The sequence below is a fragment of the Python bivittatus genome, unplaced genomic scaffold (genome assembly GCF_059951505.1).
Source record: "Python bivittatus isolate LINGU-HERP-01145 unplaced genomic scaffold, Pbiv_v1 ctg000480_np1212, whole genome shotgun sequence".
Lineage (NCBI taxonomy): Eukaryota > Metazoa > Chordata > Lepidosauria > Squamata > Pythonidae > Python > Python bivittatus.
In genome coordinates this window covers 36,194,709-36,255,656 of record NW_028277075.1, presented here as the reverse complement: position 1 = coordinate 36,255,656, position 60,948 = coordinate 36,194,709, and the positions used below count along the sequence as shown (strand labels likewise).

The window sequence follows — 60,948 nt, the reverse complement described above, 5'->3', positions numbered from 1 at the left end:
GAGTTCCACGCACAATTAATCTCTAGGAGAACCGTAAAAGCGGGTCAAAATAAAGTCCAAATCTTTATAATTTTAAATCCAAAAATGTGAAACTCCCTAATGCCACTGAGGAAGGCTTGGGAGTAAAACTCTGCAGCCTGTCGCCCAGCTCAAAAGCACCTCAACTCAGAATGCCAGTTGCTAAGGGAGGGCAGCCGGCGGAGACTCCCCCACTCAGATCCTGCTGTGGGCAATCCAGCCATCTGCTGGCCCCTGAAATAAAAGAGGTGGCGACCCAGAAGCATCTTCGAACAAGCATCCCAAGGCCGCTCCGCTGAATCCCGTCCCCAAGAACTTTCAAGGGAACGAGACGCAGCGCTCCCCTCCCGCTCCTACCACTCCGATCCGCAGACCGGGGCGGAGAAGACACGTAGCGGTGGGCGGGGTGAAGAATGTCATGTTGCCCAATGGATAACGCGCGAGGAACTCGCCCGTTCTGATTAATCTGTGCCGTAGAGAAAAAGGCGTGTCTTTCGGAAAGTGCGCGCGCAGGTGGGCCGGAGGGCTTTCCCCGTTGTTGGAGGTCGCCTAGGTGTAGTTGTTCGCGGCGTACTGGGGTGAGTAGATCTGTTGTCCGCCAGCGCTGCGGGAAAAAAAAAGTGGGGAGGACGGACTGGAGGAAAGAGACAGGTTTAATGGAGAAACCCTAAGAATTGGAGTTAAGCTTTGCGAAAGCCTGGAGAATTTTAGTGCTCGTGCTTTGGGTCTGGCGGTGGGATGGAAATGGAGAGGAGAGGAGAGGAGAGGAGAGGAGAAAGACATTCCTTAGATCTAGGCCTTTTCTGTTATTCCCTCTCGCCGCTCCCGTTTTTCCAAATAAGTGACCTCAGGATATGTTGAATCTCAGTTCCCATAACTCTTGGCTGGTGTGGTAGAAGGGGGTTGGTCCAGCGCATATGGAGCACGGTCCAGTTCAATCTGGAATGTTACTCTGCATGTTAGCTCCAATGTAGATCTGAGGCTGCTTCCCTAACAGGATGTCCTTGGGCCTACCTTGCTCAGGGTGGCTGTTGGCCTTCTCAGACAGACGTTCTAAGGGTTCTGTTCCACATCTTGAAGTCCCCTGGTTAGGGAAAACCGAAATGAAGCTTTCTGGTGTTAACCAGACTTGTTCCTATGTAACTGTGCAAGATCATTGAACTGGGTGCTGCTACATTTCAGAAGTTAGTTTCTTACCTGTCTTTCTATTGTTGTCAATAAGGCAATATTAGAGACTTTGTTTCCCAACAATGTGTAGTGAGCCTTTCTTCTGTGTTTTCTGCTCATACATTATACTTTATTACATTCTTCTCCAAAAGCAGCAGGTGCTAAGATCTAAGTTGTTTAGCAGTGTGCTGATATTGTTTATATTTTGATTTAGGAGTAGCCCTTAAACAATGTATCTGTCAGAACCTACATCAATCAAATGTTTAGTCAAAAGAGAGTTGTTTTATTAGAGATAGTAATTACTAGGTGTGCTTAGTTTGCTTGCTTTGATTCTGCCAATTGTAACAAAGGGGGGGGGGAATAAACGAAGACAAAACCGGTGTCATCTTGAAGGCCAGGAAGAAGCGTGTTATCAGGGTGAGGAATTTACAAGGCCACGACTTGGTAAGAAAGAAAGCAGGCGCCAAAGTAGAAGGGGGGCAGAAGGGGTAAAAGTAGAGGAAAAATTACACAGGCTTTAGTTTTAGCAATGCTTTGCTTAGAGCTGCATGTACCATCCAATAAAGGAGCTTTATCATTGTAGACTTGACAGTATCTGGGATATAAATCTACAAGCAAATATAAGGTAGGTGCTACACCCCAATATTTGTCATTTTCTACCAAACGGGCTTGTTCCAGCTTCTTATTTATCTATCACAATTTTGAAATTTCATAAAGCTTTCACCTTAGCCAGACTGGATGCACTGCCCTCAGCAGTGCTATTTGGATGTTTTAAGGGTACTCCAGTGCACCTTCGATTATGTCCGTGTGGAGATGGCTCAATATAAACACTTAGCCATATGTTATTATACTGTTCCCTATATAAGGACTCTAGACAGATATTTATATACCTGATAGTGAAGAGATTTCCTGGCAGGGAATGTGATTTCTATTTAATGTTACTCCTTTTGGACAGGGATCCGAAAATATCCTCCCAAGTTGCCCAGTTTTGTGCTACCATCTGCGCAGTATGCTCCACCATTATTTAGATTTAAAACTTCATAACATAGTATTTTACTTTGATATTTTTTAGTACTTTTATTTTAATTTTAGATTAAATATTAATTCTTTTGTTCGATATATATACATAAATGTAAGATGGTTACTGTTATATATTTTGATTGTATCTGGCCTTAGGGCTGTAATAAACATGTGTGTGATTTAGGAGTGTTAAACCCTTTACAGTACAACAAAGGCTGGTAAAGAAGAATAATGGAAGATAAAAGGCAGAGAGCCAGAGTCCAGGGTGGCTGGGCTAGCCAGGGAAATAGCAGAATGACCCCATGTACAGGTAAATGCTGTCTTTTATTCTAAAGTATATAAACAAACTACATGAAAAGTTGCTGCCTTGCAGGAACACTACTGCCAATTCACAGATATCTCCTCCTACCTATAACTACTGCAGAAGGGGTTCCTCTATGCCAGTGTTTTTCAACCTTGGCAGCTTGAAGATGTGTGGACTTCTGAATTCTGAATTCTGTGGAATTCTGAATGTGTGAACTTCCAGAATTCCCTGGCCACCCTTGGCAGCTTGAAGATGTATGGACTTCAACTCCCAGAATTCCCCAGCCAGCCATTCTGGGGAGTTGAAATACACACATCTTCAAGCTGCCAAGGTTGGAAAACAGTGCTCTTTGCTGTTCCTTGGGTCTCTGAAGTAGCTCACTACAAGTGACTTCTTCTGATCTAACTTCCTCTATCAGCTGCTACTCTTATATAGTTAATTTTCTCTCCAAGTCAGCTCTCTATTGACTGTTGACCCAGCCTTGGGGATCAGCTGTTTAGAACAGCCATTTCTTTGGCCCCTCAGACCACTAAAGGATTGCATGATCTTAGTTTTTTGAACATGTGTACTAATGGCACAAGGGATTTTGCTTTTTGATCCTTAGGATTTGTGTGAGAACAAGGCTCTTGGCTTCAGTACAATCCTTACAATGATTGGCGTTTAAACTAAACTTAGTATTATGTTCCACTGACATTGCATCTGACAACATTTAGTGGAAAATACTCATAGAGCAGAAATACCTCAAATTTAGAGGCAGGTTTTGGCTGAGGCTAGTAGTTCGTTTGAAACATGCTAGCTTCCCATTTCTGTAAATAAAATAATATTTAAAACAATTAAATCACTTCAGCTGAAGGGGGGCTGGGAGAATAAGGCCTTTAATTGCCTCCCTAAGATCTTTAGAATGATGGCTCTAGAAACAGCTTCTTAGCCTAAGCGGTCATTGATCTGGGTTCTTAGAAACTTTTGAACAGAAGAATTTTGATTGTTCTAAATGGGAGATTTAATCTAGGATTTTTCAAATGTTTGTTTATTAAGTATGACACATTAATGTTGTATTTTCCCCAGTGACCCAAATAATTGAACAGCTCAGTAAAGGCCACTTCAGCCTAATTGTATGCATGGTCACTCAGAAATAAATCCTATTTAACATTGAAGCTTACTGCTAGTTAAAATATAGGATTGCAATGTAAGCTTTTTAAATGCTATTTAGGGAAGGAAAAAAAAACACCAGAGCTTCATATGATAGATTTTATTGGAAGAACTATAAAAATTTAATTTCAACTCAAAAGTATAGATTTCTTCATGAATAGCATAAAGGAAGTGAAACCACATACTTATTTGAGCCCGTCTGAAAGTCTCCGTGCATATATTTTCTAGGAAGAATAGCATGAAAAAATAATAAACTTGATTTTAGATTGTATTAATTTTAATGTCAGTTTCTCAAAGTACTTAATACGTGAGGGCTCTGCATAAAAGAATAAGTGCTCCCAAATCTCTGAGCCCTTTGATGAAAATCACAGTTCCTGAAGTAGAGACACCCAGGGATAAAATGTTACCAGTGTGTGTGAATGCACTCTTGGTGGTGAAAATATAATTACTAAGTAACATTGAAAATAGGAAATTTCTTGTTATCTAGTTTGGTTGAAACTGTTCCTTTTTATATTAGCTTTTAGAGATCCCAGTGCTAGAAATCAAGCATTTGCCAATTCAGCACCATCCAGGTTCCAAAGAGAGGCAGATCCATCCAAAAGACAATTTGTTTTTAAAGCACCTGAAGAGGTAAAAATATTGTATTATATTGTCCTTGCTTTGTTGATATATATATAAGACTGTCTGAACACATAACAAGCACATTTTAATGTTCCTTATGTGCATTGTTTTAAAAAATAACTCCCAACTCAGATGCATTATCAGCATCATAGGACAGCATAACTAAACAATTATTATTGGAATGTTCAGCAATATTTGTCACTTTGGTTACAAAATATATGATTTTTATTTTTTACCCCACCCCCCCCTGTAAATTAGTACTCTTTATGTTTAATTGCCAAAACCTGATAATCTACCTATTTATCCTATTTAGATAATTTGCATCATGATCTATAGTGTTTCCCATCTCAAGGTAGTTATATAAAAATAATTAAAAATACAATTTTAAACATGATTTAGTAATACAAAGTAGCACTGGGAAACTTAAACATGCTCAGAATATTAACAGTTCTTTGTCCCTTTTTAATTGTAACAGCACGAATATACATACTTTATAAAAATGTGAGTTTTTTTTAATCCTTAGGTTGTATGCAAAGTCCCAGAACCCAGATTAATAGAGTAAGTATTTCCAATCATTTTAATATTTCTTGATCCATTAGGCTTTGTGGCTCTTAACATGTTTTTACTCCCACATCCCATAGATTTGGTAAATTTTATTTCCCTAACCCTGATTAATAGTTTGAACCTTTTATGTCTACCCAACCATGATGGATTTTTACCCCTCTGCTGCAGGAAACAGGGTCTATATGAGATCAGCACATTGCCCTCAGGAGTATCAAAGTAAGTATCTAATACTTTGTGTGTGTGTGTGTTCTTGCAGGATACTGCAGTAAGGGTATGTTCCAGTATCTGAATCAATCTGAATATTAAGGAACTATAGCAAAGATGTTTTTGTAAAGGACAAACAGACGTGGAAGACCATGGTATTCTTTAGAAAATTATTAACAATTACATTTTTCTTAACTTTCACCCAAGCTATGAACATTCTTTTATCTTTACTCACAGGCACTTGTTCTAATAACATCCATATTAGCTTTCTTTTCTGACATAAGGTATCTGTCTACTATAGAGCCTACTATAGAGTCTACTATATAGTTAACTGTTTTTTAAAGCTGTCTTTACTAAATCTTCCTCTAGCTGAAAAGTATCATTGGGTCAAGACCATTCCTATCAATTACCTTCTGTGATGGAATGGAATTATGAAGGCCACGTTCAGGGAGACAAACATTTTCTTAGCTCACCAGAACCTCATGGGAGGATAAGAGGATGAGACTGGCACCTCCCTGAGGAACAGCCACACTGTTGTGGCTGGAGGACTTTGGGAACTGGGGTTTTAGTCTGGGAAGATTCTTGCTAAAGGTTGTAGCTAATAAACATAGCTGGACTGAATTGGCATTGTCTCTTGGAGTTCCTTGGGCTGGGCCTGACATCAATCTTCCCATGAGGTCCTATGAACTTGGCCTTCATAATTCCATTCCATCACACCTTCCAACAATTTAATGTATTTATTTGTTAGATTTATATCCTGACTTTCTTTCAAGAGCAGAAGGCAACCTACATGGGGATTTCCCCTTATTGCACACCCACAACAGGAATCCTGTGAGGTAATGTAAGCTGAGAGAGAGAGAGTGGCTCAAAAACATCCTGTGACTTTCTATGGCAAAGGGTAGATTTGAAAGTGGGTCTCCCCAATCTTAGTCCAACATCTTATCTACCATACCAGCTCTTTGTAATGTGGGAAATAGCTGTAGCTCTCTTAGACTGACAATTAGCTTGAGTATTTCTTCTGCCTTGCTTACTAAATCTTGTATCTTACTTACTTAATCTTTTTCTGATGGATCCAAAGAATGCTATTAGAGGAAGAAATATCTCTGCTTGTGGGGGTTGGGGACTTACCTGTAGACTTTTTGTTTGGAGAACATAGAGCCTTATCCCTTCCCCAAACCACACCTTCTCCTTGATGTACAAGAAATTCTGTGCTAATGAAAGGACATTATTGAACTTAATTTTTCTTTTCTAATGAAGAAAAACTTACATTAAATGAGCGGAGAGCCCCTTTCACTTACAGAAGACTTGTGTTCAGAAAAAGTAATCTCTGTATTCAGTTTATTGCTTTTAGTCATGCTATCTATATGAGAACCAAAATGATTCAAAATGTATTACATGAGATTCCAGATCTGCATTTAAGAAATATATAAAGTTAACAATAAATGAATTGGTACTACCACTAGATCCAAACTACATAAAACTGTGAGCACGTTTGACTCATATAGCCTCACTGACCTCTAATCTGCTTCAGAGAATCTACCATTTGCATATGGCTCTCCTGAATGACCTGGAACACTGTAGCATTATGCCTTCAATCCTGCTTTGGCCACTATCATTGGCTCACTGTGATACTATGGGCAATGATATTGAAGGTTACTGAGAAGTCCGGGAGAATTAACAATACTTTCCCAATCATTTTTCCAGCATAAGTCATCCACTGAATTGACCAAACAACAGACCAGAAACAAAGTAGAACATATCCAAAATATATCTGTTTTTAAATCAAAGCCGTTATTAGTTCACAACATTTTCAGAATGATCAGAATAGTATTAGAACACTTTGGTAAGGTCAGAACAGCCCATTTAAAACTCAAAACATTTTGAATTGTTAAAACTTTGCATATCTCTACTCCTGACTACTTATGAGGTAGCCTGAGGAGCAACAGACTTTTCAGTGCATTGTCTCACTCAGTTTTCAGCTCTTGGTCTCATCTCAACCTGCCCCTTACTGCTTCTTCTATATCATTTCAAGATACTAGTCTCTGAGAAGAGAATGATTCCACGTTCATACCTATCTGAGGGAGAAATCTTCTGTAGTTAGCCTCTATGGCAAGCATTTAGGAATATAATCCTCCTGGGCTTGTTTCTTTCATGGATGGGGTCCACTGCTTCTTGAGTGTGCAGACGTCTTCCACAGTCATGGCCTGCTGTTGTCTGATCATATGGCAAAATTCTCTTCCAAGCTATTGTTTTGTGCACCTTGGCACTTCTAGTCCTCCTCTGCATTCTTCTTTGATGATACATGTCATAGGATAAGGGTTGTATTTAAAGGTGTGTCAGTGTATCGGATGTTGGCCTTATGTTACCGAGATAGATGGAATGAAAAGGATTAGAATTTCAGACTGACTGCATTGTAAATCCAATGTTGTAGTTATTTACATTCTTAAATAATGGGTAGGAAGCCTCAAACCTTCATGTTATTTGCAGCCCCCAAACCTCCATCCACATGGACAAGGGTGAAGAATAGTAGTAGGTGAGGGGTGATGGTTAAGAGCAGAATATGTGCTTTTAACCTCAGGGTAAAATAATTTTTAAAATTTCAGTTCAGTCAGCTTTGATGACATGAGACCATCCCCTTCGTCCTCCAGGTAAGGTACAAGAAAAGAACTAGGCAACCTGTGACCTGTTGGGTTCACATTTCAGAGATATTCCTTACCTAAACAGAGAAACAGAAGGGCAAAAAAGCAGTGGGAGCAGGAGTGACTTCTGACTTCCTGCTGGCTTCCCCATTGACTTGTGGGAATCTGTCAGGGAGCACTGGAAATGACGATCCCGTGACTGCAGCAGCCCTGAAGTGGCCACAACTTTGCCAAATTTCAATCCCGCAGGAGTAATGGGTCCTGGATTTTGGATGCATTCTTTAAGTTAGCCTATTTGAGGTACCTTGGTTCAAAAATTGTTGCCCTGTGAAGGTTACAAATAGACAGCAGAGTTTTAGTAGCATAAAAAGGCTAAAAAAGGTTGACCAACACTACTATAAAAATAAGCAAATGGGGGTAGAAGAACTTGATAACTTCTAAAGCAACTCACTATATTGTTGTACTGGGTGCAGAGAAGGGCGGCTACTCTTTCTTAGCAACCCACTTGTTTTCTTTGCTCGGTAGAAAGAAATGACACAGAACCTGCCTGAAATGTCTTATTTTGAAATGGATCAGAAAATATCAATGCATAGTGTGACTTTTCTTTATTCTAGGATTCATTTGATTCCTGGCTTCATTTCCTTGAGTGAAGCAGACTGGATGTTTGACCAGCTTTTCCATGAAATTCCATGGAGGCAAAGAACACACGTTAGACACGGTAGCTATGCTGTCAGTCTCCTGTTTCCACCAGGCCCAGCAGTAACTCCTGGCATACTCACTCTAGTAGAATCAATTGCAGCCAACACAGTACCTGGCCCTCTGCCACCATCTCTAGTCTCCACTTAACATATAGATTTTGGGCTAAATTGTATAAGGAGTATAAGGAGATAGCTAAAACAAACCATTACTTGTTCTTTCGTGCTCTAAAGGAGGTTCAGAAAGGGTCTGTGCATCTGCTGGTGATTTTTCTTTGCTGAGTGATTATTTTGTTGGTGATTATTTTTGCTGAGAGGCTGGAGATCCATTGTCATTTCAGCTCTGAACTGGTCTGCTTGTTCCTGATTTTATACTGAATTTCAGAAGGCAGTATGAAGTTGGGACCAAATCTTCTGTGGTAGAGCAGGTTCTGACAATGGCATATATTTGGTTCATTGTTTCTCAACTTGGACAACTTGAAGATGTGTGGATTTCAATTCCTAGAATTCTGGGAGTTGAAGTCCACACATTTTCAACTTGCCAAGGTTGAGAAACACTGCTTTGGTTGTTTACCCAACAAACTATTTATTTATTTATCTGTTGGATTTGGATATGAGTATTACAACATTCAGCTTTGTGGAATCTGATAGGTTTCCTTAGCAAAGCATTTAACTATTGTAATGCAAGAACAGCTATGTGGTCTGAACTTGGTTCACTTGGGGGCATTTGTGTTACTTCTCACATTTACTTCTATAGATTTGTATTTCAAGCAAGATGACATAGTTGATGCATAAATAGCCTAGAATAATTTTCTCTTGGCTGTATTACTTATGAATTGCCAATTAAAAGTCTCATTTGCTGAGCTTTTTTATCTAGAGAAGGAAAAAAAAATTGTTAAGAGTCATCAGTAAGCCATTTATTCCCCAAATGCTAAGAAACTTTATAACCATATAATATTGGTTTCCATAGAAGCCATAATTATTGCATCCAATTTTCTTTCTGTAGATCAATCTTATGATGAACCGAGACTCACAGCATGGTATGGAAAACTACCCTACACCTATTCCAGGCTTGAAATGCAGGCAAACCCTGATGTATGTATGAATCTTAAGCCTTTCTAAAGTGAAAAAAATAAAAAGGCCTAGTAACAATGGTGATCTGAATTTCAGGCATTTCCACACACAGCTACAAGCTTTCTCTTCTTGTCCTCTGCAGGAATATTCCACTGCTATGCCCTCTCATGTTGCCAGCCAGCACTTCCACCAATGAAAGTGTACAAAAAATAGTTAGCCATTGCCCTGCCCCCCTCCCCCACTTTCCTCACTGTGATTTCTTTTCAGGCAAGGGGAAAAAATTAAAACCCCACTGGATACAGGGGGTGGGAGTGAGGGAGAGCAGCAAAGCTACCTCTTAGTGCAACCGTGGAGAATTGTGAATGGGGTAAATCTCCTGAGGCAGGATAAAACAGAGTTTCCTTCAGTGGAAAATCCCTACACCGCAGCTCAACTGTCTTCACAGTGTTACCTTTGAAACAGAAAGTAAGCTGATAGATCATCAGTTCAGCTCCCCCAGACCTTTAAAAACTTCATGATCTCAGAAGGGGCTAGGGATGTATCATCTTTTCAAGATAGATTAGACTAGGAATCCAGGGTCATGTAGGTAGTACTACTATTATTGTAAAGCTATAGTAACAGAATCTTGCAAGTCTGAATGTGCCTCCCTCTCCTTTTATCTTTGTGACAACTAGGGAGGGTCTTGTCTGAGTTGTTTACTCAAGTTACATTTCTGCCCTGGACTTAGTCCTCTTTTATCTGACCGTTGTCTTGGCAGCAGCTCTTCTTCCTGTCCCTCAAACCGTTCTTTCTTCCTCTATGGGGGTATGTTAAAGTTTTAAAAAGTAAGGAGTGGATGTTTTGGCAGCAATAATATAATTATACTTTCTTACTGTGCCTGGCTGAGGAGGTTATGGAATGCAGTTATTGAGCTTTCAAGTCAAGGGCATTACAGAATAGGGACTTTCAACCTGTTTTGTTCCATCTGCTGTGCTGGTTTCATAGCTAAAGCTTCTTCTTGCTCAGTTAGATTGGAGAATTGAGCATGGAGAAGGAATATTTCATTAACATCTAGTTTGGGCAGTGGACTGCACTCACAGAGAATTTCATGTGATTTGCTTGAGTCTCATTTTCAATTTTCAGCCTTTCCTCTTCTTGTTCCTCTGCTTAATTAGGTATCACTTCTCAACCCTTGACTCAGAGGCATAGCCTATGAGTTTTTTGTAAGACCTAATATGTACTTTAAAACGTGTTGATCTTATACCTTTTTCTAAAATAAGCTGTCTTACTCTTACTCCAAGGATATAGAAAAATGCCCGTTGCCTTGTACAAATCTCTGTTCAGTGATGGAAAATTCTGCTGTGAAAGAAAAAAAACAAAATCTTGCATTTATCAAACACTGGAGGGCAGTATTGGAAAAGAGCAGAGTAAAAGTCACTGTTACTCTTCATGCCTCATAATCAAATGATACAATATTTTTTCATTACTTCAATTAGAATTGAAGGAAGAAATTAACACTGGTTTACCTATCAATAGCAGTGATAATTGCAACTTTAATTCAGATTTATGCCATGGTTTGCTAAGGGAAAAAAACCCAACAGCCCTGGGTGTTAAACCATTGAGGCAATTCTAGAAATTTTATTAACAATGTTGAATTTATCATAACTATAATTCCCATGGACAGTGAATTAGGCAGCATGCCAGTTAAGCAGGTTTGTAACTGATTTAATTTTTGTGATTCAGATATGCACCTGCAACCAGGTGAATATTTAACAAATTATAGGGAGTCCTCACTTAGTGACTGCCTTGTAAGCCATGACATCTTGCACCATCAAAACACCTGGATTCATCAGATATGTCCCCCTTTTTCACCTCAGTCCCCAAATGTACATTGGGAAAGGGACGTTATTGAGAGCTTCCTAAACGTTAGAAGTGAGGGTAGGGTTCTTATATCTGGTGGGAGGCCATTCCACAGGAGGGAACTCCCACAGAGAATGCTTCCCTCAGAGTCCCCTCTCATCCACCTTGCAAGTGGTGGAAATTTCTCTCTACAGGGACATCTTGGGAAGGCAAATTCTAAATGGACCCAACGATGGTCTGGCCCCAGTCCATGTAGGATTTTAAATGTGATCATCAGCGCCTTGAATGGCACCGAGAAACACTCCTGCCAGTTGCATGCATATGTCCATATAGTTTTCTTGGCAGTAGTACAAACATGGTTTGCTGTTCTTCTGGGATTTTTTTTTTACTTCCTAGTCTGTCTCATAGAAATATTGATAAACTGCCCACTTTCTTAAGGGTTTGCAACCACTTAACTGCTTCATGTTCCTACATACATAAGATGAGAAAGTCTTATTTCATTGTGCTTAAAATAGTGAACACAAGTTTAGGTTCCAGGTACAATAATTTTCCTTATTTTTCAAGCTAGTGTTAACAGAGTTGGAAGCAGACTTTGTGGTAATAAGCTATTTGATCTACTGGGCATTGATGTTTGTGACAACTTGTGATGTTTACCTTTTTTTTTTTTGCTCTGTTTTCAGTGGCACCCACTACTGGCCATGTTGAAGGATCTCATAGAAGATTTCACTAAGAACACCTTCAACTCCCTACTCTGTAACCTCTACCGAAATGAAAAGGACAGTGTTGATTGGCATAGTGATGATGAACCTACACTGGGAAAAAACCCCATAATTGCGTCGCTTAGCTTTGGTGCCACCCGGATGTTTGAGATGAGGAAGAAGCCTCTGCCTGTGAGTTTATAAAGCTGGAATGTAATCCAGTAGAAACAACATATTTTAAATACTTTAAATGCATAATATAATACAGCTCTTTCTGTCCACATACCTAAAACCACAGGTGGGCAGCACATAAACCCAGTCCGCAAGCCGTTATTAACCAGTTCATAGTCCTAATAGCATTGATGAACTGTGTTGGGATAGGGTGGGATGCATTGGCAATAGCTCAGTGATAGGGTGCATAGTCTGAACATGGGTTTTTTTGCTGCCATTTCTGGATGAGGCTGGAAAATATCCTGCCTTAATTGTAGTGATTTCCCATTATGAGGAGGATGGGGATATTGTATAGTAGATGACGGAGGAGTAGCTGATTGGAGAGGTACATAAAGCAGCAAGTAGCTTGTATTAATGTTTAGCTGTTACGCTGAAATTCATTGAGGCTTAATATCAGTCATTTATTTTTGTAGTGGTTAAGGCACCAGGCTAGAAACCAGGAGAATGAGTGCTAGTTCTGCCTTAGGTATGGTAGCCAGCTGGGTGACTTTGGGCCATTTTAACCCTAGGAAGGAAGCAGTGGCAAACTGCTTCTGAAAAATCTTGCCAAGAAAACTGCTGGTTGGTGAGGTTTATAATCAAAGTTTGGTTTGAAATAGTAAGATATGCTGCCTGTAGCTTGAGACTGGAATACCAAAGTTGAAAATAATAAGGAGGAAAACATGATTGGGCTCTAAGGGCTAAAAAACAGAAATGAAACAAGAGAATGACTTATCTGCTAATCCAGTGATTTTTTAATTGCTAATGCATTCTTCAAGCAATAGAAACTGACACCTACATACATGGACATCACTAGATGGAGCACACAGAAATCAAGTTGACTATACTACTGGTGCAAGGAGGTAAAAGAGCTCAATTATAATAGCAAAGCACTTTCTACAATACAGGTAGTCCTTGCTTAACATCCACTCATTCAGCAACTGAAGTTACAATGGTGCTGAATGAGGGGAACTTAACGGTGGGTCCTTGTAGTTGCAGTTGTTGCAGCGTCCCCACATTCATGTGATCGCAATTCAGGCGCTTGGCAACTGGCTTGCAGTTACAACATTGCAGTGTCCTGCAGTCACATGATCACCATTTGCGACCTTCACTACTGGCTTCTGACAAGCAAAGTCAATGGGAAAGCCAGCAGGTGGTTGAAATAGCGATCACATGATTGAGGGATGCTGCAACCATGCAGGATTTGCCTAACAATGGTAACTGGGACTGCTGGAACTGCTGTTGTAAGTCAGCACAGTCATGTGACACTGTGCCTTACAACCACATTGCTTAGTGATGGAGTTCCTGGGCCCAATTACTGTTAGTAAGCAAGGACTACCTGTATGCCTTGAGCATATGTCTACCTTTCAAGGAGAACATTGGATATAGGAACAGGAGGAACTGTGGAATGAAATCAAAGAAGCTGTTAAGGATGAAGTTAAAGAGACTGGCAAAAGCCAAAAAGAAAGAAACCAAATTGGGTGTCAGAACAGATAGTGGAAATTGCCAAAAAGAGAAGTCAGATTTAAGAAAGACAAAAATCTCGGGAAGAAACTGAATAAAGAATTTCAGAGACTTTATAGAAGAGACAAGAAACACTATTACAATAATATCTGTAAAGACACCAAAGATAGAAACAGACACGGGAAAAAAAGGAAAATTTTTGAAAAGAAGGAGGTTCCAACCTCAAATTGGCATGCTGAGGGATGCCTATGGACAAATACTAACTGATTCAAAGACGACCAAACAGAGAAGGAAGGAGTATATTGAAATTCTGTACAGTAGAGACATCAATGTCCAAGATACCTTAGAAGATATTCCCTACTTAACAAGAACTTCTAGTATTAGAAGATGGAGTTAGATCAGCACTCCATCATTACTAGGTTGGAAGGCTACAGGAAATGATGGAATAACCACAGAAATTATGGCAATCAACAGAAGAAGAATCAGTGAAAGTTCTAACCAAGCTATGCCAACAAATCTGGAGAATGACATGGTGGCTAAGAGATTGGAAGAATTCAATCTACATTCCAGTTTCAAAGAAAGGAGACTTAACAGCGTATAAACTATTATACAATATCCTTAATTTCACATGCTAGCAATATAATGCTTAGGATCATTCAAAATTACAGCCCTGCATCGAAAGGGAAGTGCCAGATGTCCAAGCTGGCTTTAGAAAAGGCCAAGGAATAAGAGACATCATTGCTAATGCATGCTGGATAACTGAGAAATCCAAATACCAAAAAGAAGACACTATATTCTTCATTGATTATAGAAAAGCCTTTGATTGTGTTGACCATGTCAAGTTTAGGAGTATGCTTAGGGAAATGGGAATCCCAAAATATCTCATTGTCTTCATATGAAATCTCTACACTGGACAGGAAGCCATGGTCTGGATAGAACATTGTGAAACAGATTGGCTTCAGGTTGGCAAAGGAGTGAGACAACACTGCATACTCTCTCCTGATTTATTTAGCTCATATGCCAGGGGTTCCTAAACTTTTTACCATCACACCTCCCTTGATCTACCTCCCCTAAAAATCCAAAGGCCAAAATCCTCTGCCTTTTTGGATTGACTGTCAGCAATAAAGAGTCTTGATGCTTGAACTTTGGTGTTGGAGAAGACTCCTGAGAATACTATGGACAGCCAAGAAAACAAACAATATATTGCAGAATAAATCAATCCAGAGTTCTCAGTTGAGGCACAAATGACCAGTTTCAGATTGAACACATTATGCATACAGTCAGCTCCCTTGAGAAATCCATAACACAATGAAAAATAGAGAAAAAGAGGATGACCAGCGGCAAGGTGGATGGACTTGATTACAACAATATCTTTTGAGAGATCTGAAAGGCCAGGTTGGGGACAGATCAGTCTGGAGAAGGTCTATCAATATAGTCCCTGAGATTTGATTTGATGGCACATAACCAATCAATCAATGCCAGACCAAGCTTTTGGATCAGAATGCTAGTTGAGCTTTGTGGACTTGCCTCTCTGATAGCACCCCTTTGCTGGAAAAAAACTATGAGAGTTGCTTTCAAAAAATATGGTGATATTCGTATCTGCAGTGCTGTGATGAGAACATAGCCTAGTGTGAGTGCATGTCTGGTTCCATTAGTAAATAATGTAATTTAGAATGCTGAAAAAGTCTCCAATATAACTTTTAAGTTCATTTAGGCCTAACTAGTTTCAAACTTTTCTAAACTTGGTTTCTGTTTTCAAATGCAGTCTGAAAGTCTAATGGAAAATTTGTTCAGCTGCTCATGAATAGTTGACGGAGGCAGTTGTTCAGTTGCCAAGATCCCTGGGACTTCAAAATATTGGTTGTGTATCATTACTGTAGAACTTGTCTTTCCCCTGCCTTCATGAGGCTGAATTTAAGTAGTAATGTTTTCTAATAGTCAAGCTTGACTGCAGGTGACCTTACAAACACATCCATGTAGGGTTTTTTTTAAAAAACAATGGATGAGGTTCACATTGCTTTCCTCCAGGATTCCCCCCACCCCCAAATCTACCATCCTTGCATTCTCCTAAGGACTAACTAGAGTCAACACTGCTTTGAAATTTTAGTTTGTTTCAGAGCAGCCAACAAATAATCTACACATGAGTTCTTCAATATCCTAAGTGTTTATTAAGCAGAAGTACAGACTTAGGGCATGCTTCATCACCATTGAAAGCTCTCTGCAGACAAAAATAGGACATTTTTTTCTTATATGTAATTGAAGTTACATGGTTCAGATCATCCTTCATTGTCCTGATGCTGTCTAGATGTGATGGTCTACAGGTAGTCCTTGTTTAGCAACCACAATTGGGACTGGCAACATGGTTGCTAAGCAAAGCGGTCGCTAAATGAAAAATCACATGACTGCGACTGTGCTTACAATTTTACACAGAACAACACATTCTGACTGACTGTAATGGCGAACATATGACTGAGAGAGACACTGCAAAGGTCGTAAATGCAGGCATTGTTCACACAGTTGCTCTTTCAGCACCATCCCAGCTGTGAACAGTCACTGTATGAGGCAGTTGCTAAGTGAGGACTACCCATATAACTCCTAGAATTCCCACCCAGTGTGACCCTGAGAGTGTAACTCAGTCAACGTCTTATGAAGGGTAGATGACCCAGGATGAAAATTCTCATATCAAGCTTGGGAAGACTGGTCCACATATTCAAATTGGCTTTCATAATTTTACATGTATGCATCTTGAAGTTAACAGAGTTCTGATAGAAGCTTTAGTTTTAAATGAATCCCAATTCTAATTCTATGACACTTCATTCAAAAAATAATTTTGCTTATGATTAGCAGATATGTTTTTACAACTTGCTTTGAACACATCAGAGGAACCTGTAAGATCATCTAGTAGCTTAGGATGGGATGCCACATCCCAGCAAGTTCTAGGTCTTCCTTTCAGCAAAGGGTAATGTGTGTTTTATAAACATACTGTATACATTGTGTGTCTATAAAACATCTGACTTCTGCAAAATATTTCCTATGCATATTTGTTGTTGTTTAGTCGTTAAGTTGTGTCCGACTCTTCGTGACCCCATGAACCATATTGCGCCAGGCCTTCCTGTCCTTCACTGCCTCCCTGAGTTTGCTCAGTTTCATGCTCATTGCTTCAGTGATGCTATCTAACCATCTCATCCTCTGCCATCCTCTTCTCCTTTTGCCTTCAATCTTTCCCAGCATCAGGGTCTTCTCCAAAGAGATCTCTCTTCGCATTAGGTGACCAAAGTATCTGAGCTTGAGCTTCATTATCGATCCTTCCAATGAGCAATCAGGGTTGATTTCCTTTAAGACTGACTGGTTTGACCTCCTAGCAGTCCAGGGGACTCTCAAGAGTCTTCTCCAGCACCACAGTTCAAAGGCATCAATTCTTCGGCGCTCAGCCTTCTTTATGGTCCAGCTCTCACAGCCATACATTACTACTGGAAAAACCATAGCTTTGACTATGCGGATCTTTGTCGGCAAGGTGACGTCTCTGCTTTTTAATATACTATCTAGGCTTGCCATAGCTTTCCTCCCAAGGAGCAAGCGTCTTTTAATTTCATGGCTGCAGTCTCCATCTGCGGTGATCTTGGAGCCCAAATAAATGAAGTCTGTTACTGCTTCCATTTCTACCCCTTCTATTTGCCAGGAATTGATGGGTCCAGATGCCATGATCTTAGTTTTTTTAATGTTGAGTTTCAAGCCAGCTTATGCACTCTCCTCTTTCACCCTCATCAAGAGGCTCTTTAGTTCTTCTTCACTTTCTGCCATGAGGGTGGTATCGTCCGCATATCTGAGGTTGTTGATGATTCTCCCTGCAATCTTAATTCCGGCTTGTGATTCTTCCAGCCTGGCATTTCTCATGATGTACTCTGCATATAGGTTAAATAAGCAGGGTGACAGTATACAGCCTTGTCGTACACCTTTCCCTATTTTGAACCAATCGGTTGTTCCATGACCGGTTCTAACTGTTGCTTCTTGGCCCGCATACAGATTTCTCAGGAGACAGGTAAGGTGGTCTGGTACTCCCATCTCTTTAAGAATTTGCCACAGTTTGTTGTGATCCACACAATCAAAGGCTTTTGCATAGTCAATGAAGCAGAAGTAGATATTTTTCTGGAACTCTGGTGCTTTCTCCATGATCCAGCGAATGTTGGCGATTTGATCTCTAGTTCCTCTGCCTCTTCGAAACCCAGCTTGTACATCTGGTAGTTCTCAGTTCATGTATTGCTGAAGCCTAGCTTGTAGGATTTTGAGCATAACCTTGCTAGCATGTGAAATGAGTGCAATTGTGCGATAGTTTGAGCATTCTTTGGCATTGCCCTTCTTTGGAATTGGAACATAAACTGACCTTTTCCAATCCCGTGGCCACTGTTGCGTTTTCCAAACTTGCTGGCATATTGAGTGCAGCACTTTAACACCATCATCTTTTAGTATTTTAAATAACTCAGCTGGAATACTGTCATCTCCACTAGCTTTGTTGTTAGCAAAGCTTCCTAAGGCCCACTTGACTTCACTCTCTAGGATGTCTGGCTCAAGGTCAGTGATCACACCAGCGTGGACATCAGGAACATTAAGATCTTTCTTGTATAGTTCTTCTGTGTATTCTTGCCACCTCTTCTTAATCTCTTCTGCTTCTGTTAGGTCCCTGCCTTTTTTGTCCTTTATCATGCCCATCTTTACACTAAACGTTCCTTTCATATCTCCAATTTTCTTGTAGAGATCTCTAGTCTTCCCCATTCTATTGTTTTCCTCAATTTCTTTGCATTGTTCATTTAAGAAGGCCTTCTTATCTCTCCTTGCTATTCTCTGGAAATCTGCATTCAGTTGCTTATATCTTTCCCTTTCACCCTTGCTTTTCGCATTCCTTCTTTCCACAGCTATTTGTAAAGCCTCATCAGACAGCCATTTTGCTTTCTTACATTTCTTTTTCTTTGGGATGGTTTTAGTTGCTGCCTCCTGTACAATGTTACAGACCTCCGTCCATAGTTCTTCAGGCACTCTGTCTACCAAATCTAATCCTCTAAATCTATTCATTACCTTCACTCTGTACTCACAAGGAATATGATCTAAGTCATAACTGAGTGGTCTAGTGGTTTTCCCTATATTCTTCAATTTAAGCCTAAATTTTGCAGTAAGAAGCTCATGATCTGAGCCACAGTCAGCTCCTGGTCTTGTTTTTGCTGTCTGTATAGAGCTTCTCCATCTTTGGCTGCAAAGTGTATAATCAATCTGGTTTCGGTATTGACCATCTGGTGATGTCCATGTGTAGAGTCGCCTCTTGTGTTGTTGGAAAAGAGTGTTTGCTATGACTAGCTTGTTCTCTTGACAGAACTCTATTAGCCTTTGCCCTGCTTCATTTTGTACCCCAAGGCCAAACTTGCCTGTTATTCCGATTACTCCTTGACTTCCTACTTTAGCATTCCAATCCCCTATGATGAAAAGGACATCTTTTGGTGCTAGTTCTAGAAGGTGTTGTAGGTCTTCATAGAAGCGGTCAACTTCAGCTTCTTCAGCATCAGTGGTTGGGGCATAGACTTGGATGACTGTGATATTGAATGGCTTGCCTTGGATACGCACTGAGATCATTCTGTCGTTTTTGAGGTTGTACCCCATTACTGCCTTTCCGACTCTCTTATTGACTATGAGTGCAACTCCATTTCTTCTAAGGGTTTCTTGCCCACAGTAGTAGATATAATGGTCACCCGAATTAAATTCACCCATTCCCGTCCATTTCATTTCGCTGATTCCCAAGATGTCGATGTTCAATCTTGTCATCTCATGTTTGACCACATCCAGCTTGCCTTGGTTCATAGATCTTACATTCCAGGTACCTATACAATATTGTTCTTTACAGCATCGGACCTTCTTTTCGCTTCCAGATACATCCACAGCTGAACGTCCTTTCGGCTTTGGCCCAGCCGCTTCACTCTTTCTGGAGCTACTTGCAATTGCCCTCCGCTCTTCCCCAGTAGCATATTGGACACCTTCCGACCTGAGGGGCTCATCTTCCGGCGTCATATCTTTTAGCCTTTTAACATTGTCCATGGGGTTTTCTTGGCAAGGATACTGGAGTGGGTTGCCATTTCCTTCTCCAGTGGACCACATTTTGTCAGAACTCTGTCATGACCTGTCCGTCTTGGGTGGCCCTGCACGGTATAGCTCATGGCTTCACTGAGTTCCGCAAGCCCCTTCACCACGACAAGGCAGTGATCCATGAAGGGGTCCTATGCATATAGACTTCAAAATACAGCAGACCAGTTTGACGTATAGGAAGAGAACTTAAAATTTTTCCAGAATTTTTAATTTTAAATATACATTATTCTGAATAAAGAAGCATGTATGCTATGAAATATGTTAAACGTTTTGAGCTAAATGATCCATTTATTTAAATGCTCATTAACTATTTTGGTGTTCAGTGCTGCATCTGTTTATAGTAAGTATAAATAACATTTGTTCTATTTCCTTAAACTGTGACCAGTTCTAAATAAGGAAGCAAAAGAAACAATCTATTTCCTGCCGGACTTGAGGGGTTGTTATCACTGAGAACACAAATGACATATTGGGCATACTAAATAATATTCAGCTTGGGTTATTTGGAATGCAGACTGAACATAGTTCAGTATAGTTCTGGTGTAGCAAACTTTTAGAGGTCTTTCCTTTAAAAAAAAAAATCCAGAAAGCCTTTTAACTGCCACTTAGTATGCAGTTGACTACATGTAGTCCTTGCTTATCGACCACAATTGGGACTGGAATTTAGGTTGCTAAGCAATTCGATCATTAAGCAAATCATCATGTGACCGCTTCACTTAGCAATCGCAATCTTGGCAGTCCCCATTGTTAAACAAGAATCATAGGCAAGGCAACTTCCTGCTGGCTTCCCACAATCAAGTCAGTGGGGAAGCTGGCAGGAAGTTGCAAGCCCCAGGCTCTCCTGGATGGGGGAGGGAGTGAAGGGGTAAGTGGGAGCGTCAGGTCAAGTGCATGAGGGCCTCAGAGCCACTTAGATTTTCAGCCCCGGAGTCAAGAGGCTTCTGAAGCTGCTCCACTCTGGAGCTGAAAATTCTCCATGGCTGAAAATCCTGCTTGGATTTCAGCATGGGGTGTTTTCAGCCAGCCTCCAGAGACCTCCATTTCCTCTTGAAATATCTTCCAGTTTCTGGTACATTTAATCACCTGTCAACATATATTCTCCGAGAAATTTACAAAAAAAATAAAATAGAGTGATAAGCTGCAATATTTATTTATTCAAATGTATTTGAATCATAATTATTAAGCATGGAACTACAAGATATACCTTAAAAGTTCCTTGTAGAAGAAAAATAATTTACTGGCCCATTGATGTTTTACCTTCAGGTTTTTTTTTTCATTCTACCCTGATAACAAAAGTGTCAGATGAGCTTATCTGGAGAGGCCAGGATATCACCATGAGAAAGTTGTCTCCCTGGTAGTCAATCTTGGCATGAATATATAGAGTAGGATCTCTGAAGAGTATCCTAAGATCTGAATAGGTATAAAGGAAGGTGGTATTTTCAACAACCTAGTTCCAGGCTTTAATTTTTTTTAAATTTAAAATCAGCACTTTAAATTGAAATAAAGAAACATGGACTAGGACCCATTGAGTTGCTAATGCAGTCTGCCTACTGTCTCTAGAAGAACTAGTGAAAGTGCCAGATGACAGGAGGAGAGCAAGTGACAGGAGGAGAGCAAGTGTCATCAGAAAGGGAAAAAAGAAGGACCAGACCAGTCAGTTTGGTATCAGTACCTGTGATGATTCTAGAGCAAATTACAAAGAAGGGGATACTTGTAAGCACCTTAAAAGTAGTGTGGTAATAATAAAAAGTCAACATGGATTTGTCAAGAACAAGTCTTGCCAACTAATATTATTGCATGTTTTGACCAGGTAATTTCCTTAATCCATTATGGAAATGCTGTAAGCATTTTATGTCTTGATTTCAGGAAAGCATTTGGAAAATGGCCTATGATAATCCTAATTATCACACTACTTAAATGTTGGCTGGGTGTTATGATAAGTACAAAAGATACATAGGTGATTTGAAAATAATACTCAAAGAGCGTTCAGTAATGGTTCTTCATCAGATTGGAGGGAAGTATTGAATGGGATGGCACTGGGTTCAGGTCTAGGCACTGTAATCTTCAATATTTTTATTAGTGACGGATGAAGAAGTAGAAAAAATGCTTATCAGATTTGCAGATGACACAAATTTGGGTGAGGTAGCTAATACTCTAGAAATTAAAATTAAAAACAGTTTTCTTAATAGTAAAAGTGTTTTGCTGAAGCACATTTAGACTGTTGACAAAGATACATGAGATATCTTTAATAGAAGGGCCCTTTTCACTCAATATTCAGTACATCTGTTTTTCTAGAACCTTGAACGAATTCTGATTTCTTGCAAAAAAGGTATGTGTATACATAGATATACATTGGGTTTGAATTGTGTGACATAAATGTGACTAATTTTTCAGTACAGATAATCCTCGCTTAACAACCACAGTAGGGATCAGAAAATTTGTTGGTAAGTGGGGCAGTAGTTAAGCAAGGTATCATGTGACCACACCTGATTTTATGACATTTTTGCGGTGGTCGTTAAGCGAATCACTGGTTGTTAAGTGAATCACTTGGTCATTAAGAGAATCATAGTTCCCCACTGATTTTGCTTGCTGGAAGCTTGCTGGGAAGGTTGCAAATGGCAATCATGTGACCGCAGGACGCTGCAACCATTGTAAGTGCAAGCTGGTTGCCAAGTGCCCGGATCACGATCATGTGACCGCAGGTGTGTTGCGATGGTCTTAACGAGGACAAGTTGTACGTAGCTTTTTAATGCCATTGTAACTTCAAACAGTCACTAAACGAATGGTAGTTAAACGAGGACTACCTGTGTGCAATTTGGCTTTTCGTTTCAGAAAGGATATAGCATACTTTAGATCTTAGATAAATGGTAAATGTTCAGATCTGCAAAATTTCCCTATGCTGTCTTTTTTGCTGCAGAGCCCTGAATTCGCTTGAAGAATTAGTTCACTGCAGTTAACTTCCTAGCTTATACTGCAATGTAAATTTAAAGCTATGAAGCCTAACTGTAATAGTTCTGCTACTAAGATTGTAACCAAGGAAACAGGTAGCTGGGAGCAGGAGGAGGAGTTGGGGTGTATATATTAGATAATAATGGATATCCATGATTAGCCTCTGGATAATTTTGTTTTTCCAGCAAGATACTAAACAAAGTCTGATCCCTTCCACTGAAGTATGCTAAGTGCCTTAATTATTTACAAAAGAAAGAAAATCAGAAAACAAGAGCTGCAGACAAGCCTTTTGTTTTATTGATAAGGAGGTAATAACGGTTTATGTGTATGAGTTGTTACTCATAGTTCTCCTATGTCTATTGGGTGAATATTAAGTGTGCATAGCCTAAATCAAGGCAGAATAGATTCCCTGTAAATTGACAAACCTATGAATCTCCATTCTGCCACTCCAGGTGAGGCTGATGGAAATTGTAATCCAATATCTGGTGGGCTGCAGGTTCCCCCACCCTCTGCTGCAAATGAAACATAGAAGTCTACATTTCTAGCAGGAGATTATGTAACAATGGGAGCGTTCTGCTTGGCCATAACGTCTGAAAGAAACTTTCTCTGTAAGAAACCAACATAGGAAACTGATTTTAAAAGCAAAACACTGAAATAAATAGAATGCCAGTTTATTTGTAAGGCTGCAGGAGACATGAATTCATGAATTAGAGGGTCCTTGATAAGAAAAAAGAGCTATAATAATAATTGTGATAACTAGTAGAGAAGAGGGGTACTTTGGGTGTTGCTACAGAAGTAATAGCTCTGGCTACTTGAAAGAAAGGAATGTATAAGTGCAAAGATTCATAGCCAGATAATAGTTAACGGTGATAGTTCTTGACAGTGATGTGTTCTGTTTTTCTGCCAAGGATTTCAGAATGCTATGTAGAATGTCAAAGTAGTCGTGCTAAAACTATTAATAAAAGTCAGAACATTGCATGAATTATAGTGCAGATTTGAAGAGCTTGGTGACATGCTAGCAGCATCCCAGATCTTTAATGGGAATACACTCCTGTTGGATCAGTTTTGGTTCCTGTGTCTGCAAAAGTGCTATCTCAAATTACTTCTACTTCACCTCCCTCCCACTCTGACTGATGCCTGACAAAATGTTCAACCATAACTATCTGGGTGTTTACTTGTTCAGGCCAATTATCCAGCCAAGTCAATCCTACACACAGTTTTGACAGCCACCTCCAGGGCCACATCGTGCATCATTGTTGGCTTCTGTATTAATCAGAATTCCAAATAAGAGAGCCTATTGACCTGAAATTAAAAAAAAAAAACTTGGATGGAATGGCTGTATGACTACAGCAACAAAATAGGCACATTTCCATGCTTCTTCATGCAACATTATTTTCTCTCCCACTCCATCATCAGTGTTTCTCCAGTATCATATTCCCACCATTGATAGCTTCTGCCACTCTATTATTACTCTGCAACTAGCAACAATGGAACTGCAGACCGGATTTACTGTGGTACCTTGAATATCAATAGCTATTGTAGTAAAACTGCTAGCATTTTCTCTCTGAAGTCTGAAACATTGTGTGGATGGGTCCTGTAGTACATGGAAACTTCCTCAGAGTTTTTTTTTAACCAGTTGCCCAATATTCTATCAATGTTTCAGACTTGAAAAAGTTCTCACCTTACTTGTGGGAGATGCTTATTACTATTCAGTATTGCAGTGGATGTGCAAGGATAATTTTTAAAAAATTAATACACTGGAATGGAATTTCTGAACACAAATTCACCAAACTCCCCTTGCTTTGAGACAAGGAGATGGGATAGATGCTTTTCTTAATTGATACAGTAGCTGAATTTTTAACTCTGAAAGCAACAAGATTCGAAATTCAACATGGATCTGGGAAGAGATTGAATGCCCATTGTTTGAGGTCATAATACCATTTAGCCAATGGCAGTTACATGTATCTACATTCCACATAGTAATTGCAGATGATTCTAGCTGTTGAAAGATACATTCTTTCAGGAAAAGAGCATTACCTGGACATTTTCTTGAAATTTAGTTGAAATACTGCTTGCAGAAACACATCATTCCTTCTACTGGTTTCTGGTTCTACCAATCACAATACATTGTGCAGCTATTCCATCTTTTCCTCCTAAACAGAATTACTTTTGTAATCTAAAGGATTGCACATGTAATGGAAAAGTATGGGGCAGAAGATGGCAATATCTTGACCTCTAGTAATATAATATAAACCTCATCTGGAGGTATTCCAAGAGTTGCTAGAGATCTAAACAATGAGATCTCTGACTCAAGATTATTCTCTTATTTAGTAAGCTTGGTGGCTCAGCTTGGGCCAATTGCTATGTCATGACCTAATCCTTACAGGATTATTATTAGAATAATTGGAAACAGAAGAACTGTTTATAACGCTTGAGCTCCTTAGAGGAAAGATGGGATATAAATATCAGAGAAGGGCAGCTAAGATGACCAAGGGATGGGAAATTCAACAGGAACTGTACAGATACAAGGTATATTTATCATTGAGAGGAGATGCACTTTGGGTTTCCTCTTCACTTTGCTTGAAAGCCAGCCCATTCTGCCTGTACAAACCAACAGAGCTTGCTGTTATTCTGCCTGTTCAAGCCAGCAATGTGGTATTGAGCATGGCTTGGTTAAGGAGCTCATGGCAATCATGAATCTATCCCAGATTTTTGAGGGGTTGACTCACACTGGTGATCACATGTTAGACCTGGATTTTGTCTTGGGACAGTTGCAATATGATCTGAAGGTGGAGGATATTATTAGCAGTCTTTCATTATGGTCAGATCGCTCTCTGGTTGGTCTTCAGCTTGCTGGTGCTTCCCCCACCTCTGCTGGGAGCTTGGAGCTTGGAGCTTGGAGCTATCAAATCAACCTGACAGGTTTCACAGAGAGCTTAAGGATGTGGTGGGCAATTCAACTAAGACCCATCCTGGGAATGGGTGGGTGTCAAGGGCCTTGGATCAAACCACAGTGTCTCCCTCTTCATTGATCCTGAAAAGCTTCCTGGATTTCTGAAGAGCTCCTGGAAATGAAATGACAGAAGAGACACACATTGGAGAAAAGAAGAAGAATGAATCCAAACAAACACATGTAAGAGCTTGAATTAGGGATTGCATTGCAGCACTAAGAGTGGTAAAATATGTTTGTTTGCAGGTTGCTGGCCAATAGCCCCATTCAGTCAAGTTCTCTGCTGGGGTAGGATGGGTCACAGGACTATTTGCATTATCTAGACATCTGCTGAATAAAGTCACTTGAATGCTAGGAGTTACGCTCTGACTGGACAAGTCTGTGTGAGTTGACAGAGGCACAGTCTTGTCCTGTTACCTGGGAAGTATTTGTCCTTGTAACTCATGAGAAAGAAGACAGGATTCTTGTGACTGTTAACCCCACTACCTGCCTTTTAGATCCATGCTCTTCATATCTCTCTTTTTGAGAGAGAATATGTGGTTGGGTCCATGTGGTTTTGAATACATCTTTGAATGAGGAGGTGTTCTGCCTGCCTTGAAGGAGGTGGCATATGCCTCCTCCTCAAGAAGCCATCAATGGATCCAACAATTCTAAACGCTTTTTAGTCTAGTCTCCAACCTTCCTTTCTTGCAGAAGATTGTTGAGAAGGTACTTGAATTGGAGCTTCAGAGGGCCCTAGATTCAAAAAGAGACCATATTCAACAAGTGTGATCAGTGCTATGTCTGTGCTATGTCATGGCCTGAAGCCCAGCTGAAATGGGTCTAGATAATGGGCTGGTGGTGGACTTATGGTTCTGGGGGACTTCAACCTACCATCTCTGGGGTGGTCCTCGGAGGCGGCTCGGGAGCTCACGGCTACCATGGCAGCCATGGGCCTGTTTCAAATTGTGCGGGACCCAACTCGAGACAGCGGCCACATGCCGGATTTGGTTTTCTTGTCGGAACAATGGCAAAGTGATCTGAGGGGAGATCTACAGCTTTCCCCATTGTCATGGTCAGATCACGTCCTGGTGACCCTGAGTTTCTCCTATACCACCCCACTCTGCAGGAAGGCCGGACCCATGCGATTGGTCCACCCCCGGCGCCTGATGGACTTGTTAGGGTTTCAGAAGGAGCTGGGGGATATTCCCATGGATCTGCTGCACAGTCCAGCGGAGGCCTTGGCTGCTGCTTGAAATAGGAAGGCGGCCAGGGCCTTGGACAGGATCGCACCTATGCGACCTCTCTTGCCACATCAGCCCTGACATTCCCTGTCATGAGGTTCATGGAGGAGTTGAGGGTGCTGAAGAGGGTTAAGAGATGTCTAGAGCACCGCTGGAGGAAAACAAAGACCAAATCCGACCAAACACAGGTTAGAGCTGCTATCAAGGCCTACCTTGTGGCAATAAGAGCGGCAAAGCATCATTACTTCTCCTTATCGCGTCCGCAGAATGCCACCCGGCGGCCCTATTTAGGATCACTAGGTCCCTCCTTGGTAAGGGGGATGTGGGGGTTCATTTGCAGGGCCGTGCAGAGGAATTTTCAGAGCATCTGCAGGACAAAGTCGCTCAGATTTGTTCCAAGTTAGACTCCAAGTGTGGGGCAGGGTCTGGGGAGATACCGGGGGACTCTTTTTACCCAGTTATCTGGGAACGGTTTGATCCTGTTGCTCCTGAGGAAGTGGAGAGTGTCAGGTTCGGTCAGCACGGGGCTTCGGGGAAGCTCGCAGCCAGCGAACTCCACCGGCGGTAGCTAGCAAGGAAAAGAGGAACTGAAAGCGCCGCTAATTAATGGGCCACCTGCGCCCAGCCAAACAGGAAAACCGCAGCGGAAGCTTTAACTATACACTGATAATGGCGCGAGCCAACAATGAACGGGGCCGCAGGCAGCGAAACAAGATCGCCGCGCAGCACAGAACCCTCGGGCTTGCACGTAACGGGGAGGGACCAACCCAAGCCGGAGGGGACTGCCAATCAAGGACAATGGACCCTGACCGAACCTGCCATCATGGACAATCAAGAGGGATTATTGGGGGGCCGATAATCCGCAGCGGTAACGCGATCGCGGGGCGGAAAAAAGCGCGGGAAAGGGGGAATATAATGAGTGATGCAATTGTACCAAGCCAGTCCTGGCTTTGCTTGTGACTGCTACGCTACGCATGAGTAAACCTCTTTTGTGAACCACACGTGTCACGAGAGTTTCTCTGTCAAACGGGGCAAACCTTACATAAAGCCAGGACTCACATTGAGTGCTACCCAGTACACACCGAGGAGCGCTCACCTTTTTTCCCTGCAGCCAAGACTGGAGAGGAATTGATTAACGGCACCAGGAGATGGCAAGCGATGGGGAAACCGCTTGTCAGCTGGGCAACCAGGAGCCCAGATCCGAAGGCGTGATGGTGGGACCAGTCCGGGGCGAATGGCGCACGGACACGGCCAAGAGGGCGCCAGAGGACGGGTGGTCGTTTGGCGGGGGCAGGAGCCCCAATGGGTCGCCAGCATGGGGGGTCGCGACGAGTCGTGACTCGGAACCCGAGGCCCAGGAGCGTGAGGAACGATTCACCCGACTGGAGGCCAAGATCGAGCAGCGGATGGACGCTGTCCAAGTGATGTTGCAGACCATCTTCCGGCGGGGCAAGGCCCCAGGGGCAGAGTCACAGGCGAAGAAGGAATCGGGCGATGCCGGCAGCAGTGAGGGTACAACCTCAAGAAGCTGCACGGAGCCTAGACCAGAGGGCTTGACGGGACGTGCGATTCCCGGGAGCAGCGGCGCAGGGTCCAGGAGCCAGGAGCCGGAGGAGAGGCTGGACAGGCTGGAGGGCGACCTCCAGCAGCAGACGACAGCTGTACCGGACATGCGGGAGGCATGGCGTGGCGGACCCAGGACCCCGGCTGGGGCAGCCACAGAGGGCGGCGTGGAGACCAGGCTAGCAGAAGTGGTCAGCCTGACGGGGAGCGCGAAGGGGGGTCGGCGGCCAGCAGAAGCGTCCCGATTCAGGAGCTCAAGGAGCGAGCTCTCGGGGGGCCCCGAGCCACTAACCTATCTCCGTACGCAGGACAGGCTCCACTCAGAGATCCAGGGGGGAGCACCCAGTAGGGACGACCTGGAGGCTCTAGTGAAGTGGAGCTGGCTGGTGGAGACGGCGGGGGATGCCGGAGACCGGGGGAAGCGAGAGGCGCGAGCCCTGATACCAGCCACAGCGGACCAAAGTGAGGCGGCACCAGAGGCGAGGCGCAGGAGCCGATGGAGGATCGAGGTTGGAAACGCCCGGCAGACTGCAGGGACCTGCTACCGGTGTGGAGGCAAGGGGCATCGGATGGTGCAGTGCCCGTCGAGCCAGGGGGTCTTGGCGAGATGCACAAAGGACGTGGGCTGGCGATTCCCGGCTACAAGGAACTCCGACCGATCCTGGAAGGAGACAACAGCTAGTGGAGCGGTGTGCAGCAGAGCCGGCTGGCTCAAGAGGAAGCCCGGCTCTGCGAGGAGGGGAGAGCGAGCCAGCGGGAGGCGACGGCCGGCGACGCTGAGGCGCACCCCAGAGCAGCCAACGGAGTGGCAGCATGAGGAAGGGCGGGACAGAAGAAACTACTCGCCCGTGAGGATCAGGGTCCACCTCAAGGGGGTGAGATCAGAAGCAGAGGTGAAAGTCGATGCCTTGCTGGATTCAGGATGCACCCACTGCCTGATCCACCCGGTACTGGCATCCACGCTGGGGCTCAGAGTGAGGAGACTCAGGAAGCCCCTCGCACTCAGCCAGTTGGATGGATCGACGGCAGGGGGGGACCCGGCGCAGTATCGCACTGAGCCGGTCGGTTTGACAGTGGGGACAAGCCGGGAGGAGCTAGGCTTGGTAGTTGCCCCGGGGGCCGACCATGCACTAGTGCTGGGGCTGGCATGGCTTACGCGCCAGAACCCGCACATCAATTGGGTGGCCAAGACGGTGCGGTTCGGCGGCACCACCGAGCAGACGGGGTCGACCTGCGGAGGTGGCACGAGAACAGGGGGCCCCACAGAACTCGGTGAGGTGGCGGCTGGGCGACGGCGAGCTGAGGGCCGGCGAGCTGCAGCAGCGACGGCAATGGGGCCCGGGCAACCAACTGCACACGCGGTGAGGGCGGCGCCGAGGGAGACCGGCAGAGGAGCCGGGGCGGCAAGCACACGAGAGAGCGTGGCAGCAGAGATGGTGCAATTCGACGGCACCACCGGGCAGACCAGGTCGAGCCGCGGAGGCGGCGCGGGAGCTGAGGACCCCACGGAGCTGGGCGAGGTGGTGACTGCGCGACGGAGAGCCGAGGGCCGGCAGGCCGCAGCAGCGACAGCAGCGGGGCCCGGGCGACCAACCGCACGTGAGGCAAATACGAGGACGGCGCCGAGGGCGACCGACAAACGAGAGGGGTCAGAGACCGCCGAGGTGGCGGTGGCATCGACGACAAAGGGCCCCACAGCAACGCAGGGGTCGGTTACAGCAGAGACGGTGGCAGCGGGACCCGAGGGTCCCGGGGCAAAGCAGACAGCGATCACACTGGCATCAAGAGCGGGGGCAGGAGCGGCGTCGGGAGCCGACTGGTCCGCGCCAAGCGTGAGTGAAGCAACCGGCGGTAGACCGGGACCTGGCCACGGCCAGGGGAACCTGGCAGGTTGTAGGACACTGAGGAAGCCGCTGCTCGAATCGACGGACCCAACAAGGACGACCCAGCTGGAAGCGAAAGGCGGAGCCCAACCCCCAAGGGAGAAGCAGGGGAAGGGAGCCGAGCCGGAGCTGAGGCGGTGCTGTGCGGAGGCGAGCGAGGGAGACCCCTGGTTGGTAAACAACAAGGACTCCCTGAAGAAACAAGGGACCTGCTGGGAGCACAAGGGGAGGCTCTACGTTCCAGAAGCTTGCTGGGTGGATGTGCTCCGGAGAGGGCACACCGAGGACACTACGGGACACTGTGGGTTTGTTAGGACTTTCCACCTCCTGCGTGAACAGTTCTGGTGGCCGTCTCTCCGGAGGGATACGAGGGAGTACGTGGCCAGCTGCTCGACGTGCGCAGCGGCGAAGGAAGGGAAGGAGGGGAAGGAGAACATTCGGGGACCCGTCCTATAAGTGACTCGGCCATGGTAAGGCCAAAACCCCAAGCCAAGGAAAGGCACACCATTATGGCAGATGGGGGGGCAGCACCCTAGTAGCCCAATTAAGAGGGGGACTTGTCTTCAGGGGGGCGGTATGTCAGGTTCGGTCAGCACGGGGCTTCGGGGAAGCTCGCAGCCAGCGAACTCCACCGGCGGTAGCTAGCGAGGAAAAGAGGAACTGAAAGCGCCGCTAATTAATGGGCCACCTGCGCCCAGCCAAACAGGAAAACCGCAGCGGAAGCTTTAACTATACACTGATAATGGCGCGAGCCAACAATGAACGGGGCCGCAGGCAGCGAAACAAGATCGCCGCGCAGCACAGAACCCTCGGGCTTGCACGTAACGGGGAGGGACCAACCCAAGCCGGAGGGGACTGCCAATCAAGGACAATGGACCCTGACCGAACCTGCCATCATGGACAATCAAGAGGGATTATTGGGGGGCCGATAATCCGCAGCAGTAACGCGATCGCGGGGCGGAAAAAAGCGCGGGAAAGGGGGAATATAATGAGTGATGCAATTGTACCAAGCCAGTCCTGGCTTTGCTTGTGACTGCTACGCTACGCATGAGTAAACCTCTTTTGTGAACCACACGTGTCACGAGAGTTTCTCTGTCGAATGGGGCAAACCTTACAGAGAGGATCCTGGGGACTGTGAAGGCCACCACTTGCCATCTTGACCCATGCCCCTCCTGGCTGGTGAAAGCACCTTGGGAGGTGACATGTGGTTGGATCCAGGCGATGGTTACTACATCCTTGCAGGAGGGAGTGTTTCCAGCTGCTTTTAAGGAGGCATAGGTGCACCCCCTCCTCAAGAAACCCTCCCTGGATCCTACTGTGCTGGACAATTTTCGTCCAGTCTCCCAACTCCCCTTTTTGGGGAAGGTGGTTGAGAAAGTGGTGGCATCACAGCTCCAAAGGGTTCTGGAGGAAACGGATTATCTGGATCCCTTCCAGTCAGGTTTCAGGCCTGGATATGGAACGGAAATGGCATTGGTCGCACTTATGGATGACCTCTGACAGGAGCAGGATGGTGGAAGTACGATTATCCTTGCTCTCCTTGATCTCTCAGCAGCTTTCGATACCGTCGACCATGGTATCCTGTTGGGATGGCTCAGGGAATTGGGGGTGGGTGGCACAGTCTTGTGCTGGTTCGCCTCCTTTCTCCAAGGCCGATCCCAATCAGTGGTGATAGGGAGCGAGAGGTCCCATCCTCGGCCCCTCCTTTGTGGGGTGCCGCAGGGTTTGGTTCTCTCTCTGCTCCTTTTCAACATCTACATGAAACTGCTGGGCGAGATCATCCGGCATCATGGGATGAGGTATCATCAGTATGCTGATGATACGCAGCTATACATCTTCATCCCTGGTGAAGTAAGTGATGCCGTGGCCACCCTTTCGCGGTGCCTGGAGGCTGTAAGGGTCTGGATGGGGAACAACAGGCTTCGGCTGAACCCTGGTAAGACGGAGTGGCTGTGGGTTAATGGCTCCTCTGTATCCGGGATTTTGTCATCTTTGGTGCTGGATGGGGTAGCAGTGCCCCAGACAGATCCAGTGCGTAATCTGGGGGTCCTCCTAGACTCATGGCTCCTGCTTGAAGAGCAGGTGGCAGCCATGGCAAGGAGGGCCTTTGCACGACTTTGGGTTACGCCCTTTCCTGGATTGGGATGCCCTTCGAACAGTCACTCATGCCCTTGTTATCTCCCAGATAGACTACTGCAATGCGCTCTACATGGGGCTACCCTTGAAGAGTATCCGGAAGCTACAGCTGGTCCAGAATGCAGCTGCGTGGGCTATTGTTGGAGCCCCAAGGAGGGCCCATGTAACGCCTCTGTTCCGTGAGCTGCATTGGGTGCCAGTTTGCTTCTGGGTCCAATTCAAGTGTTGGTTATCACCTTTAAAGCCCTACATGGCATGGGACCAGGTTATCTAAGGGACCACCTCTCCCCATGACCTCAATCCATCCCATCCGATCACACAGAGAGGGCATGCTTCGGACCCCCTCGGTGAAAGAACTTCGACTGGCCGGGTCCTGAAGGCAGGCCTTCTCTGCGGTAGCCCCTGCTCTTTGGAACATTCTGCCCCCGGAGGTGCGATTGGCCCCCACACTCTTGGCCTTCCGTACGACTTTGAAGACCTTGTTCTGCCACCTGGCCTGGGATAGGGTGGGAATACCTCAAGCATGGGGATGGCTAGCCCCATAGATGCCTTCTGTGTTCAGGCTCAGTTTTTTCATCCTCTTGGACTCTCCTCCTTTTTAGTAATGTTTTAATTAAGGTTTTATGTATTTATATATTGTATGTTTTAATGTTTGTTGTGAATCGCCCAGAGTTCCCCCATTGGGGGGGGATGGGCGGTTAAAAAATTTAATAAATAAATAAAATAAATTAATTAAAGGCTTAAAAATGGGAGGGACAGTATTGTGGTGGTTCTCTTTCTTCCATGGCCAGCTTGATCTTGCCTCTCCTGTTTAACATCTGTATTAAGCCAGTGGATGATACTCAACTGAATCTTGACCCCAGGCTGACCAAGTGATGCTGTCAAGGTCTTGTATCAGTACCTGTTAGAGTCTGGAGGTGGGGATGGAAGGGTAGGCATAAACTCTACCCTGACAAATCTGAATGGCTGTATGTTCCTGATTCTTCCAGTACCATAGATTTTCCATCCTGAATGGGGTTGCTTCCCCAAACAGACCTGTGCAATTTGGGGGTCCTCTTGGACTTGCAGCTTCTGCTCAAAAACCATGTGGCAGCTGTGGCCAGTAGGGCTTTTACCCAAATTCATTTGGTATATCAGTTGCTTTCCTTCCTGGATTGAGAGTCCCTTCTCACAATGACGCATATCTTAGTCTTGCATGTAGACTGTTGCTTTACATGATGCTGCCCTTGCATGCATCACCACATTCTGCAGTTTCTGAGTGATTGTATATTTATAAAATTGCAAAATGTATCATTGTTTTATCTGATTAAACTTTAATAAAAGTGATTTTTTTTTTTTGCCCACCCCTAACCCTAATGAAATTTTTAGTTTTATTAATTGGAGGGATTACACAAATTCATTCTTTTAGGAAGTAATGGCACAATGAGAACCCTTGACTTAAGGACATTTTATTCCCCTACTTTCATTGTATTTAAGTAGAAGCGAAGACATCTGCTGGGCAGAGGGTTGAATTAGATAGCCTGAGTAGCCTCTTCCAATTCTGTAATTTTATGACTATAAATTAACAATACTTAATACATCTTTTTTAGGAAGATAACAATGATTATACTTACATGCAAAGAGTTCAGATACCACTGGATCATGGTACTTTGCTAATGATGGAAGGAGCTACTCAAGAAGACTGGCAGGTGAGGAGCCTAAATAAAAATTGTACAAATGCCATTTCCTTCCCTACAGAGCTCCATATATAGATCTGGGTACCTAAGTCTAATGCATCACTAAAACACATTTAAGTGGGGAGAACTGAAAAGTTGTTTCCTATAAGGTTGGGCTGCTTGTCTTTCATAGGTCACAAAAATCTTACAAGTTTTTTTTTTTTCCTTAACAACCAGCAGAAGTGAGATGATCACCTGTGAAATAGTGCTGCATGGTGGTGCAATAAGCAAATAATATTCTATTGTTAACAAAAACAATGATGTAACTTTAAAAACAACAACAAGAGGAAGATGAGATTTGGCCTCTTCTTCATTTTTGGAAGAAAACCAAGTACAACAGTTATAAGGAAACTCATCTTAAATTTGATAATAGTGTGCATGCCAAAAAACAAGTTATTTGTATTTCTCTAATCAACATGTGTTATGTAACTGATGGGCTGTTTTGGTTCTTTTTCAGCATCGTGTTCCCAAGGAGTATCACTCCAGGGAACCACGTATAAATTTGACATTCAGGACAATATATCCAGAACCAGAGGCAATGCATACATGATTGAAAGAAATGCAGAACTGTATTTTTGCTGCTGAGCCCAGAGGTTAATGCTGGCTTGGATGTGATGACATTTTACTGCCACCATCTCAGGGGAGAAGAAAGAGACTGCTGCAAAGAGAACTTACAACTTTTGCATATTTCCATTGAGTAATGTATTGCTTTCTCGGGCTGCTTGCTAATATGTAATGCCTGATGATAAAATTATTTGTTATTGTTTAAAACTTGTTAAAATGTTAAATGCATTCAGAGTGCAAATGTCATCTTTAATGGAGAACTGAAAGGATTTTTCTTGAGAAGGACTAATAATAGACTTTAAACACATCTCCATTTTCAGAACCTGTAACTGTAGTTGTCACGTTCATGACCATTTCCTGCAACACTGGGGCAATTTTCCTAGGAGGGAAAAACGTCTAGCATAATTAGCTGTAATCCTGTAGCTTGGATAATTTCAATAGGATCTTCTACCTTTTTCAGTAAAGGGATTATTAGGACGAAGCTGTTTTAAATAACTCATGACATCAAGTCTAGCATTCTGTTGTGTTAGATGAACTTCAATAATGTTTGAAAATAGCTATCTAGGAACCTTGGCCTCATTTTTCAAGGGTCAGGAGTATATTCCTTCTGAAGTGTAGTTATTCATGAGATTAGATGGGGAAGGAATGACCACATTCCTAGTTACAATTGATCAGAATCTTCAGTTGGGGACCACTGCACTGGAATATACGTAGCACAGTAATGACTCAGTGCTATGTCTGTGATCTATGGATATAGCTACATCAGCGTATTTTTCAAAAGGAGCAAATAATTATCAAGAGTATCAAGTGAAATTTTGATAAATCACCTTGACTCTATGGAGTAAGTAGTGTGCAAACAAGTGTAATAAATAAATCTGCCCATTTTACTGTCAAAGCAGGCAGCAAAAGCTACAAAATATTTCTCTAGTTTATTACCTTATGGAACAGTTGTTAAAACCAGTTACTTCCTACGTGGGAAACACAAGTGACTAAATAGTAGATACTCTTACTGATAAATAATATGAGTAATTGTATATGATTTGGAACTACTGTACAGACAAAAAAGTCCGGACAAAGATACATTAAATATCAAATTTTGAAGTACAGTTATTAGCTGACTGTTACAGTACTGTGTTGGCTGTAACAAGTATAGTATAGTTCAAGTATAGTTGGTGGGGTGGGGTTGTCCAATGTTTAGAGAAAGAAAAAGTCACAGCATATTTAAAAATAATACACTTGTAATTTTTCCAGGGTTAAAAATGTTCAAAGCTCTTCCTCATGACCACCTTTACAAGTAGTCCTTGTTTAGCAACTCCCTCATTTAGCGACTGTTTGCAATTACGACTGTGATGAAAAAATAACTTTCCAACCAATCCTCACATTTACGACCTTCACAGGTCTGTAAACTAAAGGAAAGCTGAAGTAAGATTATAAGCACAGTCACAGTTTCACTTAATGACTGAGTTGCTGATCCCAGTTGTAGTAGCTAAATGAGGACTGCCTATATTCCTCTAGTTGTGGAGTTGGCAGAAATATATGACGACATAATTTGTGTTCCTGATAGCTCTAATCTGTCTCAGTAAGGGGGCTTTGTCCTATCTATACACATATACTGTGAGCCAATTTAAGGGCAGTAATTGGTGGATTACTCTGTTTTGTTTCCCTTCCCATCCAGTGTCAGTTGCTGGTGAGAAACTATCCACCAATCACACTCTTTACAGTGTGGTGGGGTAGGTTGGTTGGGTGTCTGAGATGGAGGCTTTAGACACCTCTCAAGTTATTGGAATGGCAGGTTGCTAGTGGGGAAGTGCACCACACTAGTAAACTCTCACTGGGGATATTTCTGAATGCAAGTTTATCTACCTTCTGGAAGATTTGTAAACCTGTGTCCCAAAATAGTCCAGCCAACAGGTCAGTTGGTTAGAAGAGAGAAATGGGGTGAAGCTCTTGACTGCCCTCCTGCCTACCAACTTGTTAGTTGGGCTATTGTTGGACAGAGATTTACCAGTCTTTTGGAACATGTGACAATTTTACCATTGTTCCTGTCACTTGGGCTGGAAGAGGAAATGTGTAGAAATCTCTGTACATTCCTGCTTTTACCTCTGTACATTCCTGTAAAGTGTGAGTGCTCAACTTATTGAAGTAAACTGGGTAGAATTTGCTTCACAAATTGTAAAGGTAATAAAGTAATACCTTGATGCTTACATAAAGAATCTTGCAACTTTCTCAGATGAGTTTTGAAATACTGGATACTACCATTTATGGGCCTATACTAATTTGAAAATTTATTGAGCTAGTGTGTAATCTTGAAATGGTTTGTATATAAACATAAGGTAGGAGATCAAGCAGCATGTATCGCTGTAGTTTTGCACGTGTATTTAAAAATGGAAAGGAAAAAGTGGAGCACATGGAAAAAGTTTTTTTCACAATACCAGATATCTTGGAAGTTTGAATTTCTTCTAAAAGCTTTCAGTAAAACTTCCTAAAGTAACTGATGATCTGGTGTTTTGTGAATGACTGAACTGAACAACTGCAAAAGACTGAAGGGGGATGCCCACCAGGATCTGTGCTCCAATGATGTTTATTTAGATTTTCTAACTGAAAAAATGAGGGAGAAGCTAGCTTGCCAATACCTACAACATCTGCCTTCAATATCACCTTTATGTGTAAGAGTGTCTCTGAGCTTCCATAGATCTTTCAGTTCTTCTTAGAAAAAGTAAACATGGTAAGGAGTTGAGTGTTTGGTCTGGAAGTGGCCCCTGTGTTCCCAGAAAAGTCAAAATAAAGTTGAAATAATGGGAAACATCTGGGAGAAGAATGTAGCTAGGTGGCAGATAGCAGCCTCACTAACTTTATCTTTTGATAAATGTGTATTTTTGTGATGGGCTGTGCCACCATGCCAACTACTTAATGAAAAGGCAAACTTCAGTGGCAACTAATTTCATGCCAATGCCCACAAGATGATCTCCAAATTCCAAATTGCTACACATCCCCTGAAATTGTTAAGCACTGGGTTAATGTTTCATACTTGGATTGGGTAGACATAGGTGGCAATGCTTTGGGCTGGCTGCTGCTCTGCTGCAAACAGTTCTCTTCCTCCCTCCCCTTTACGTAGAGCTTGTTCATTACCTGCTCTGATTCTGAATGTGTGATTCAGCCTTTTCTGCACAATAAAAAAACTGAGTAGCTGGACAATAAGCATGACTCCCCCTCTCCTTTTTTTTATGTTAGTATCTTTAACTGGATCAAAAAAAGATTGCTGTTCAGTAATGCCTTTGGCCTGTAATGGCTGGGCATGAAGCTGTGCAATCAATAGGTGGTTCTATTTTGTCATAATTGAAAATCTAATCTGGATACACAGGGCAAATGGCAGCAATTTGTTTCAAATGCTGTTTTCAGCTGTGTCCATGGCAAGCTTTCACTGAAAGTGAAAATTATGCAACTGACGGTAGCATCTTTCCACAGAAATATTTTTAGGGAATGTGCCTTTCAAGGATTCTACCTGTTGTAATAGAAGAGGCAGCAGGCAAACAACATCATCTTTCAAATCTGTCAAGCTCTATCAGCAAACCTTTCAAAGTTTATCGATCTTACTAAACTATTATTAGTTTAACCATGGTTATTGAATAAACCATGATTAGTTCACATGGCAGGTTAAGCCATAAACTATGTATAAATTACAACAGCTGATTTTGCTCATCTTACTACTTTTTTGAATACACAACAAAGTGATAGGTTGACAGCTAAAATATAAAGCACAATAGCTTTAGATATGCTAAGTCAAAACAAAACACGTCATATTATGGCTTAATGCTATGCATGAACTTGATGATATGTGGAGCAATAAACAACTTTATTGGAAGACAATAGTTCCCATGTTCCAGAGATTCTGCCAAACCATTTCGGATCAGTTACAATCAGTTACAATTCAGCAGAGCTGAGAAACAAGACAGGACAAGGTGGATGTGTTGCCTCTGATCCCCCCTTCCTTAACATGGATCTCCCTTCCCTGAGCAGCTTCTGACATTGTAGGAGGAGAGCCATGTTAGTCTACAATGGCAAAATAGCAAAAATTTGCTCCCATGTCTACAACAGCACCATCACAGGCCCCAACAAATGAACACAGAAAATTAGAGGCACCTTCACATGCTTTTCCTCCAATTGATGTATGCCATCATCTGCCAGCTATGCCCCTCTGGATTCTACACAGGACAAACTTTATGCCAAAGTATTAATGGACAAAAGTTTGACAGCAGGACTCAAAACAAGGACAACATAATATGACAGCATTTAAAACCTCCCAGGATGCTCCATAGCAGACTTCAAAGTGACTATTTTGGAAAAATGGGTCTTTAACAACACCATCAAGCAAGAAATTGTTGAACTAACATACATCAAAAGGTTTCAGGCAATCTCAGAAAGTCTGAACAAACGGGTGTTTAACACTTTACAATTATTGATTACAATTGTTGATTTATTGTAATCTGTCTTACACATAACCTGCACCTGCATAGCCAGTCCTACATCAGTCTAATCACTGTATGCATCTGATGACGTGAGCTGCAATTCACAAAACCTTTTAATAATGTTTGTTAGTCAGAAAAGGTGCTACCAGGCTCTTGATTCTGAGCAGCTTCTAGTATGCAATATCTTACCAACTTGCTCCCCCATCTTCTCAGCACCTTCTCTCCTCTCTTTTCCCTCAGGTACAACCAATGTCCCAGCATGGCATGTCCCATCAACCCACCTGACTCTCCAGTCTTCCCTGCTTCTTCTCTCTCTCCTTACTGCCAATATACTGGCCCTCTGCATCTGTTTCTTACTGCAATGGTCTTAGCAGTAAAAGATTCCCAGTGGAGACATTTAATTGGCCTACTGCCATTCTTCTGAACACCTTTGCTTCCCTCCCTCCCTTGCCTTTCCCTCATCTGCCCATTTTTCCCTTCAACCACTTCTGTTCTGGATTTGCTTACATGCATGACTCCAAACATGCATGACCCCAAGCATTTCAGGTCATATAAGAACCATCCAAAACCATCTGTTCTGAGCATGACATGGTTCATGCATGGAACACTTTGCATATCTATAGTGTTCCATCTCCTGGGATCCAGTATTACTATTTGCCTTAGGCCTTAAAAACAAAAGTAGAGTGCTGGGTCAGTAGAGTTTTTATCTATCTAAAGACATGTTTCATATCTCTTCCTCATTATTTAGTGGAGTTTCTGTGTAGCAGAAATGAAAGCAAAGGTCACCAAAAGTAGGAAGCTTTTTAAAAACAAACAAAAAAGTAGCCAATCCACTGTTATTTCTTCACCACCTCTTTCTTTTGCTTAAGCACTTCTTTGTAATTTGTCTTCCCTTGAAATCATTCATGCATTTTTATCAAACTGACAAGTTGGCCTCATTCTATCCATTATGTTAGGACTGTTCGAGTGATCAGTGGCCAAGTCACCTGATACCTAGTCTGAGTTTTCAGTGCTGCAGATACTTGATGACAAGAAAGAGCTTAAGTAGCCATGGAACCAACAGAAATGAATCTTGGGTGGCCTAGGATAACATTTTTCATCAAGTGGCAATATAAGGCAAGTCTTGATGATGTCTGTAAAGCCCAAAATATCTCAGCATCAAGTACTGGCACCATTTTCTTAGCTAAACACAATTCACCTAGTTTTCCTTTTCTGGGCAGATGTTTCCACTTGGAAGCAGAAGACGGCTTATTAATGATTTTGTATGTTTGTGTATGGTGTATGTTCAACTTTTAAATACCTTGTTTCTACAGCAACCCTTTTTTATTTGCTTGAATTAGGAATCACTGCCATGCCCTTCCAAAACCAAATCTTTTCTGTAATTGTCGTTGTGTTCCAGGTTTCTTTATCAGAGCTGGGGAAGATTTGTTAAGTATGTTGCTGCTTCAGCAAAGACTTTGCTACTCAGGCTTGACCTCTTTCCTCTGAGAAATACAAAATAAATGGCTGTTTTTTTCCAGATCTTTTTACAGTATAGGAATCCCCAATTTGAACTAGAGCAATAACACTTAGAAAGGAGGTGTTCAACTTTTGAATGCTTTGGAGAAAAAAGTCTTCTTCAAGTAAGCGTATCATATATAGGCTGGAAAAATTCAAATAAGCACAAGCTGGAAGCAAAGAGATTGTTGCCATTTTAGCAGTCATCTGGATTTTGGCAGTCCAGATGTGGTATGTCTACGTCAAGCTGCAGTTTGCAGTGTTTTGTACTACAGCTACATTTGCATGGTCAGTGATAAGGAAGGCTCACAACTTTCTTCTTACATCACCATTTCAGCATGTATTAATGAGAGTCCAAACCTTGGCTTAGGTTCAGTTTGGATTGGCATCTTTTGCAGAATGTACTGGGTGTTGTATTGGGACGGGCAAGGACAAACACTGTGCCCATCTAGATTGCCAGTGCAGTATAATCAGAGTGAGCTGTGCCTGCCCACTTATGGAGTGGGAGGAGGAGGCAGCCCATGTGAATACAGAGGCACTGGACAGATGTATGCATGCCTGACTTCAGGAAGGACTGTGCTTACCCCCAAATCAACAAGACCCAGCCTCCTCTGTCTGGATCCCAGTTTCTTTCTTCAAACAAGTTGACAGACCAGCAGGGCAGTTGAGAAATGGTTTAGTGGAGGGGCAAGCTGTCCCTCTGCCAAGATAGCTTATTTTTTGCAAGTGCAGGCTAAGTATACTGACCCTTGATGACATCTTGATTAATATGTTTTTCTTCTCACTTACTCGCACTGCTTAAAAAGAGTCCCAATCTTCTTGTACCTGCAGCCAGTGCTAGGCTGTGCTCAGAGGCCTGCCTATAGCTCTTTGGTCTGGTTACAAGAGTCACTGGGAGAACAAGGGTTTTTTTCGATGCGGCGTTTATGTTTGCTTTTGTCTCTCCTGCTTCTGGCATTAGCCTTGCCTTGAAGCTTTCTAGAGGGAAGTGCTGAGCTTAGTTGAAAAACTTGATGCTGTTTAAAAGTAATATGTCAAGGGGTCAGATTCAACCTTTGGAAGAAGGAGATCTATGACTGGTCCTCAAAGTTCCAGCCATTGCAGTGCCCCTGCGGTCATGTGAACAAAATTTGGGTGCCTGGTAACCAGCTTGCACTTAGGACCAGTTGCAGCGTCCTGTGGTCATGTGATTGCCATTTGCACGCTTCCCTGCTGGCTTCCCCCAAGCAAAGTCAATGGGAAGCTGGCAAAGAAGGTCACAATTTGCTGAGGTAAGTCTCCTCCCCCTGCCTTTTTTCACTTGCACACACTGTGCCCTCTTTCCCCCCTTTGCTTGCACACACCCTGTGCCCTCTTTTCCTGGCCTCCCTGTGGTCGCACACACTTGGACCCACCCTACCCCATGCCCTCTTTCCATGGCCTTCCTATGATTGCACACACATATGCATGTACGCCACACCCTCTTTCCTTGGCCTCCCTGTGATTGCACATATGATCACATATATGCAAGTCCTCTTTCCCCAGCTTCCTCATTACTTGGCCTTTCTGAGCTCATATCACACCGAGCACCCCTCCCCTGACTCATGAGTGGCCCGCGCTGGGCCTCCCAGGACCTCCCCCACCCTCCTGTGGCACCCCTGCACTTATCTGGGACTCCCTCTGCTTTCCGGTGAACAACATGTGGATCTTGGGTTATGACGACAACTAGGACTGCCTGGATTGCCGTTGCTAAGTGATGCGGTCAAGTGATGTCTTGCTTTATGATCGCATTGCTTAGTGATGGTAATCCCAGTCTCAATTGCAGTCGTAACTCGAGGACTACCTGTAAGGAAAGCAAGGGGATTAGGTTTCATCAATCCCAACTTCTTTAACATTTTCTACTGGATGAGCTTTGTAGAAAGTCATGCCAATAGATGCCTGCCATGTGAAAATATCATGGCCTGCAAAGTGATTAAAGGACAATTTCTACTTCGTATATTATCATCCATTCAGACTGTCTCAATAGGCCAATCTATGCAAGAGTTTCAATGGAAACTAGAGAACTAGCAAATGTTGGATTGAAACTACAGTAACAAATTAGATTCAAACATAACACTAAGCAAGGATTTGTTTAACCCCAGTTTATTGAATAAGCCTCCATTGATCACATTTGTCAAGCCATCAACTGAGCAAATTATTTTGGTTGGATCTGAGAGTACAACATTTGGATGGCCACAGGTTCCCACTGTTGGTTCGATGCACCGCTCATTTCTGTGCAAAAGCTGTGATTTGTCATAAATACCACTGAGTCAGTAATGAAAGTGGATTTTTTTCTGGAACTCTGAAACATGGATTGTAAGATTAGAGATGATTAAAGCTAAAATACAGCTTGTTTTTACCCTCATACTTCATACCTTCATTTTCACACTGTTGATTGAGGGATTCTGATAACTCGCAGTCAGAATTCCACACAATTCACTTGGATCGCCTTTTCACCTTTTATTGTTTGCAAAAGAAATATGTGGCTGTCCAATAGTCTTGAAATAGATTCCAAAGTATAAAACTGCTTGGACTAATACAACTTTTCTGGGGGATTGGTTTGACAAAGGTTGACTCTGGAAATTGTAGATAGAACTGTTTGTGAAGCTTCATGTGAATGGAGCAACTATTAAAAATAATCCTGATAAAAATACAAAGTGCTGCTTTTGCCCAAGGCTGTACAGAGGATGGAAACAAGTGGATTAAGGCTTGTCAACAACTCTTTCATGTAGCCATTCAGTTTTAATTTCATGTTTTAAAATATATGCATACAAATGCCATTCTTAGAAACATTCCAGTTGTATACATTTGGCAGAAAGCCATTTTTATTCTACTCACTGAATTAATGAGAATGTAGCTTGGCATTGATGGTTTAGTAGACAAGCTGTTATTCAGTCTGACATCTGTCACCAAAATTAACTGAACTACATCAGTCACTTGCTGTAGCAGAGTCCGTATTGGAATTTCTCATTTTCATTGTTCAGAATCAGCCATCTCTGCTTTGTCTCTGCATTTAGCTGTACTAAAATGAAATGTTTATATCCTCTGAGAGTTCCTTTTGCATACTTGTGCACTTCCTTCCTTTTCACTTTAGTGTTGTTTTTTTAAAGAGCTTAGGTACTTAGAAATTTTGATTAAGCAGTGAGTTGTACCTGTTGGTACTTTTTGCCAGTAAAATTAAGTCTTCTTTCTTTCTCTACCTGCCTCTCCCTCCATGGAAGCTGGGAAATTCTGTAGTATAGACTTGGAGATACAAAGAGGGAGGCAGTAAGAGAAAGCTTCATTGCACACCAGGCTGTAACAATGGAAGTAGCCCATTAACACCATCCAGAAGCAGAAGAATTTATTAGTAATAAAACCATATGGTTGTAAAGAAGCCATTGGCTTAAATACATTTCAATGTATCTTTAGCTTATTACCAAGCCGCAAATAAATCTCAGTCTATAATTCTGGATGATGCTTAAATTCAGTTGAGATCAGAATTATGCTAAAATTAAAGAGGGAATAAGATAGTGCCCGCATTCAGTCTTAATAGACTTGAAAAGCAAAAATATTTTCCTCATGTGCATTCTATAATCATATGCATAAGCTTAAAGCAAAACTATTTAGATAAACTGATAACGTCTACAAAAATGAGGTAATCATGAGGACTAGAACTTTGAATTATGTGCTTCTCGCCTTACCACTTCCAGATTCATTTACTTTTTCCTACTTACATTTGATAAAGGTTCTATGGTACGTTTGATGCTGAAGATCTGCCATTAGCACCATGAAGGATTTCTTGCATGAAACAACCTTTCACAGAGATGTGAGGAAAAGGGAAAGCTCAGAGGTATTCTTTCTGGAGGTGCAGGGGGAGAGCAAGCATTTTATTAGAAGTCCTTTATAACCTCAAAATATCAAAGGATTTCCATATAACAAAACATTTATGAATGGTTTTGCTGCAACATGGTGTCTAATTGCACGTAAACCTTTCTGAGCTAACTTTTCTGTCATCCTATGTGTCAAAGCTGGATTTCAAGACTGATTATTTTTAATGGAGAAATTAAAATTATGAGATAACTATGCTTCATGGCAGAAAAAGATGTATGAATCACAAGTAGGAATCCTGAATCAAAAGTAAAACATGCATTAAAAGAATATAGCACAAAACAGACTCAGGAAGCATAACTTGCTTTTAGAGCTACTAAAATGAAGTTAGGCTAATTATATGCCTTGGACACAGAATATTTCTTAAAACAAATGAAACAAATATATTGAGAATAAGGGAAAAAAACCTATGAAACCTTTGGCTTCTCGACTGAAACATTTTGCAACAAAGTAAAATAAAACCTCTAAAAAGAGATTCCTTGGGAGCAATGCCCACCAATTAAAGTATAATGAAATTTGTCTTCATTTTTTAAAAATTTTATAAATACTTATATTGTACATATAGCAGGCCAGCAGATAGAGGCTTTTAAAAAAATGATAAATATTCTAGTGATTTCAGATGTTCACTCAGAGAAGCTGGCTGCACCATTAACTTCCCAGGAAATCTATGATCCTATTGATATGAAAAGCCCCTGGAGGAGATGGAAGAACAATAGAATGATATAAAAATTTTAAGGAGAAAGAAGTTCCTATCCTCCTAGAGATATCTCAGATACCTTACAAAAATGAAGTCCTACCAGTTTCATATTATGATGCTTATATTACTGTAATTTTGAAGGCTGGAAAGGATTCCACTTAGCGCACAAGTTATCTTCCGACATTTTTGTTAAATGTTGATGCTAAGATTTTAACAGCTACAGTACATTGGCAAGAAGGTATTACAACAATTTACCCTGCACAAGTCTGGCTTCATGAAAGGGCACCAGCTTTTAGACAATATAAGACTTCTGGTTGATATTTATTTATTTATTCATTCATATATCAAATTTGTCACTGCCCATCTCATTAAAAAGCAACTCTGGCAGTTTACAGAGAAGATAAAATTAATTAAAAATACAATATAAAAGTAGTCCTAGATAAATATATTCCAATATATAATAGCTTTGTATGCTGGTCCATATGAATCTGCACTGTTAGCTCCACTGGATGCAGAAAAAGCTTTTGATATGGTTTGAATCACATTTTTAGTTCCTCTGTTGAAGAAGTTTAGATTCTTATAGAATTTATTTCTTGGATTACAATTTATTCTACTTGTGTACTTAGTAATGAGATTATTTCACCAGTTATTAAAATGCAGCATGGAACTTGTCAAGGTTGGATAGAAAATGTAAATTTTATTTTTCTTATGAGAAACTGACACTCTGGAGTAATTCTTATTTGAAAATGGCTAGTAACATATTTTTCTGGAAAATATTGACTCATGATGGAATTATTACCCTCAATCAACTATTAAGTACTAATACTTTTAAACCTTTCAAAATTCTACAAAAGGAATATAATTTACCTAGAAAGGTTGAATGGCAATATATATAGTTAAAACACTTATAGTTACATTGTTCAGCTTTGAAATGGAAATACCTTGGAAATACAGAGGTTTTTTAAGTTGTTGGATATGGCCTTTATGAAAATTAAACTAACAATTGATTAATAGCAATATTTTTAAAATATTTCAGAAATAAATTTGGATAATATCGACACAATTGAAATAGTGAATTGGAGTATTCTATATTACTGAACCGATAGCTTCAGGTTTTTTAAAAATAGTACATATATTTCTTATGATTTAAAAACTTAGCTAAGTGAGCAAAAAAATTATGGTCTATTGGCTATATCTAAGAATGTTTAAAAAGGGTTGACTCTCATTGTTTTTATGCTGGAGATACAATAAATTTGAATGGTTTGTAATTCCATATTGGTTAGGTATTATTGCTAAGATGAATCAAGTTCTTCAAAGTCTGATAAAGATTAAAAATGTCAAAATTTTGTTAAATTATATCCCCCAAATCTGGAATCATTCAATCTAAAAAGGACTTTGGACATGACACGCTTGGATGAAGAAATGCTTGTTTTAAAAGTCAATGGTTCTGAACTCCCACTCCGACAGATCCTCTTCAAAGGTTTTAAAAGCTTGTAATTTCCCCATCCTAGAAAAAGCCAGATCTAGAGACCAGTGGAAGAAGTGCTACATGTCAGATTCTCTTTTCCAGGGTCAGAGTCTGTTTCTAACATCCAAGGGGAGGAAACAGATGTATCCTCCAACTTTTCAGATGCTGTCCCAGGACCTCAGGATGGTTCTTAAATGCTGCAATTGTAAGGAAGAAATTGTGCTGAAATTGTACCAAGCTGGTGAAATAATGGCTCAGAACAAGACAGAGAAAAAGGTGAAAATTTTCAGGCAGTCCCCGGATTAAGAACACCCGGTTTACAGATGACCCATAGTTAAAACAGAACCTATTGTAGCAAAAATTGAGTTAAATACACAACGGTTCGAGTTCATTACACAATACTACTTATACAATAATACTGTTCTGGTTTACATACAAATTTGACTTAAGGACAGATTTTGGGAATGGAACTCGTTCTTAAACTGGGGACTACCTGTACTCTATTGGGGTAATTTTGAACACAGAAAGTTCCCAACTGGGAACAAAACAAAACATCTGGCACGGTCCTGTCTCCTAGCAGATACCAGCTTTACAAATAGCTTCAAATAACTTCTCTCCATTTGAAGTAAACAACTTTACTCATCCATGTTTAGTGCTGTTTTGTTAAATCGCTGACAACTGTTCCACTAGCATTACTAAAAAAAATTAATGAATAAGACAACAAGACAAAAAGGCTTAGAGGTTAATCTTATACAATTCTAGTCAAAATTAAGTCCCTGAGCTAAATGGGGCTTGCAGCCTTTGAACTTCTAGTTTTTGAACCAAATAGAGCCATGCCAAAATTGCAGCAGAATGTATAATTCTCATCCTGGAGAAGGTCTAGCCATCTGGTCACTTGATGGCACATAATTAAAACAGTGCGTAACTCAGAATGATGGTCAGTCACAGTGGTTTTATTGCGTTTCCTTTATCTAGTGTTGGTTTAAATAACATGTAGGGGTTCAAATGTTACCAGATATAGTCAGAAGGTGAATGCCTTATGTATATGCTATGTTGAATTTGCTGTATGCAAGGAATATACTTACTTAGAGCAACCGCATGGCATGAAGTATCAGTCATCTATATGTCAGTGTCACATTTCAGATACCAGGGGGATTCCAGATTAAAGCAATGACTTAAGCCACTGGAACAAATATAGACATTAGGGCAGTTTGTAAGCCAAAGCCCAAGTTAGAAAATTGCATCAGTGAATATTTCCACTTAAAATTTTCGGCTTGCTTGGGCAAAAAGTACTCTCCCCACCTGTTATGCACCTTATATTCTTTTTTCAGTATGGCTAAGAAAGAATTCCTGCATGGGTCATGTTGACAAAAAAAGGGGCTATGTAGCCCCAACGCTTGGCAGACAGCATCCTCGGCTACATGGTACATTGACTCAGCAGAAAATTATCCAAAACCATTTATGATCACAATGGTACAGCATAAATGCTCGGTCCAGATGGAGGGAAAATAGTTGTTCTGATGCAGAACTCTGTTCATAGCATAAGGGAGAGGAGAGGATGGAAAAGAATGAGCATGATTAGTATTTAATTATAGGTTAGCGATAAAATATACTTTGTTCTGAGCCTTTGATTCTTTCCTGATAGGTTGTTGCTAAGGCAGATCAAACATCTGTTCATGTAAAAGGTTTTTCTCTGTGTCAGCAGCCTATTTCAAATGTGGTAGAAATTCTAAGCAGAATTAAATAGCAAAATGAAATGAAAAAAAAATGGGAAAGTCAGAAAAGTATACACTGTATATTACCTTCGAAGAAAATAAATAACCTATATGAACTATGATTTGCTCATTAAGGCTGATTTCACCAGTAGAATAATGATCTTTTGGCTTTTTAATCTAATCCCATTAAAGTTATTTGAAAAGGTAGCTACTAAATTTGATTGCAAACAAGCTACATTCTTTTTTTAAAGAGATGTTGAGTGCCAGATGTGAGCAGTATAGAATGGATACAGTACTGCTCACAAGAATATTCTGTTTATGAATTTGTTTGGGAAACATAGTTAACTGCATAATGGGAGTATTTCTATATGTTCTCAGTGACTTTGGATGACGTGTATCTCATCAATAGCAATTTTTCTTGCACAGAGAGTATACAGTGGTACCTCTAGTTACAAATGCCCCTCCTTACGAATTTTTCAAGATACGACCAGCTCCGGCCCCCAAAATTTACCTCGACATGCAAACTCCGCCTCTACTTACGAACCAGATCCGCGGCCATTTTCCCTGCTGCCACGCAGTCGCGGCTTCCTGTGGGCAAGATCGCAGTAGCAAGGAGATGTTCGGTGAGGCTTGTGGTGTGTTTTGTGGCGTTTGGAAGGTTTTTGTGGCGTTTGGAAGGTTTTTGAGGTTTAAAAATAAAATGCATATGTTTCAGAACTGTTTAGCCCTATTTACATTGAACCGTATAGGGAAAATTTACCTCGGGGTGCGACCAAATTCGGAGGGCGGATTAGCTGTATTTACATTGAACCTTATGGGGAAATTTGCCTTGTGGTGCGACCAAATTCAGAGGGCAGAACGGATTAACTGTATTTACATTGAACCTTATGGGAAACTTTACCTCGACTTGAGACCAACTCGAGTTGCAACCAGAGTCACGGAACGGATTAAGTTCGTAACTAGAGGTACCACTGTATTTTGAAACTGAAAGGAGTAACATGCTCTGATCTACAGTTCAAAGGGGATCTATCTATCTATCTATCTATCTATCTATCTATCTATCTATCTATCTATCTATCTATCAAGCCCCTGAGTTGACAAAAATAATTATTTCCATCAATACTCCTATCTCAAATTCTTAAAAGGACAAATACTTTTTAAAAAATATCTATAATAACGACTATTATGAAATAGTTATTTTACAGAAAAGAGTTATATTTTGACATAAGTGTGTATTTAAATGAGAGCTGCCATCTTCTAGTCTTTCTGTGCTCTGTACCCTTAGTTGATAGAATACATTTCTGATCCACTTGTACGTTATTCTAAATCCAGAAATCAGCACTTCTGGCAGATGGGGACATAAAAAGTATGCAGTGAACACACTGATGATATAGAATTGGAAGGGCAAAGATGAAAACTGGGTGAGACCACATCAGACATGTGAGATGTATAGGTTTTTTGAGGAATTTTCTTTGTTTGTTAACGTGTTGAATCTATTTTAGGCCTAACACAATAATTTTACTATATATTTATTTATTTAGATATTTGCATATTTATTGCAGTTATATTACACTTTTTATTGTAGTGACTCAATGTTTTCCATCTAAAAGCAGTGGGAAATGCACTGCCAATTTCCCACAATTGAGCCATGGAAATGCAGTCCTGTTATTGGAGCAGGTGCAGGAATGGCATGTGGTTCCATTGCTCCACATTGCCAATTTGTTTCACGTCCAATGGAACTGGCTTTCAGGGAAATAGAATTATTTTATTTTGAAAATAATACGGAGTTGTTCCCTCATAAATGTAATGGCATTGTCCAACAAAAATAAGTAATTAAGTATTAATCTAGACTCTACATCTGATTTCAGGGCTAAGCAGCTTTGGCAAAGTAATTGATTTAATTTGTATCAGTGGCTAATATAACAATCCTCAGAGAAATATTGGAAATAGGTGATTCTCACTGTTTGATTCAAAGCTTTTCTTGCTGAACTGTAAATCTTTAAGGCTGCAATCGTCTGTACACCTACCCAGGAGTAAGCCAGGTGTACAATTGGGCACAATCTATAAGGAAAGGAGACACTCAGGGAAGTAACTCCCTTCCAGAAAAATGAGTCCTTGACCTATAAGCTCATTTATTTAATACATGATAAAGATGTATTACTGTTGCCTAATAACAACTGTCTTCTGGAAGGAATATAAAAAAGGAAAAAAAGCCAATACAAAATCAAAGTACATTCCAACAGTAAAACCCAACAGTCAACCCAAGAAATGAAAAATGACCTAGCTATTCCACATATAGGCAGTCCTTGCTTAACGACCATTCATTTAATGACTGTTCAAAGTTACGACGGTGCTGAAAAAAGCTACTCACAACCAGTCCTCACACTTTCAACCATTGCAGCACCCCTGCTGTCATGTGATCGCAATCTGGGAACTTGGCAACCAGCTCACACTTACAACAGTTACAGCATCCTGGGATCACATGATAGCCATTTATGACCTTCCCAGCCAGCTTCCAGCAAGCAAAATCAATGGGGAACCATGTGATTTGCTTAATGACCTCATGATTTGCTTAACAACTGCCACAAAAAATAAAATCAGGTACAGTCACATGATGCCTCATTTAACGACCACCCTGCTTAATGATGAATTTTCCGGTCCCTATTGTGGTTGTTAAGTGGGGACTATCTGCAAGGCATTAACTTCCTTCCATGAAAACAATATGCATTCTAATATGCTGACGAGCCTTCTGAGGTAAAATTGTGGGGGTGGGGGGAATTTCCATGGACAGGACCTTCTTGGTTCTGTCACCATATCTCCTGTAGCAATTTGCCTAATTTATTCACCAGGGCAAACAAAGAAAGGTTTCACTGCCCTTTTCAGTTCCAACATAGGTAGGTAACCTGAAGCTCTGGGTGACCTGTGCTCCTAAGCCTCTTTTCAGTGGGTTTGAGTCCCATTCACTGGCACTGCTGAATTTCTGAAGCCCAACTGCCAAAGCCACATTGTAAACTCCAGAAGAGATCTAACACACTTAAAGAACATGGGAAAACATCAGAATCCCTTTTTCATAAAAGTAGAAAATCATATTTAATGCAGTCTCGCCCACATTATGTCATTGCCCTGTATACTGTGGCCCTTTGCTCTCCTTTCACCAACAAAAATTAAATGTGGTATTTGACACATCCCTGATGAGCTATTTGTTTGCTGATAAGTCATGCAATCAGTCTGACTAATTCACTGTTAGAATGATCATCTGCCTCAAATATAATTGCATCATTGGATGAGCATGGGGGGAGTATTAGGTTTGCTCAAAATGAATTTGAAAATTGGTGCCAGAAGGGATGGGACACCACTCTTTTGACAGGAGAGCTGATCTGTATCCAATGTACTGAATGGATTAGAGAATATATAAGGAAATACTGGACAATAAAGTTGCAGGAGGATGGTAGGGGGTGATGGAACAACCAGTATTGGATAAAGAAATTGAAGAAGCTATCGACAAATTAAAAGGGGGGAAATCCCCAGGAGTAGATGGATTGGGACCGGAATATTACAAAATATTTAAACATTTATTGATACCCAAACTAAAGATACTATATAATAGAGTAATAGAAGGAGACAAGATCCCATTATCATGGGAACAATTGTTAATTGTACTAATTCCAAAGATGGATAAAGATTTAACAGATCCGGGATCAAATAGACCAATTTTGTTAATAAATCAGGATGCTAAAATATTGACAGCAATAATGGTGATAAGAATGAATACTTTTCTCTTTAGATATATTAATAAGGATCAATGTGGTTTTACAGCAGGAAGGCAGATATCAAATTTAACTGGACGAGTGTTGAACATAATAAATATAATAAAAACAGACTGAAAGCAGGTCTAATAGCTTTGGACATATTTAAGGCCTTTGATGGTGTGGAATGGCCAGCTCTAAAGATAATAATAGAAACCTGTGGATTTGGGGAAAGAGTTCAACGAATGATAAATTAATTATACTGACGAAATACTGCAACAGTTGTGGCGAACAATGAAAGGACAGATCAAATTTCACTAGCCCGAGGTACGAGGCAAGGTTGTCCCCTTTCCATGATTCTAGTTCGTTATAGACATTTTAGCCAATGTCATTAAAGGGGATGAAAGCATTAAAGGGATTGGGAACAACAGCAACAACAACAAAAAGTAACTTCTCATCCTATACTTTAATAAACAGATCACAAAGTTACCTACTTTTCTTTTAAAAAGGATGCATATAAATCTGCCCAAAGGTTTTTTAAACATAAGCTCTGCTCTGTGCATGTGCTCTATCATCAACGTTATAGTGAGCATTAGGTTTTAACAATGGAATGAGCCACTGTGGGTAGTAAACCAAAATGCTTCATATAAGATGCTAAGCTAATTCCAAAATTCCATAGTCAGTGTGGTGTAGTGATTAAGGGGGTGGTCCAAGGTCAGGGAGAATCATTCATTCAAGTGCATCAATCATGGATTGGCCAGGCATTTTTTCTCTAAGCTTAGCTTTAACTCTCACAGGGTGCTGTTGTAGGGACAAACACGTATGCTACATTGAGCTCCAGCAGGAAAGGCAGGATAGAAATCTAACAAATAAATAAATAATAAATTTGGATTTAGTATTAATAATAATTTATTAAACATATACACTGCCCGACGCCCAGCTTAAGTGCTATGTTGTGTTACAATCTGTGAACCCAGTTAATTCCCACCCCCATTTCCCACCGTACCTATACAACAGAATGCACTCCCAAGCAAGAAACATTCATTTACTATATCTTATTTGTGGCTTTACAAAGTGTAAGTCAAATTTCTAAGAACCTCCTGATTATTTCATGAGATTTCAGGTGGCATTTGGTACTTTTTAAATTGGAAATAACAGTGAGTCTACATGTAAATTTACCTGTTTTTTGGGGGGAGGGGGAGATTCCACAAAAACAGTAGCAGCTTGTAAGAATATTGCAAAAAATACTGATTTCAGTGGATTGGTCCTACCTCTTCTTGAATCTATAAGCATTTCCCTATTTTGTTCTTCCTTGTTTACTCCCTGCCCACACAGCTAAACAAAGCTTAACTTGTTCGTCAAAAATTATATACGCCTATGCAATCATGTGGGCTTAACTTCACTAAGAAGAATGGAAACTGTGTTTTTTGTTTCTAGTTTACTAGATCTTGGAAATGCTTGTAATTTACTTTGGACTTAAAATAGAAGTAATAATTATGTCAATGTTTTATCTGAGTACCTGATTATTGATGTCAGCAACATTCTTCCATGTTTTCCATTTCATGTACTTGATGGAAACATTTTGTTCTGCACCTGCAGCTCAATCTTTTTAAGCCTAATAAATATTCTTAAATGTTTCTTCAAATTCTCAGAGTAATATGGCTGGAGTTCACAAAAAACCTGAGGCCCTCAAAACCTCAAGTATTGGTTTGTATCTCAAGTTTGATTTTGACCTGCAGCAGTTTTCTGTAGAAACATCTGCATAGATGGTACTTATGGGTTTGCTAAAGGGCAAATGATTATGTGTTTGAAACTGTAAAATAATAATATATTGAGGTTAGTGTCAATAAAGGTTCAACTATATAATAATATACTATTCACTCCATGGATCTTACAAAAAAATAATCTTATAGCAGCCTTAAAGTACTGAGGAAGTTTCACTTAACTGGCAGTAAGAATTACTGTTGCCAAATTAGTATCATTCTTTCCTTTCCTTTTTTCCTTTCAAACACAATTCAACACACTCCTCACAAAGGTCTAGGAAGTGAGCCAGATGATGCATTAACCTCAGTCCCAGGTTATTGCAGAGGCTTTGGTTTCTGGGAGAGGGTGACTGGAGAAAAGTTTTGAAGATTCTGGACAAAACATCAAGATGCCCCTTCCATTGTTTTATATTATAGCAAATTTAAATCACAAAATACTCACATTTTAGTTGATCAGCCAAAACTTCACTCTTGCTCTACTGATATCCTAAAATAACACTTTATTATTTTTGTTTACATATAGAAACTCCGTAAATTATGAATAATTCTGTTAGTGAATTGTCTTTACAAAAAAAAAAACCTTTGAAAATAACGAGAATCCTGGTTTCTAGCACACAATGCACTTCAGACATTCCATACAAAACACAGTGCTTTTTACCCCACTCCCCATGGGACACTTAATATGCCCTGTCAGTGCACAAGAAAATTATGGAAAACTGGCTTGAGTATGCTTCCCATAAACTTACCCAGCTGTTCTCAATCTACTTGCCAGAAAATATGAAGAACAAGTAACTGAAATATTTAGGTTTTTTTCAACATAAACTATGATAGGCAAGAAGTTTTAAAAACTCAGTTACTCAGAACTTTGTGACATTTTAGCTGATCCCCATAAAACAGTCTTCTCTAACCTGAAGACTGGACTGGAAATTCAACTCCCATAATCCTTGCTCCAATGAACAAAGGCAATACTAACAAAATAACTATGAGAAACATCATGCTGCGTAGTGAAGACAAATGGAAAATTGTGAATTGGAATGTAGCCAGAGTAAGTGGTAAACAGCATGCTTTAACAAATGAAATGAAAAAGGGAGGGAGGGAGGGAGGGAGGGAGGGAGGGAGGGAGGGAAGGAAGGAAGGAAGGAAGGAAGGAAGGAAGGAAGGAAGAAAGAAAGAAAGAAAGAAAGAAAGAAAGAAAGAAAGAAAGAAAGAAAGAAAGAAAGAAGAAAAAACAGGTTGTTTCAGATGTGGTAAATCTGAATGAAGGTGGTCAGGTCTGAATGAAATGGTTAGATCTTATGAAGTTGATGAATGCATGTAGGGAACTGAAGGTGTAGGCTTAATTATACATGAAAGGACTAAAATATATGTCATAAAGTTGGAATAAGTGTCATCTAGATTATAGTGGGTGTGTATGAAAGTAGTACTTCAAAGATTAGTCATAGCTGGAGGTAAGAACTCCATGGACTCCAGTGGTAAGAACAGAACCAGAAGTGAGTTTTGGGAAAAAATGTCTAATATTCTCCAACTGGATTGGAATTCGATTCCCATAATCCTTAAACCAGAGAGACAGAACAGAAAAATTGGTGGACTATTGAAAGATCCAAGAATGAATGAGTATGGGGACTGGGGACTGTTTACAAAAAAGGTGTATTTGTTAAGCATAAACCTATTCATATGCAATAAAATAAAGAAATGAACAGAATTTTTAAATAAAAAAGCATGATTGATTTCATTTTTTATTATGAGACATTGAAATAATTAGTGAAGGTGGATGAGAGGTTCTGAATGTGAAACAGACCAATATTTGGTGTTGGATCTTGGAGAGAAAATGGACGTGGATTAAGTAACCAACTAAGTCACCATTATGAAATACGGTGAGATGATTTGATCATATAGAGAGAATTAATGAGGATCAAATAGCAAAACAAATATAGGAAGAAAGAGTCAATGGGACAAAAGGAAGAGAAGAATGAGAAAGATTTGGTTGGATGAAACTGAGAAGTTCCTCAAAAAGAGGCTAGTGAGAAGTTTAAAGAACAAAGCCAACATCTAAAGTGGTGTATTGTGGTATGAAGGGTGGTGAAAGGTGGTATAGCATATTATAAATCTAGCTATATTTCCTTTTCTTATCTCATGTCTTAATTTGTCTTTTTATTTTTTTACTCATTTTCTGCATTTTGCATAATGTTGCTTGTAAGGGAGTAATATGACGGCTATATATGTAAGTGCCTTACCCACTGCTGAGCTGAAGTGCTCTTCCCTAATTCCTGAGTCAGCAGAAAACTACTGCACATGAAATTTGCTGTTCTCCAGTGCCAAACTCTATCCTGCCCGAATTACCTGTTTCAGGCAACTGATTTTCCTCCAAGTTAATGGATGACAAAGGCCACTCCTCCCCTGGGATTTTGAAGGTCATCACAGCATCATTTGGCTGCCATTGCTATGTCACTATGTTAGTAATGAAAACAAGCTTTATTTCACTGGTATGGTGGGATGAAGCTATAATTCACTAATGAGGAAATGGCCAAAGTAGAATGGATTTTACAAATTTTGAGGTTCCCTTTGGATGGTGATGGGTTAAGCTGGTAAATACTATTATAATACAGTTTACACTTGTCTCACTCCTGGGCTGAGGACAAGATGAAGACAACATCATGGGACATGGCCTAAAAATGTTGCCAGGTATGTTTATATGATCTTTAGATGCAAATAGGGAAAGCATCTTAAAGTTTTGCTTGTGGTCTTGAGGTGTGTGGGATACAAATAGGAAGCAAATATCATGTGAACTTCTGGAACTGGCTTATTAAAGTGAAGGTGTGGTTATTTATGCTTATTAAAAATAAAAAGAATGCTTTTCAGTCAGTTGAAATGTTTTTAACTAATCAGTTTATCTAACTTTCCTATGACATACCTATAAAAGATGGGCTGCTACAGATACTCCTTTTCTTACACTACTGTAACAAATTACCTGAATCCCTTTTCCCAAGAAACTTGCTATTCTTCTGCACAATGACCATAAACAATTGTAAGCACCATCCATGTGGATGCAGCAAAACAAAACCGCGATGGAGTGACATGACTGAGCCCAAACAAACTGATGCCCACCTTCCTACCTTCGACAGTGCTTAAGCTTTGCTTTCTCAGAGACCTGGGAAACCACATTATCCTTCTCTTTCATAAATGTTGTATGCTTAAATACATGGTCACTGTTCTTGCTTGCCATCAGGGGTAACATCCGTCGGTAGAAGGGGGTGGGTGCGATATAGATTAGAGATGGGGGGGAGGATATACCCCCTCCCAACTGGTCCAGGGTTAAAACCACATGTCCAGTCGAGCGCAGCTCTTAGGTCCAAAAGCAGATTGCTGTCCCTGCAGCTTCATCAAAGTTGTTCAAATTAGCGTTTAAAGTTGGGAATCCCATCACGCAGCTTCCGGGCGGATCTGCCGCCTATAGTTCGGCGCGATTGCCTCTGAAGCCGCGTTTCTGGCTGCGGGGAGAGCACCCCAATCTTTTCTCCTCTCCCTGCCTCCTGCGAGGCGGGTGTCGCTCCGCTTTCTCCCAGTCTTCGCTCGGAAACCCCTCCCGCGGGTGGGGATGATGCAGAAGAAGCACGTCCTCCTGCCTTTTCACGCGCCCTCCTCTTCCTCCGACTCTGCAATGGGCGATCGCGGGGGTTGTCCCTGTTACTTTATTATTATTGTTGTTGCTTGCTTGCTTTTTTTTAAAGAGAGCTGTAGAGACCTCAGGCGGAAGGGAAGCAGCCTCATCGCCTTTAAATGGCATTGCTTGTCATCTGAGCATGCTCCTAAGTGGGCCAGCGAGGGGTATAAAAGGGCTGGGACGCAACGCGGAGCTCTCAGGCAAGGAGCAGACGCAACTCGGCGGGAGCGTAGGGAGCCTCGGGCGCGCTGGGCTCCCCTTCGGCGGAGACGTTAAAAAGAGGCGGCCGGCTCCTCGGCGCTTTCCCGCGCAATTTCGCTCCTTCCCGGGGAGGATACTCAAGCGGCACGGAGCGAAGCCAGGGTCACCGCAGTGGCAGCGCCCACAGCCGGCAGGTGCCAAGCGCGACCGGGAGTTTCTTGCCTCGACCCTGCGTGGAAGGGGAAGTTCGAAGAAGCAGGATGGCCGCCGCCGCCGCCGCCCCCAAACCGGCCGAGCTGATGGGCATCTGCTCGAGCTACCAGGCGGTGATGCCGCACTTCATGTGCATCACCGAAGAGTTCCCTCAGCCGATCCGGCCCGCCAAGCTGGCCAAGGGCAAGCTGCGCAGACCCCGCCAGTCCCGCTTCAAGACGCAGCCGGTGACCTTCGACGAGATCCAAGAGGTGGAGGAGGAGGGGGTCTCCCCCATGGAGGAGGAGAAAGCCAAGAAGTCTTTCCTGCAGTCCCTCGAGTGCCTCCGCCGCAGCACCCAGAACCTCAGCTTGCAGAAGGAGAAGAAGCTGAGCAGTTGCAGTCGCCTGAGGAACAGCCTGGACTCCAGCGACTCCGACTCTGCCCTCTGAAGACGGACCTGCGCCTTGGCTGGGCTCGGGCGCGCCTCACCCGCCGGAGGGGAGAAGCGGGTGCGCTGTCTGGACTGTACCCGCCCCACCGCACCCCCGGCGCTGTGCTTCACAATGAAGTTGGCGGAGGAACTCTGTGGAGGGCTATCTTAAAGGGGGGGAAAAAGGAACGGTTTCTGAAAAGACTTGGTGACAAATAACGTTTATTCGGCTTTCCCTCCTCCAATAAATAGCCGTTGGGCGCTCCAGTCTATTTTGTATCATAAATCCAAATCTTGCAGGGACTTGACAGGATGGAATTCCATTCTCCCCCCATTTATTATTTTCCTTCTTTTCTTTATCGATAATAAGATCCAGTATGAATGTGCTAGATTCTGAGAGCAGTCTGCAAGTGAGGTCAATATTTTGTTTGGGGAAAATGCTTGTATGTTTCTATCTTGGCTGTTTGGTTTTCTTTTTCTTTACAAAATGAAGAAAATGTTAAAAATTGCACATCTTTTTCTAAACATTGAGGGGGGAAATGAAGTTTTATGAATGCAATCAGCTGCTGGACTTTATATTTATTTTTGCATTTAAACTCTAGACTGCATTAATTTAATATGTTTCTACCTGAATGTCTGTAATTATTTCCACAAAAGAGAAATAAAGCTGATATATTTGCACAATGCACTTAGACTGGTTGATGTTCACAGTGTTGCTTGATGGTTTTTAATCCTATGGAGAGGTATTGCGTGGAAATAGTGATCTGGAGTGGAAGCAGGGCGAGGTAGAGTTTTGTCATAAAGAAACAGTTGCTATATACATTAATCTAAATTACTAATTTTTGTATTTACATATCAGTTGATTACCTGTTCCATCAACTCTAAGCTATTGTGTTTCTAAATCTAAACACTTTACAATTTCTGTAGTGGAAGGCTTTGGATATTTTAATAGCTTTTTTCAGAATTGTCTCTTAAGGCTTGGCTTATTTTTTTTCTCTCTTCTGGCCATCAAATGGTTTGTCAAGTTTCAGAGTGGATGTAGTGATACTGTTTATTATGCAAGGCACACCAGAATTTGGATGAGAAGTCAGCAATATTTTACAGGGAGGGCATTACCTTCACATCCCTTCAAAAGCAAAATACTTACACTTATCTTTTTCCTTTCCCCCTACTACAGTTTTCTAGTTTTCAGTTTAAACTACAGTATTTTGTACCATGTTCAGATGTGAAGTACTGTTGCTAGTTTCTGATAAGCATCAGAATACTAATACTGTAAGCTTTTTTTGCTTATGTATTATTTCCTCTGCCACATGAACATCCCTTGCCTTAATTTTTATCAACAGTATTATTCTACTTTATTCTGCCAGATTTGAATATCTAATTCCAAGAGGTATTCCAGTTGGGAAAATTTCTGGAAAGGCCTTTGCCAGCCTGGATGCCTGCTGGAATTCCTTTTCAAAGGGCGTGACTGAATACTTGTAGGGATTGATTAATTCTAATGTCAGGGCAGATTTTGCTGGGAACAGATATGCATATTAAAAATAAGAGGTGCTGAAGAGTATAGTGTTGGTTCAGAAACTGCAAAACCAAAGGCACTAAGACTAGAACACCAAATGCAGCAAATTTGGGTTGGCTATACCATGCTTCTGCCCCAGTGTCCCTGTACAGAAGGACAAACAGGCAGTATTGAAAAGCACCACCAAAACAGTATTTGGACTACAGTTGCGCCAAATGTATTTTTTCCAATGGGGGAAATTTTTTAAACAGAAGAATTCTATTGATGTAACATAAAAGAGAATGAGACAGGAAAATACTACTTTTCGTGATAAATATTAAAAACCTTCAATATCCAGAGAAAAGGTTTATTTAAGAGACCATGCCAGACTGGAAGCTACTAGTCCAAGCTGAAATGGAACAGTCTTATGCCTAAGTTCTTTTAAATTATTTAGCAGTTATCTAGTTAGCAGACTTTCCCCATAATTTGTACTGTAGGAAACCCGTAGAGGTTTTCTGTTTACTTATTTTATTGGCTTGGAGATTCACGATTGCTCTTTTAGCCACAATTTATATACAGTAATATAACTGCAGCTGGGTAATGATTACTTACATTCACAACACAGGATGGGTTTGAAATACTTCTACCCTAGTGCTTCAAGAAACCTTTGCAGGTTTATCTATTTTATTTATTTACTTATTTATTTATACATCACATTTATATAGCTGCCCATCTCACACAAAGCAAATCTGGGCAGGTTTACCCATCTGAAAGTATAAATGGAACTTTTATAAAAAGTTGAGCTGGGAATTATCTCAGTTTGTATAATCATAATCCTCAGCTTTCCAGTCTGCTCTGTATGCTGGCATTGCCTGCATCCTTTTCACTACTATTGTAGATTATTCTTGCCTTAAATGCCATCATGAACTGATTAGAAAAGGCTGCACTCTGTCA

General features: G+C 41.5%; 3 protein-coding genes across 5 annotated transcripts; all 3 read left to right on the top strand.

Annotated features, from left to right (window-relative positions):
* Positions 1–452: 452 nt before the first annotated feature.
* ALKBH3 (alkB homolog 3, alpha-ketoglutarate dependent dioxygenase) lies at positions 453–37,960 on the top strand. 3 transcript variants are annotated; one of them, XM_088145759.1, is made up of 11 exons: positions 454–596; positions 1,769–1,810; positions 2,410–2,515; positions 4,176–4,288; positions 4,803–4,837; positions 5,012–5,059; positions 8,301–8,404; positions 9,388–9,476; positions 11,975–12,184; positions 34,083–34,181; positions 34,666–37,960. In XM_088145759.1, the coding sequence occupies exons 3-11, from the start codon at positions 2,437–2,439 to the stop codon at positions 34,756–34,758; spliced, it is 870 nt and encodes a 289-aa protein (XP_088001885.1). In that variant the 5' UTR covers positions 454–596; positions 1,769–1,810; positions 2,410–2,436; the 3' UTR covers positions 34,759–37,960. The 3 variants fall into 3 exon arrangements, with proteins under 3 accessions (XP_088001887.1, XP_088001885.1, XP_088001886.1); XM_088145760.1 differs by having other exon boundaries at positions 2,390–2,515; XM_088145761.1 differs by lacking the exons at positions 34,083–34,181; positions 34,666–37,960 and adding an exon at positions 19,579–19,966 and having other exon boundaries at positions 453–596.
* LOC148214953 (uncharacterized) lies at positions 20,149–34,074 on the top strand. Its single transcript, XM_088145758.1, has 2 exons — positions 20,149–29,751; positions 29,995–34,074. Exons 1-2 carry the CDS (start codon positions 28,060–28,062, stop codon positions 30,811–30,813), a joined length of 2,511 nt encoding a protein of 836 aa, XP_088001884.1. The 5' UTR covers positions 20,149–28,059; the 3' UTR covers positions 30,814–34,074.
* Positions 37,961–57,762: 19,802 nt separating the features above from the next.
* On the top strand, positions 57,763–59,185 carry CUNH11orf96 (chromosome unknown C11orf96 homolog). Its single transcript, XM_025174206.2, has one exon. The coding sequence runs from the start codon at positions 58,135–58,137 to the stop codon at positions 58,516–58,518; it is 384 nt and encodes a 127-aa protein (XP_025029974.1). The 5' UTR covers positions 57,763–58,134; the 3' UTR covers positions 58,519–59,185.
* The last annotated feature ends 1,763 nt before the right edge of the window (positions 59,186–60,948 follow it).

Excerpts from the sequence above, each read along its gene's own strand:
- ALKBH3 (XM_088145759.1), top strand. The coding sequence starts at position 2,437 with ATGGAAGATAAAAGGCAGAGAGCCAGAGTCCAGGGTGGCTGGGCTAGC. Across the intron at positions 8,405-9,387 it reads AAGAACACACGTTAGACACG|ATCAATCTTATGATGAACCG; the intron begins GTAGCTATGCTG and ends TTCTTTCTGTAG. Across the intron at positions 34,182-34,665 it reads CTACTCAAGAAGACTGGCAG|CATCGTGTTCCCAAGGAGTA; the intron begins GTGAGGAGCCTA and ends GTTCTTTTTCAG.
- LOC148214953 (XM_088145758.1), top strand. The coding sequence starts at position 28,060 with ATGGCAAGCGATGGGGAAACCGCTTGTCAGCTGGGCAACCAGGAGCCC. Across the intron at positions 29,752-29,994 it reads GCCCCACAGAACTCGGTGAG|GTGGTGACTGCGCGACGGAG; the intron begins GTGGCGGCTGGG and ends GAGCTGGGCGAG.
- CUNH11orf96 (XM_025174206.2), top strand. The coding sequence starts at position 58,135 with ATGGCCGCCGCCGCCGCCGCCCCCAAACCGGCCGAGCTGATGGGCATC.